This window comes from Ascidia mentula, chromosome 3 (genome assembly GCF_947561715.1).
Source record: "Ascidia mentula chromosome 3, kaAscMent1.1, whole genome shotgun sequence".
NCBI lineage: Eukaryota > Metazoa > Chordata > Ascidiacea > Phlebobranchia > Ascidiidae > Ascidia > Ascidia mentula.
This window is the reverse complement of record NC_138568.1, coordinates 7577172-7646099: the sequence shown is the minus strand read 5'-3', so window position 1 is coordinate 7646099 and position 68928 is coordinate 7577172. Positions and strand designations below refer to the sequence as shown.

The 68928-nt window shown below is 37.4% G+C and overlaps 8 protein-coding genes and 1 long non-coding RNA gene across 10 annotated transcripts; 3 read left to right on the top strand and 6 right to left on the bottom strand.

Annotated features, from left to right (window-relative positions):
* Window positions 1–391: 391 nt before the first annotated feature.
* On the bottom strand, window positions 392–6669 carry LOC145894825 (testis-specific gene 13 protein-like). Of its 2 annotated transcripts, none has more exons than XM_082983476.1 (8): window positions 6473–6669; window positions 5775–5992; window positions 5434–5554; window positions 5211–5311; window positions 4057–4176; window positions 2916–3055; window positions 2250–2463; window positions 392–971 (listed from the first exon to the last, which is right to left on the bottom strand). In XM_082983476.1, the coding sequence occupies exons 1-8, from the start codon at window positions 6483–6485 to the stop codon at window positions 687–689; spliced, it is 1212 nt and encodes a 403-aa protein (XP_082839602.1). In that variant the 5' UTR covers window positions 6486–6669; the 3' UTR covers window positions 392–686. The 2 variants fall into 2 exon arrangements, with proteins under 2 accessions (XP_082839602.1, XP_082839601.1); XM_082983475.1 differs by lacking the exon at window positions 6473–6669 and adding an exon at window positions 6084–6252.
* A 6772-nt stretch (window positions 6670–13441) lies between these two features.
* LOC145895485 (uncharacterized) lies at window positions 13442–16836 on the bottom strand. The gene is made up of 9 exons (XM_082984291.1): window positions 16751–16836; window positions 16568–16700; window positions 16254–16404; window positions 16078–16192; window positions 15515–15624; window positions 14951–15130; window positions 14345–14545; window positions 13819–13912; window positions 13442–13574 (listed from the first exon to the last, which is right to left on the bottom strand). The coding sequence occupies exons 1-9, from the start codon at window positions 16834–16836 to the stop codon at window positions 13442–13444; spliced, it is 1203 nt and encodes a 400-aa protein (XP_082840417.1).
* Window positions 16837–17302: 466 nt separating this feature from the next.
* On the bottom strand, window positions 17303–20469 carry LOC145894248 (COP9 signalosome complex subunit 6-like). Its single transcript, XM_082982776.1, has 6 exons — window positions 20065–20469; window positions 19856–19987; window positions 19641–19792; window positions 19202–19364; window positions 18487–18680; window positions 17303–18057 (listed from the first exon to the last, which is right to left on the bottom strand). Exons 1-6 carry the CDS (start codon window positions 20177–20179, stop codon window positions 17917–17919), a joined length of 897 nt encoding a protein of 298 aa, XP_082838902.1. The 5' UTR covers window positions 20180–20469; the 3' UTR covers window positions 17303–17916.
* A 499-nt stretch (window positions 20470–20968) lies between these two features.
* LOC145895484 (uncharacterized) lies at window positions 20969–23053 on the top strand. The gene is made up of 2 exons (XM_082984290.1): window positions 20969–22485; window positions 22573–23053. Exons 1-2 carry the CDS (start codon window positions 20969–20971, stop codon window positions 22838–22840), a joined length of 1785 nt encoding a protein of 594 aa, XP_082840416.1. The 3' UTR covers window positions 22841–23053.
* LOC145895241 (putative protein-lysine deacylase ABHD14B) lies at window positions 23054–24500 on the bottom strand. Its single transcript, XM_082984013.1, has 4 exons — window positions 24056–24500; window positions 23846–23986; window positions 23582–23689; window positions 23054–23525 (listed from the first exon to the last, which is right to left on the bottom strand). The coding sequence occupies exons 1-4, from the start codon at window positions 24249–24251 to the stop codon at window positions 23359–23361; spliced, it is 612 nt and encodes a 203-aa protein (XP_082840139.1). The 5' UTR covers window positions 24252–24500; the 3' UTR covers window positions 23054–23358.
* A 19-nt stretch (window positions 24501–24519) lies between these two features.
* On the bottom strand, window positions 24520–32876 carry LOC145895240 (DNA replication licensing factor mcm2-like). Its single transcript, XM_082984012.1, has 18 exons — window positions 32785–32876; window positions 32424–32635; window positions 31873–32042; window positions 31478–31560; window positions 31245–31419; window positions 30835–31054; window positions 30601–30767; window positions 30306–30481; window positions 29797–29988; window positions 29534–29641; window positions 27837–28073; window positions 27423–27512; window positions 26862–26996; window positions 26213–26347; window positions 26076–26150; window positions 25437–25658; window positions 25114–25269; window positions 24520–24752 (listed from the first exon to the last, which is right to left on the bottom strand). The coding sequence occupies exons 1-18, from the start codon at window positions 32788–32790 to the stop codon at window positions 24642–24644; spliced, it is 2670 nt and encodes an 889-aa protein (XP_082840138.1). The 5' UTR covers window positions 32791–32876; the 3' UTR covers window positions 24520–24641.
* LOC145895243 (uncharacterized) lies at window positions 31057–31966 on the top strand. Its single transcript, XR_014401607.1, has 3 exons — window positions 31057–31083; window positions 31399–31569; window positions 31839–31966. It is a non-coding gene; the product is annotated as an uncharacterized LOC145895243 (long non-coding RNA).
* Window positions 32877–33336: 460 nt separating the features above from the next.
* On the top strand, window positions 33337–39394 carry LOC145893912 (E3 ubiquitin-protein ligase ARIH2-like). The gene is made up of 10 exons (XM_082982309.1): window positions 33337–33663; window positions 33804–33977; window positions 34197–34423; window positions 34663–34903; window positions 35211–35328; window positions 35636–35686; window positions 35924–35945; window positions 36172–36323; window positions 36644–36787; window positions 38258–39394. The coding sequence occupies exons 1-10, from the start codon at window positions 33506–33508 to the stop codon at window positions 38480–38482; spliced, it is 1512 nt and encodes a 503-aa protein (XP_082838435.1). The 5' UTR covers window positions 33337–33505; the 3' UTR covers window positions 38483–39394.
* A 322-nt stretch (window positions 39395–39716) lies between these two features.
* LOC145894010 (protein DENND6A-like) lies at window positions 39717–44241 on the bottom strand. The gene is made up of 10 exons (XM_082982442.1): window positions 44003–44241; window positions 43553–43747; window positions 43271–43457; window positions 43071–43210; window positions 42708–42904; window positions 42505–42582; window positions 41924–42170; window positions 41608–41751; window positions 41250–41462; window positions 39717–40963 (listed from the first exon to the last, which is right to left on the bottom strand). Exons 1-10 carry the CDS (start codon window positions 44129–44131, stop codon window positions 40766–40768), a joined length of 1728 nt encoding a protein of 575 aa, XP_082838568.1. The 5' UTR covers window positions 44132–44241; the 3' UTR covers window positions 39717–40765.
* Between the last annotated feature and the right edge of the window lie 24687 nt (window positions 44242–68928).

Sequence of the window (68928 nt, the reverse complement as noted above, 5' to 3'; positions counted from 1 at the left end):
GGAAATAACTGTTGTGCCAATAAATTAGTGCTGCGTCATGCACTTTATCATTACAATATTGATTGTTGCCAACGCTAACTGCTTTTGAAGTTTTTCTTCTGTAGCGCTCTCCAAACACGTTTTTCCGTAATCCTAAGTGCCAGAGTGGGCTCCCTGTTGGACCAAAAAGCATATAGAAAACCGAGGCATTCAGGAAACTACAATTGGTCTCTGTCTAAAACGGATAAAACGACAACAATGAAGAATCCACTTTATGAGCAGCGATTTGGTGTCAATCAACTCAAGAAGCTATTGAGGTTAGGATATGTTGGAGTTGTCTACCAAGGGGCTTACGATACAATTAAGTCATCCAGAAAATGAATTGCAATGATATAAAATTTATTACCGAATAAATGGCACATTATGTTTGAATGCAATCTCACGATGCAATTGTATCTTAGATGCAATAGCTTATAATCACGATAAGTATAAAATGTACAGAGCAACCTACAATAACGCAATTACCGGCAGTCGATGGCACAACTGGCAAAACTTACACAAGCAACAGCGATGACACACCATGGCACCCAATTTCATTCCTTTCACAAACAAAATGTTTTTCAAATGACGGATTTCAATTTTCACGATTAGCACGCGCAAAACAAATCTCTAATAATGGGATCACACTGGGCCCAATACATTATTATTTACGCCGTGCTTGGCGCAGGCGTCTTCCATCTGGAGGCCTGGCCGAAGCGAAATTCGCCAGCACCCATGACATGTTTAGTAGGAGCGTATTCCATCAGCGCACCCACAGTGAGAGGTTGCCAGGTGGGCTCGCGTTTTTGCTGGTGAGATGCCCGCCTTGTGAAGAACCTGGCCCGGTTTATGGCGTCCCTGTGGCCCGTGGTGTCGTGCACTGGGGCGCTGACCGTTACGCGCTCCGTCATAGAGGGCGGTAGTTTCGATTTGTAACCTGGGAAGTCGGTGACCTGAGAAAGGAAGGGTATAAGGTTTTTAACATAGTGTTTTGCTGTTTGTGATTCAAATACATTGTTGTTTTTCGCTCAAAGAGCATATATTTGCATGCATAGCCTTATTATCTATACAAACTGTTATATCTTAAAAGCTTACGTTTCTTACTTTGCGTTCAGTCGTCAAAAAACAGCACAAACAAACAAGAATACATGTATGTAATTCTTTTTAAAAACAACAAACTAATTTTTATTGCTTAAACATCCGCGCGAGGGAGGTAAAGCGTCAATTTCGGAAGATTTGTATTGTGACTCGGCTAGTTGTGTGCTTTCTGTCTCTCATGAAAAGACATCGACCATTTTGTGAACGAAAACACTCTTTTTGAAAGAAATTATTGGGCTTCATTGTTTACTTCCCACATTTTTGTATTTGTTAGAATTTTAACCTTCAAAATCACCAGCATTGCCATTGTTTATGGGAACACAGGGAAACCGATCGAGAAAGTCAAACTTTACGAAAGAAAGAGGCCGCAATATTTTATATAACCGATGCCCTCACAACTAGAAGACTGTGAAAATTGTTAGGTGGACGGGCGGTTACGACAGACGAGAAACGTTTGCAATATCATTTGCATGTATTCAGAGTTGATAAGTGGATACGCGTATGCAATTTATAGGATCTAGGAACCCTCCTCTTGCAACAACGCATTGTAACCATTGCAGACAAGAATGCATTAAAGGGCGTTCTGACAAATGCCACCAGAGGCGCCGAGGAAAATACTGTTTGTGCATCATGCAAGCTCCGGTAAAGCGCCGTTAGTCGCGACAAACGACAACACTTTGCACGATTTTTGTTGCGTTTATCAGCACGTCACCACCGTTTACTTCCGGGTACGTGACTGGAATTCATGACAAAACTTGTCCAGCCAACTATCGGCCGAAACAGCGGTAATGTGTCGGGAATGCCTTTTGTCGCATTGTGTTGTCATGCGCTCACCGAAGGGAGTTTCCTAACTCGATAACCCGGATGCGGAAAGCATTCAAACTCTGGCTAATCAAAATAGGTGTGCGGGTACCGCGGTTGTGCAGATACGTATTTTCCGAAATTCAGGCTTATAACATATGTCACGTGGCTATGCGACAATATTTACAATGGCAGACATCTCCGAATGGGCTTAATCCGCAGTTGCCACGGCGCCACCGAACATTAAGTTGTATTTAACTTTCACAATCGAAATGTCAAAAAGAGTCCCAAGGTGCTTAGATTTTTATAGAAGACCGTGTTACATCATTTACCATTTTAACGAGGTCGTCGCCAGCGTATTTCCCATAGAACGTGCCCTTGGTGCGTGCCCGGTTTTCAGTGAGGAAATGTAGGTTGGTGAAATGCTGTCTCGCCGCATCACCCTCGCTCGAAGACGACCGCACGCCCTCAATAGCCCGCGGCGACTCCACCTTGGGAAGGGAGTCGTCCCCCCACAGTCGCACTCTCTGTTCGTCGCTGAAATACCTGCGACGGGAACGTGTTAAAATGGGAAACTCGAAAAGAATCAAATTGTTTCAACATTTACGCCATAGCCATGAAGAAGTCTTGCTGCATGGAAGACAAAACGTCGGTTAAAATACAATCTACGTAACTTTTATGCCATAAGGACAGTTCTTCTAAAATTACAATACATGGCAACAACAGCAGCACAATATATTTACGCGCTTTTACGGATTTAATTTTTAGGCCAAGAACGAACAGACAATCCAAGCTGGACGCCATGAAAGCACTCGTCGATGAACAAGCAAATAGGTAATCAGTATAATTTGACCCAGCAATCCCATAGGTCATTTTGCTTTATCATATCACGCGGGAAGGACCACACTGCGCATTACATAAACACGGGTTTACAATGGAATCTACCGAGGGGTAAACATATGTTGAAACCTGAGCCTGCATACACGCTGTATAGGTACCTGGTGATCGGCATAACTCCTTCTCGGTCTGTATAGTCTGGCACAGGGTTGTTGTTCAGCAGCACGGTGGTCTTATTTTTGTTGTTCTCGGATGATCGGAACATCACGTTTGTATGATGGCGAGCGCGTCGAACCCGACCCTAAACATATTGCAAATAGCATCAGCGTCGGACAATGCGTGGTTTTTAATATCGAACAACAGTTATGTGTGTATGAGGCCAACGCTTGCATTGACGAAAACAACTATATTTGAAGATTACGATTAAGAGCAGTTTCCTTGTATGGATCGAACTGCACATTTCACATTAAATCATTGACAGGAGGTACAAGGCAAGTCCCTGGCTCATGTGTTTAGATTTACTTGCCCCCAAAAAAATCTTAACTGTTGTGCAAGAATTTCGAGAGACAAGAGACGACGCAATTTTGGAAAATGTTGTCTTAACGTTTCTTTGAATGTATTTAGTCAATTGTTATCGCAATGATATAACTTTTGTCGCAATGTATAGCCTTCAGTTGACCTTTTAGAGCACGTTTAGTGCTTTGTTTAGAAACAACTAAGTGCACGGTCCCTATATGGTAAACAAGTGCGGGGTGAAGTCACTTCACGACAAAATATGTTTTGCCTGTTGTTTTAATCAATGCGGCGTGGGCATACACATCACGGCGGAAATGAAATCACGGCACACTGTGGTGGTGCCGTGTGGCATGCCGCCTGCTTTTCTTTAAACGTGACTCAGTTAATCATATTGCAAACATCTGTTGCACAGTTACAGCATGTCGAATTTATGGTAAACACAAGAGATGTCATTTGTAGGTTTCACGCTATAACGTTTGGAATGATGGGAATGGGTGGCAATATAGTAGAAATTATTCACTACTTGTACGCGCCAACCCGTTTATGGCTGAGAATGTAAATTGCACATTCATATGAATCAAGTGAACATTACTCAGAAAAGCCTTTGGGGTTGTATGGGGGGTACTTTTGTTTTGCTATCCCTATGAATTCTGTATTTTTTTTTATTCTGTAGTATTTCAACAATTCCCAAAGCTCAACAGCTACGTGTCGTTTTAATCTTGTCTACAAAATTTATATAAACTCATCTTATATAATATATTGTACTGGAAGACTGCTAGACCCCACCTGGTATCGCCTGTCCAAGAGTTTGCCAAGCTCTGGAACGTCGGTATGTTCAGTGAAACTGCGATGCACAATCACTCTGTTTGCGTTGATGCTTTCACGCAAAAACGCGCCGTATGAGACCTGTGAAAATGCGAACACAAATATTTAGTTTTTTTTTTAATTTGCCTTTTGGGACACGAGGTTCGGGCATTTTAGCTGATTCGTGCACGGCTTAAATTAAGTGCTGTTAACCACGGAATGACATCAATCACACAACGGGGACAACTCGTGCTAATCAAGAATACAAAAACGTCGAAAAACGTGCAAAACTTGCGCCTAGCCAGTCGTGATTTTACCAAATCATTTCCGTGTTCGTCAAATGAACGCAGGCATCGTTACGACGCAAACCTTTCCTGTCGTTTTCGCAACTTTACTTGACATTACATATTTAGTGACTCTGAGCCACGACCGTGCTGCATGCCCCGTGACTGATCATGTGGCCCACCAAGTTATATTTAAAGCAACAAAACAACATCAATTGCATTACTGTTTGGCAAATCATCTTCTATGATCCCATGTATTCTAAACTATATTTACAGCTATAATTTTGCCAAAGACAATAACCACATTACTTGCATACATACCCCTTGTAATACCATCTCAACAGTAACACGCGTTCACAATTTACCTGGTTTAATTTGCTTGTGACTTTAAAAGTGTCTCACTAAAACCAACCAATGTCACTCATATTTGACTGGAGCTTTATAGTGGTTGTGACGTAACACTCGACAAAGAAAGTGAGGTAGAAGCATATTCATTTCAAGCAAACCGTTTGCAAGAATAAGATAGAGATTATGTCGCCGTCGTAAGGTAAGTTGATTTAATCAGAAAAATTCAAGGCTTGAGTAGTAGGGACATTCTGTTTGTCAGATGTTTTGATGAGTTACAATTGCCAAAATCCTATTCTCAATACGTTTTAGATAAGCACTATGACGTCATCACTGTAGTTAGCCGGTGGTTAACAGAGGTATTACAGTGGTACAAGATCATTGAAATTTGCAACCACATGTATAGTAAACCCCTTTACAACAAGTCAAAAACTGAAAATTTTTTAGAGGATATGTAAATGTATTGGAATTCACATGAAGATTATGGAATATTTAGTAAGTGTTTACCTTCCAGTCTATGGGTATTTTGTTATCCATTGTTGCAAGTTTTCTCTCCGATTCTTGTTTCAATATTTTCCACAGTGCATCTGCACCCAGCCCTGTGTCCACTGCAAAAACCAAAGTCCCAGACATGAGCTCATTGTTTGGAATATTAATATATCTACCATTATGGGGCATTTATTTATGAACTAAAGTTCTTGTAAATTTTAGTGTAATCAAAGAAAACTACCAGTTGGCAACTTCCGTCTGTGTCTGTGCTCCGATTTGCTCTCTTCTTTTTTAGCTGGCTCCTCCATTTTTGGGTTTAAAATCGATTCTGCCTTATCAGCTCCAAGTAGTTCATACAACACCTAGCATGGATGCATTATAATTTTAAATTGCATTTAAACACATTTGACAAAAATGTGTTATATAGTTAAACAACTTGATGATTTTGGACAAAAAGCAAGACAATCAATGGAATGCAAACTGCTTGGTATGTAACAACTTACACTAAATAATGTCACTGTTTGTAGTTCGTGTATTTTGAAAAGTGAGGCACAGTTTTTCCAAAAAGTGTTAAATTTATACCTGATGGTGATATGGTGTGACCTCAGTTTCCTCATTTTCTTCTTGCATAGACAAGTCGTCCAAAGGGTGAGAGGCAGAGGTAGGACTTTGTTGGTTATAATCAACTTCACTTGTGGGTCCAGAAAGACGCCTCAGTGTAACATGCTTAATTTGTGATGATGGTGTGGTGACAGTTATCATAGACTGGCGCCGACTTGGTTTTAATGATGATTTTTTTCCTGTGAGCCAATTGTACAGTGTAAGTAACACATCTTATCTTGCAGTTCATAAAAAGATATGTTACAAACATCAGAATGACTGAATACTTACTTTCAAAAATATCTGGGGAGTCACTACTATAACCATCTTGCACATCACCCTGAACTTTTATGACTGGGACAGGGTCAATCCTAATCACTACCCGTTTAGCTGATTTTGTTGGACTCTCTGACATACTTACTATTTCAGTTTGTATTCCAGCATGTTCAGCTGCATCGCATATCCCTCAAATGACAGCCATTATTTCAATACATAGAAATGTCCCACAAAGAACAGTTATTGTCATCCCAACTACCATATCATATTGTGATCAGAATTTCAGCCACAAAGGTGCTGTTAGGCATTGTTCATTGACACATGAATGCTTTTCATTTTTGCCACAGCAATCGTGTTTTTACAATGGACAGACAACGATACAAAACTTAATTTATCAATTTTACCTTCCATTGCCATCCATGCGATAAGACGCCGTATTCAGGTTGCTCCTATGGAATTGTTCGTCTTCAAAGTCAGACTGAATGATTTGAAAGCTAATCTGTCAGGTGCCCCAGTCAACAAAAGCTCTGCTGTAAATAGGCGATGCCCGTTTAATTTTGTGGCGCTTGGACAAACAACTCTTTCCAGGCTTTAATGTGCCTCAATGACAATCTATGGAAATTAGAAGTATTTACTACGATTCAATGTGACTTCTACACAGTTTAAATTAGCACTGTCGTTTATTCTGAAAGCTATCCCGCCCCTTAAAATTGCACCATCGCACAATTGCACGGGACGCAAAAGCGCTTCACGGCGTATGGTCCTTGACGACGCGCTTGTGCGACAACCGCTTCATTACGCGATTTAAGTGTTTTTTTATAGTGCTCTCGCCTGAGGAAATCAGAATCATTTTCAGTTGTCAAAACTGCCAACCCCATAAAAAAAAGTTAAGAAAACACGCTGACTATTAATCAAACACATCTACAAAAAAGTTTTTTTGAATTTTGTATTAGGAAGCTCGCAAATGTACGAATAGTGAATTCAAAGAATAAAAGCAACAAAACGGCGAAAACAACACGTAAAATACAAGCACACATCGACTATTATTGAAAAAGCAACAACCTAAATGACACATGGACTCTGTAACGAAAATAAACGTGGAAAACGTGATAATTAACGTAAGCTGTAACAGATCCGCCTTTTCAATATTTGTGTGCCAGCTTTTTATTTTATAGTCTATGAACACAAATGGCATTATTCAAGAACAAAATTGTTAAATAAATAAACAGAAATTTAAAACATGTGTTGTATTTCGTTCACTTGCAGCGAACAACGGAAGCGCTTCGCAGAGCGTATGGTGTTTTGTGACGCAGGCATATGTAAATGATGAACTCTCGCTATAACACTTTAGTCGCAAGCGTATACACACTGTCTAGTTTTCAAGTTATTTATTGGTCAAACCATTCATTAGTTTGAAAACGGTATAGGTTGGTTGGTCGTTTTTCTGACGTTAATACGCGTTGCTACAATACACTCCAACCCGTGGTGTGACGCAAACCGCCTCATGAAAGTCGTGCGTCCGCTCTCTCTCTCTCTCTTCCTTGTTCGTTGTTTCGCAGCTTCCTTGACAGATAAGACAGACTTTTAAAACTGTTGTCATCACAGTGTTTGGTTAAAAGGACACTATTTTAATATGGTCAATAGACCACCATACGTTTTTGTGGTAAATCGTTACATACTGCATTAGCGTTTATTTTTTATAATTACTGCACAAAAGTTAAATTTTAGTAACTTGCATACATTCTAATCATAAACCATCGATTTGTGCTTATCGGAATCACTTTAATTATATCAACCAAGTCTCTTTTATAGTGATTTTTAACTAAAAAGCATCACATTTATGCATATAGGCCTAGGTCTAACAATTATCATCGGTTGTTCATGTAGGATTAAGTACCTGAAGGTAACACTTACATATTTCATCCCTTTGTCTTCAATAAGCCACGAGCCTGGATCCAGTAGGTTTGGATTTTCCAAGGCGTCGCGACAGCGCCACCAGGTGGATGTGCAGGGTGGTGTTTTATATTACAGCTTTACAGGAAGGACGCTTTGTTTTGGTTAGCAGCAGACGTTTAACTGTTGGCGGTCTGTATTTCTGTTTTTATAACTCGCGATTAAGCTCTGTCATTAACTAAATTCAGTTATAGTTTTAAGTACAAATCACAGTTCTCAGCGTAAATATAAACTTGGCCGTTGAGAGTTCCCAGTAAAAATTACCATTTTCTAATGGTGCTAGATGTTACGCAATGGACTCCTTGCACCAAAAGAGGACGGTTACCGTGCCGGGATTGTGTCAGAAGACAACTAACACTGTTCAGCAAACTGTAGTACTGATCACTGTTTCAAATCCACCTATACGCCGGGTCGTTGAATTCGCTATGGCCTCACCACAACGTCTGACCATCTTCGCTCTGCAAATCAAACTACCTCCGCTCAGCTGAGAGGTTGTAAGCGACTGCACAGTGCACGACGGCCTCTTTGTTTCTGCTTAGGCATATCGTGCCATTATTTGTCACACCCACTTTCCTCTCTGTTTCACGCGCGCTTCTGCACGAAAGAGAAAAGAAAGAAAAAGGAAAGGCGCGCGGAGCCATAAGCGAGAGAGATAAATAACAGAAAAAGGAGCTTCCACCGGATGGAGCATCTTCCTATCGCGAGACGACGCAAGCCGCCTGCGATGCAACGTATAAGCTATACGTAACGTCCGTCAAGGACTGCTAACTATGTCATCTCCTCTGCCGAAGTTTTAAACAAGAACTTTCAAACAGAAGCCGGGATTTTTCGTACATGTCGACGCATACTAAACATTATGACGCATTTTGTTGCCCAGCTTGGCGGTTATAACGGAGGACTAAATAACTTTAAGGAGTACGTGGTGGCCTAGCCTTTTCGTTGTAAGGCATTTCCGACACATTCAGTTTTAAATCAAATGTTCAGTAAAACGTTGCCTTACCGACTTCGTTGTCACTGTAGGCATTAACCCCATACAAAGCCAATGAAAATGCGCAGTTACCCGGAAAGAGATATAACACTTCCCAGAGCTATACTAACTTCGACCATGTTTCTACCACTCACTGCTGTTCTTACCGGATAACTCCTGCGTGAACGTCTTATGACAACTGCCTGGCACACCGACTGAAGCAGTGGCTTATAACGACTGCTGTCAGTTTCTTCAATCTCACACACAGCCCACCGTCGACCTGCTTGCCTGCGCGATGTGCCATGCACCCTGCTGTCTTGTGTCTGTTGTCGGGCCGTGACTCAGTAGAGCCGGAAACGCGACGTCCGCTCGCCTCCACGACACCCGTGCTCGCCACATTAAGCAATCGCTCGCTTACTGTTTTGGTTAGCGGCGGAAAATGTCGACCCGTCTTCCCGAATGGAAAGTGCGCTTGTGTGGCGAAGTAGCTGCTCTCTCGGGGGCCCTTTTGCTTCTACCTGATACGCCTGCCAACCAAGCAGTCAACTTCCTTCTACAAAACGATCCATTTGAAACGAACTAGTTATGTTTTAGTGACAAGCAAACGATACTTCCTGGGGTTTCGAGGGGTTTTGTTCAAGAAAGAAAATAAATCAGCAATGGAACTTGCGTTTTGACTTTGGTGTTTGGATAATTGTCCAGTATGATTGCTATCACGAATTGTGGAACCCCCATCACTGGGCATTTGCCTGAAAGCCAAATAAGGGCACGCTAGGCCGTTGACGTTTAAAGGAAACCTTTGCTCGTTAGGCCTCGCGTGTGTGCAGACGAATGCAATCAAAGCTTAGAAGTTTTGTAATCGCATAATATTTACAACAACAGAAACATGAATAACACATGTCTTCACTTATTGTAAACAATCTATTTATATTCGTCGTAAATTATGTGATTTCTTCCCGTGAATGGAACGTTTACGTTTACAGTGAATGCTCATATTTCAGTACATTGTCAGCAACAGACAGTGTTGCCTGGGTTTCATAACACGGGGCAAGGTCTGAGGATACAATGTTTCGCTCTGGGAGGAAGCAACTTCCGGGTAAATTTCTGCCAAAATCCGAAGCGCGCTCACGAATTAACAATTCGCAAACTAAAACGGGTTCCAGTGTAACCTTGTTGTGGCAACAGCAGGCAATCGGGTCGTGTACTGATCGCCCTCTCGCACTGTTTGCATTACTTGCAATCGTGACATGCACTGTTGTGGAAAAGACACGCAGATGTTTTGATTAAAATTGCTGACGATTTCACGCGTGGGATCCCGGAACCGATGACGTCACGGGGCCTCGAACGTCGATATCCGTAAACAGAACAACGTAATAGGCCACTGTGGGCTTGTTGATGCGTTTATATCAGCGCGGCGCTGCAGTTTAAATGTGGTCCATCCCACTCGGGTTAGATGCTTTTAGCATCAGGAACCCGCACATCTTGGCTCATTTTACCATTGTTACCTGCTGTGAAAAAACGCATAGAGGGGCGAACCCACGAATCATTACGCGACGTAACCTGACACCGGAAAGGGGCCACTGTCCGCACATCCCAATCACCGAATCCCATAGGCAATATTTATTTAGGTTGGACATAAGCTGTTACCATAACAATCCACGCAATAGGAAAACTTATACTTACTCTATAGCAATTCTTCGTCGGACCCCTAGCGTATGTTTTGCAACAGAAAGTGAAAATAGAAAAAATAACGTTGAGTGAAACAGGCAACTCTTTGGCGCCACCTAGGATATCGTTTGTTTGCAATTTTGGCAACTCAGTACATAATACGTGTGACAAAATACGGACTGCTGTGGTGTCATTTGCGATATAGCTAAGTACCAGCAGTTAACGTAACCCAGCCTTTAACTAAGCTGTGGAGACTTATAATCGTAAACAAAGGACCTTCCGGGATCGTGAGCGCACTTTCCTGTTTGATAACGCACGGTACTTTCACATCTTTACGTGCATTCCATACTCCATTGTCCGCCGCCCTATGCAGTTAGTATATGTACAGCAAAATATTCCATTGTGTCTCTTTTTGATGCCCTGGTCTTTTCTATGTTCATTGGCCTACAAGGGTGCATGTAAATGGCTACATTGTGCATAGTACAAGCAGTGCTGTATCTTTAATGGCGACTACAATTGACCGGTTTGCATGCTAATGCTGGCGGGAGCATGCAAAACTAGACAAAATCGTATCGTGGAATTGGCGCGGACGCTCATTATAATCGATGCAAACGACTGGCTATGGTAATTGGTTGACGAAATAGGATCGGGATTGGGAGAAACCGCTCATAGCACAAAAACCACACAATCCATTCTGTCAAATGTACATAATTTTCAAAGCATACTTTGCATTGTTTCCTAGCAGTAAAATTTAACAGCTGAAAGTTAGTTTCGCCTTAGCAGACTCATTATACATTTTACCAAATAAGGCCACGGGCATTGATACATGTTTTGGATTCCCTTTTGTGAAAGACAGAAAACCATAGGCCTGCCAAAAAATAGTAGGAAACAAAATAGGTAGCTATGAACAAAGCAGCACAAGCAATCTAATTAATTGAAACATATCACAATGCAACATTCTAATGTGGCTACTGCAGCAGACATTGGGGCTACTATTCTTAACAGCATAAAGCAAACACATGCCCTTCAGATTTAACTTATCCCTGATTTTGTCAAGTAATGAACATTTAAATCCGATCAGCTGACAGTTCGCAGATTGCGCAACCTTCGCGAACAATTCTTTGCCTTATTGTTGCGCAACCACAAACACGCACTGCCCCTTACACCAGCCACAGCTTTAATAGCGAACTTAATTGTTACATCCTGATCTATGATAGAGTCAGTTATAAACCCAAACAAGAACTTCCGCGGTGCGGGCGCGTTATATACCGGCACCATTTTCACCTCTTTGTGTTAGTGTAAATCATTGATCTTTGTAATATTCCCAAATTGTTGCACGAATGCTGATTTTGGCACCTATTCAACCACGACTTTAATTGTACAGCTGTTAGTTTGCTGGCAAAATGGAAGTTGGCACTGACAGGCCTAGTTAGTCAGTTACAGCTTTGAAAGACATCACAATACAGCATGTGACATTATGATAGATAGATAGATAGATAGATACAACATTTCAGCCATTTCAGCCTCGTCACTGCGAAAGTTGTTGACTGTTTTTGATTGAGGGCACAAAATAGATAGATAGCATAAACGACTTGACAAGTTTGCAAGGCCACAAACATCTTTTCCACAGCAACTATTTGGGCTTTGTGTCGTCACCAACATGTTTCGTAACAAAGGAACAAGTTCCAAATTAAAGTGATGAATCAACCACCACCGAAACTGTTAAAATAAACAACACAAAATACACAAATGTTTACTTACCACTGCGCAGCGGTTGCTGTTGGACGAGGTCGCTTCGTTGTTGGTTGCAGGTGGACGCCTAAATGAAACGCCCTGCACCAGTGGTTGCCTATCGCTGTGAAAGGTGCTTTTACTCCGGAAAGCCATCAGAATGGCGATGTCAGTGCGGTCTGTTGAATTTAGACGCGCAATTCTATACTAGGCGGCATATCAGTGGTGGGCAAAGGCTTGGCGCGAAACGTTGATTTGACAAACCGTTTGCGCCCTGTTTGTGGTGTAGGCCTACGTTCCGACCTGGTTTTGAATTGAATTTTTTTCAACAGAATCAAAAGGCGATGCAAAAATAGAAAGCATACATCACACCAACCACAATCTCGTTTTAATTTATCAGTAAACTTGGTTCGTGAATGCGAGTTCCACGTGGAAGTGTTTTTAAAGTGTAGATCTGCTGCAAGGTCTGTTTTGCAGTTATCCCCTGGAAAGTCTGGTTCTTTCGTGGTTGTTGCAGTACGTTCCTTCCTTACAATTTCGGATGTACCCGAAGCCAGAGGATGAGCATATAATCGCCTTCCCAAATCATGGCGTGCCGACAACACATATCCTGCATCCTGATAGAAAGCACGGTTGAAATTAGCGTTCACTGTGTCAAAGCATGTGCTGTTGTAACAGCTTGCTGGTTTGTATAAACCCGATCTACAGCCCCCATCAACTTCCATACATTTTGGTGTTAAATGTTTAGCGTAGCTACCTTGTGTTGCCATTGGTTAGATTTCTATATATTGGGAAGGTTGAGTTTTCGAATACCGACAACATTTAACACAAAGCACAATTATGTGGCAATAATATGCTCACTATAATGTCGTATCATGTTGCAAGCAAGTCGTCATAAACGCAACAAGAAATTTGAATGGTATAAAGTAAAGCTTAATAAAACAATGCCAGACCACAATTTCAAGCGATTTATTGGCACGAAAGAGTGCATGGCCATCCCCACATGAACATAAATAATACAAAAAATCAATTTCTGACAGAGTGAATGTGTAATTCAAGCACAGATGGTCGAGTCCCTTTCGCAGATGTATGAGTTATACTTGTTACAATTAGCGTCGTTCCATTTTCCAGCATACAACTTGCGCAGTTCGGCGCAGTCATCGGTTTTGTATTCCTTGTCGGGGAATCTGAAAATACATAGCGTCAAAAAGCTGAACAGCAGCAACGAAAAAGAGCTATGTGAAGTTTAATGACAGGGTTATGGAATTGTATAGCAATGTCGGTAATTGGCAAACGACTCAAGTTTAAGGTAAACAAGGTGTTTAAAGAAACAAGCGAATCGCCACGAGATTACGAAGTCATTTGAATTTAATGGAATAACTTTGTAACAAAGGCACGAATGTGTTATTTTACTTAATAAATTAAGCCTACTTGTCAGGAAAATTGTTCCACTGTCCGATAAAGTAGTTGAGTTCAGAACCAGATGAAAATTTCCAGACGTTTTCGTTCATAGTATCGTTCAACCCTAGGAAGCCAACAGTTTTAGTTTCTAAAACATTTTTAATGAAAGTCGCTACTGGCGAAATTTGACTTAGGTTTCACTTTTGGTTCGGTCCATATGGTAACATACAACGGCTTAAGCAGCGACCGGCTCATGCAGATCGGATGCAAATGCCAAAATTAACCTCAATAAAGTTTTAGGAGGAAATGACGGATATTCTACCCATATATACAATAGTGAGTGCGGTTGGACAAACTTGTGCGCTAATAAATACGAAATTTTTTGGACATTGTTGCGAAACAGCATTATCGTATATGCAACATTATATAGGCTTTTTGAAAACGTTCTAAAAAAATGTTTCAAATTTCACGTCAAAATAATACAATTTACCAAAGGAAAATGGAAGGATATACGAAAATATTTATCCCAAATTAACCACTAATGGAATCTAGCTACCTATCCAATAATCCTGGTCGGATGACGTCACTACAAGCGTCCACACGAACTGTTGGATTGGGATCTCGTCTATCACCACCAAGCGGCCACCCTCTTCCTCACAGTTTGCCCACGCGTTGTTAAAGTTAAGTGGGGTGGGAAACACCTTGTAGCATTTACAACCGAATGATCGCCAGGTTGGTGCACACGGCTGAATGTTGCCTGTGATAAATTGAAAGTAATTTTTACAGACACGAAATCTAACATGACATAACAGTACAGCAAATCGCAAACAGTGATACTTTTTGTCAATACAAAGTTGGTGTATAAAAAAAAGTTTGTCTCTACCAATTTATTAAATGAAGTATTTAGTCAAGGGGACTGGTTCTTTAATTGTGACAGAATGTATCCCTCGACTGTGCATTGTTTTTATACAAACAACAATTTATTAAGAAATGAATCAGATTGAAGTCAGCTAGACAGAAACAAATGTGCCAATGCGAGCAACATCGACTTCAAACTTATTTTAATAAACTAGCTGACTTTAATCTGTAACAATTAGTTAACAAATTGGATCAAAAAGTTTACAAGCAAATTTTCACGAAATCAAATTCGCAACCAACCTACCGATCCATTTTGAGACAGTGGCATCAGAGTAACGTAACATGTGACTTGCAGAGATCGCCTCCTTCCACACGGTGAGGTCTTGAATATCCCCATAGAATCTATGCACGTGGCGTCTCCGCTTTGGGCTTCGCCAATCTTTTCTGCCACTGTGTAAAGTGTTGTCTTCGTACATCCAATGACCTTCAACGATAAAGTCAATTGTACCGAATACACAAAAACTAAAAAAAGATTCACAGGCTTCGCAGCCAAGCTGGATCAGCAATGCCTTGGCTACGAAGCCTGAACCTTATGATCAGAATATTAGAGCTGTGATCGCCAAATATAAAGGGCCTGCGCAGTGGGGCGATCCTGCCTTGCTATGCGAAAGCGTGGTATTACTTCTGCGTTAACTAAAAAAAGAATGACAGGCGATCAGCGTCATTATGATCTTTTATTTGGCATCGTCAATTCCAGTCGTATTCAATTGTGGGTTCCCAGTATAGATTTGTAAAATGTCTCCCCGTCATTAGTGTTTAATTTGTGCACAGGGTGGCAACTCAAATCTGTTGAGTATTGTCATTATACCTATAGTTAGTGGTGCGTCTGAAGACAAAGTGGTGTTCATGAAGAGAATGTAAGGGGTTCCGTCTGGCTGACCATTGTAATAAGCTTGTACAGTTGCTAGGTTCTGTTTTCTGTTCAAAAAAAAAATATATATATATATAATTAATTGTGGTGTCGGCTGAATTGGCCAAGTCAAGACCTGTCCAGCTGGATCATTCGGCTTCAGTATAGAAAAGTGTATGCATCTGTTTTCTAGGTATATGAACGCCAAAACTAACATGCTGCTAATCATCGTAAGTTAAGTAGACGTTTCGAAAACGAACTGCGTTCATTATCAGTACTTAAATGAATGAGATATAAGACATACAACTGAATGGACATAAAGAAAACACAGAAAGCAGCACGTCAAAGTTTTCTAGGCTTAACCAACGACTCCCAAAGTAGGTTCGACGGAAACACTAAGGATGCCATAAAAATATGATGGGTTTCGTGAGCTACTTCTTAATTTAAATGCGAAGGGACGCTACTGCGACGGTTATGACTTCATTATTCGTATAGATCATGATTTACTGTTACACACCCACCTGAAAGTATCACGGTCGACAGTCACACCGACAGTTACCCACGTTAGGTCGGGAATCGTGGACTCGCCAAACGTTATATGGCCTGGATCGTCATTCATGTACATCGAGATTCCTCCTGTGGTCGTGGTTTCATTGTTAAATAGACGTTATTTCTCCACAACTCGCACAAAACTTACGAGTGTAAAAGCTCGGGACCACAAACTGCCATCCTGTTTTGTAGGAAGTGCGTTTGCTCAAAATTCGTCCGCCCCAATTGTCCAGGCCGTCTCGCGGGCGCAAGCGAATGTGAGCAAAAATGCTGAAACTTTCTTCGCCCAAATCCATGTCCTGTGCGAAAAAAGGATGAAATAAGTCAATTAAAATGCTCGCTTCGTCATCAAAAGTTTTGATATACTCAGGTTTTAAATTTGTCTTTATACTTTTAACAAAACGGTTGCATAATCATCTAAAATGCTATGACAAAAAAACAGTTTTAAGCTCGACGACACACCTGTCCCAAATAAATGGCACCGTTATTACGTTCAAACTCCTCAGTGTTGCACACTTGACCCCTGTTCCAATCACAATAAACTCGGTGTGGACTAGGCACGGTCAGCTGGTTAAGAAAGACTTCTACAAAAAGTCTACATGAAACATACACCAAGCATAAACACACAACCAAAGATGCACTTACGTGGTTCCAGGGGTGGGATATCTTCCACTCGCTTGCACACCATCGGTTTCGGTCCGCCTGCACAGATAGACATGACAAAAATGCATTATCCACACGTATACGTACAATGCGGCCTAAACAATACCTTCTGCATCTGGAAGTATGCTGGAACCATTAGACAACCAGGACACTGTTAAGATGCAAAAGAATGATGTGCTGACAAAAACGCGAAGGCTGGGCATCTTGGGAGGCGTGGATATTTGACAATAGAAGACGATTCAGTTTTCAGTTCATACTACACTAACTATCTTCTTCAGTACGTTTTTCAACTGCGTAAAACTTACAACTGACAGATTTCGTAATAACCACCGTTATATGTCATAAACCTAAAGCACTTCCTATTTCGGCTTGTTTTAAGGCGCATCACCCGAAGTTTGCCTGTTATCACGGCTGCACCGGCGCAGTTATGCCCAGAGGTATGTCGCACCTTCGTTTAAGGCCGATGCTCAATCCGGCAATAAAATGCATTGCTGTCATTACTGAGATGACATAACGACCAGTAAACGGCCGTGTACACAGGGACAAGGGCAGATTGCGTTTATGTCGTCTTCTACGACAGGTTTACGCCCTGATGGAGAGATTGCAAAAACAGCATCAATTGTTTGATTTAGATTCGTGTTGTCGTGTTATACCGCAAGACGGAGGCTGTTGGCGGTCGTGCATCGTAAAAACGATTGGTTTATGATAGGAGATATACTGATTGGTATTGACATTGAAATCTTGGTATGCCACGTCGATTCGATTGCCAACAAATCAACATGCAAAATGGACGTTTACTTTGAAAGATACTGTCAATTTGCGTCTAAATATTGCTGCAGGAAATAGTGATAAAGATCCACATAAATAAATAATTTCATCAAACGATTTCAGTTTTTGAATGATTGAAATGTCGCAAATAAAATCTCAAACTTCAATGTTGAATGAGTTACCTGCGGCCATTGATCAAGTCGTGTAAAATGGGAAGAAAAATTCAGCAGCCACTTTTAAGCACACAACATTTGAACTGACGCATGTCAACACAAGACATTAGTTAGAATTTTTTTCTAGAAAACGGCAACTTTACCACAGGTTCGGCTTGCAGGCAATTTATGTAAAAAAAAACAATATACGATAGAAATACTGTTTTGTCACAAAAACAATCCTCGCATCCTGCGGCTCGCCCCATGTCGGTCGAACAAAACGTTGAATTTCGAAATGAATTGGTTCATGGTCTGACTTCCCTTGCTCATAACACCAAGGTACATCATAAGCGTCACGTCGCTGTATTGCTGTAAAGGAGAGTGGTTTGGTTGATGTAATGTGTGCAACAGGCAGAGTGCAACTTTTAGTACAGTCAGGTAAAAGAAAAGCAACTATATTAGACGACGGGTCGCCCTCAGTCTTAACCAAGTGAACAGTTCATCCCCGTGCAAATGAAATTTTTGTGAGGGGTCAATAAAAGAAGTAGAGACCCTATTTAAAAAAGACAGACGTCCGTGTGCCATATTTGGTGTCCTGGCCTGCATATTCCCGGTACGAAACTTTTAGGTTACGCTACTAATGGCCGAAATAGTTTCTGTATAAACGTAAAAATGAAATTTTTGATACCAATTTAAACCAACACACAATACCATACTATACTATATATATATATCTTTGCTGAAGTATATTGTACTTTATAAACCACAACTGCAAGTTATGTTGTTGTGTGAACTTACGTCTTGGAGGTCTTCCGTCAAATATTCCGAACCAAGTACGGGCAGACGACGGCAGAGGGCGTGCGCAGCCCGAAGTATCTCATGGTTGCGGGGAAGTTCATTGTTTTTTACTGCCTGTACATACTCCAATATAAGCTGAATTCGTGCGTGGAGCATTGATATTGCGTTGTGTTGGCTATGTAGGTGTTCTGATGCTAGACAAGAAAAATATATATATAAGTCATGGTTTTATGCTTCTGTGCTACCATCTTTTTTGAGCAAAACCTGTTGAACTTGTCCCTCACACGAGAACATGGCCAAACGTTTACACACAGAACAAGGCAAATTACACAAAATCACAACCATTTGGTGAAAAATTTGTAAGTTTTCTAGGTGATTTAAGTCTTGGAGATTCCACGCCAACGTAAAACAACCTTGCCAGAAAAAACGTTTTGGAAAGACTTCTTCAGAGGATTTTAATGCAGTACAGAAAAATACTACTACACTTAAGAATGGAATATATAACAAGGAAAATTGTGTCATGGTAAAATTTTATGTGGGCTATCAATAATTTAAATTTTGTATGCAGTTATTTGTTATTAAGACAGACAGGAATAACAAACGCTTTTGCAACATCTGCATGCTCAATGTTTATACAGCACAATTCGCACGTTATTCGTAGTTTTTGTAGTAAAAGGTTTTCTTTTTTTTCAACAGAAATATGAAAGATACATACCAGATGATACTGTGCCGGATTCAAGGTTTGAGACTCTAGCGATATGATCCACGCCAATTCTTTCAGCTTCCTCAGTGGCCAGCGTATAGTTTAATGCAACCAGTCTTGTTACAGCATTCCCATCAGCCACATCTATTACTGACTCATATACTGACAAGGGTAACTAAAATTTTGGACAACAAAAGGTTTTTAAATATTTGTGAACAAATAACAATTAAATGTACAAAACAGAGCAAAGTAAAGTGATTAGCACAAGTCATTTGACATTCATTTTGCTATTTTTTTTGTTAAATCTTTGTTACATGTTGTTTTTTTTTTGTTAAATTAGTTGCAACTCCAAGCTACTGGAAGATACAATTCATCAATTAAAAACAAATTAGTGCCGTAAAATTTTGATCAAATCTCCATCGTTTCCAATCAAAAAATAAAAATCACTTACATCTGTCGATGAAACTTGGGGGTTGAGTTTTAGAAATATTGGACTCTCATTTATTCCACAAATTTGCTTGTGAATCTTCACATCACTTTCAGTGGGTGCACCACCAGTTGTATACCAACCAAGGAAGTCCAGGTCTTTGAAAACCTGTTTAACTAAACAGCATATAAAGTGCTAGGTTTGTGTGCATTGTGATTTTTATAATAAACATAGCTTACACTGCTCCTCTTTTGTGTAGTAATATTCTCTGTCAATCACTACATCCCCTTCAATTTCCATGTAATGAAGCTCAAATGAATTAAAAACTTCCAGTGAACGACCACTCTGCTTTCCAATCAAAGCTCCATATACTGTAATTTATTAAAATCAGTTTGCAAATGAAAATAGAATAATGCAGTGATCGTCAATAAATGTTGGGAGGACAAACCCTGTTTACTCCTTCCTTCCTGTGCTCTAACTCTTGTCCAATGGTCAGATACATTCATGATCACAAGTGGATGAAGCTTTACAGAAATACTACCAGAGGTGCTTGTGGATGTCATGGTAGCACAGTGTGGTTCTCAACTAAAGAAAATTTGCATGTAAAAATTTAAACATATTCTAGATTATGTTCCCATTATCAATTTATTTTTATGCTTGAAATAAAACACAAGCAAATGAAAAATAGTTAGGCCTTTATCAAAGTACATTATAGACACAAGACACATCACATAATGACAACTACATATAATGTATATCAGAATAAGGATGTAAAAAAACATTGTGATAAATTCCACAAATTTATGATATAACACAGTCAAAATTAACATTTTGGTCGGCACGCCTGATTAGTGATTTCTTCAACGTAATGTTACCAGGGGAATTTTTTTTATTCATCCATAATTTTTGTAAACAAATAAAAATAGTAAATGTAAATAGTCAGATTGCCGCAAACTCAATAAATTTATCTTCAAAAAATCATTTTTTCGTATGGAAGCATTCTATGATAGAAGTTAGGAATGTTTGGCTTTGATGCACATCATCAAATTATTTTTTTGTCATACTACTGGTCTTCTTTGTAAAACAAATATTTCTGAAATACTGTGAACAAATATTTATCAAGAAAAATACTGTTCTTTCTACTACTTTGCAACAAACCCTGTAGTAGGCACATTTAACGCAAAAATGATTTCTATCAGATAAGTGGCGCGAAAGTACGAACGCTTTTCTTGATTTTGAAATTCGTGTTTTCCCATGAAGAAATGTAGTTAGTTTTTTGTTTTTGCATATTACGCTATGTTATTTTTCAACCATTTTTTGTTTCTAGAAAGCTGGCTACATTTATGTACATAATGAAAAATACTGATACGTCAGATTCGTCTGGAAGTGACAATTTCGAGGCTTTCCTTAACAACATAAAAACACCAAAAGGTGGTCGTTACCGTTATTCATCAGGGAGTGTATCTGACTTTATCGTAAATACGAGTGATGAGGAAGCCGATCCATTGGAAAAACCGAAGACAACTTTATCTGATCTTTTTGAAAAAGATCGATTGGAAGGACCTGTCTTTCGAATAGACACTATAAGCTCTTGTTCATCAAGTTGTAGTGAAAAGGAAAATGAACTGTCTGATGGAAACAGCAAAATTCGAAACCAAAATTTTCATGATGAAAATAGTGCACTCTCCTTGACATCTGTCGAAGATGCCGATGATTTATGTGCCACAACCACCAAGAATGACTTAAAATCTGACCGGAACTCTATGAGTGACGAACAACATAACAAAACACACATTATTCCAGTTTTGCAACCCAAGGATATGAACAAGAAACCAACTTTAAAAAATGAAAGAGTTAAACTTCTAACAAAAGCAAGCAACCACTTTACTCCCAACAAGCTTTTAACCAGGCCCCACAAATCTGTTACGACCCCAATTCGCAAGGTTGTATTCTCATCTGACAGCGAGGATGACGTGTTTCATTGTAGCACTGCAGGACTGGAGTATCCCAAAACCCCATTAAGGTTTTCTGACTCTGAAAATGAATGCGACTTTAAAGTCGCGCCTGAAAAACCTAAAATGATACTAATTTCTTCAAGTGAAGATGACAATGATGAGCCTCCATCTCTCGCAGAACGTTTAAATTCCAAATCAGTCCCAGACAAAAATAATTACAAGACAAACAACTCGAGCAGTTTTAAAAGCTTGGCTGGTGAGCTGGAAAACTACAAGCTGAACATTGAACCTAATTCGAGTAAGCTGAAAATACTACATCCAAGAGGAGATTCCTTCAGTACTTACCGAACTCCTGAACGAAAACCATTAAAGAAGCATGCGTATACAGAAAAAGTAAACAAAACCAGAATGCATTGCTCAATTAAAGGTTGCTTTCTGACTTCACTGGATTTAATGAACCAACAAAATGCTGGGAAAGGATTTCAGCGCAATAAAATTCAATTGACTGAGAAGCTTTTTAAACTGTTTAACAGCTCTGTTTTTGAAAACTTGCTTCCCCAAAACATGAAGGTAAATTGGGCAAAAAGACTGACCAAGACTGCGGGTATCACAACATGCAGGAGAATAACCCAAAGAAAACAACATACTGATGGGGATTTTATCATATCAAGGCAGTATGAGGCATCTATATCACTTTCTGACAAAGTTATAGACTCTGCATGTAGACTAAGGGATACACTTGTTCATGAAATGTGTCATGCTGCTGTTTGGCTTGTTAACAATGCCAGTGAAAGCCATGGGCCATTTTGGAAGTCTTGGGCTGCTAAAGCTAGATGTGTCCACCCTGAGTTACCACTAGTGGAAAGATGCCATAACTATGATATACAATATAAATATGTTTATCAATGCACCAGGTTAGTGCCTTTCTCTTGTGCTTCGCTACAAATTCTGTTAGATGTAACATGACAATGTTTGTTTGTTTTATGTATATTTTGTTCCAGATGCAAAACCGAAATAGGGCGACATTCTAAATCCCTTGACACCACCAGAAAAGTTTGCGGTCGTTGCCATGGTAAACTTGAGCTGTGCCCAAAAACTAATCATGATGGAACTCCAGCAAAACCAAGAAGGGCAAATCCTTTTGCAAACTTTGTCAAGGACAACTATAAGATAACCAGATCAAGAATTGAGAGTAATGGTCTTCCTGTATCACACAGGGACATTATGAAGTCCCTGAGTGAACAATTTAAGTCTGCATCTTTATCTTGAGCAATACCACTGGTGGTGTATTTAATTTATTTTAAATTTTTATCTTCCTTTGTAAATACAATTAATACTAACTGATTTATATTCTTGAAAAGTATATCATGATATATTGTATTTTTTTTACCCTGAGGAAACCTAGCTCAATAGAAGGTAAAATGTTGGTAAATAAAAGTAATGTTTATTTGTGCCAGAAGGACAGGTTATTAAAATATAATATGTATGGCAGCAACATAATGCCTGTAGTTTTGTGTCAATGGAGATATGTCAAGTTGTACACAGATTGATTTAGAAACTTTATTATATTTTAATTTTAGCCAATTTTTGGTTTCACACACTGGATTTATAAATGTGGAATGGAAAGTGCAACTCCAGCAACCTTTTATGTCGAAAATACAGCATTCGGAAATCTTCACTTAAATATTAGTAGCTAGCTCTGGAAGTGACTTGGAACATTGCACAAAATTATTTTTAACATATGTTGAAAATTAAAAAAATGCTAGTAAGGGCAAAACTGATTTCATTCAGCCAGAAGGAATTTGCTGCAGAATGTCCTTGAGATATTGGTGCCACATGTCTGGCTGATCTAAGTAACAAGCATGACCGGCATTTTTCATCAAGAAAATTTTGTGTCCTGGTATTTGAGACAGGTTTTTTAGTGATGCTGCTCCGATTATATTATCATTCTCCCCTGTAATTTACATATACTTGTTTAATGTGAATGTAATGGCATAAAGTTTAACTTACCATAAACAATAAAGGTTGGCACTTTGATATTCATGTATTGATCAGCAGTATATTTATCTGTGTTGATTGGAGCAATGGGGATGTATCCTTGTAATGTATTCCCATAATCTATAGAAACAATTTAGAATCAAGTTGTTGATTTTCACCAAAGTGTGCATAGTAAGTGGCACTTTTGAAGTAAGATTACACTGCAAGTTAGTTAATGTGATTTTAATGACACCAAAACGTTTTACAAATTTAAAAAGAAGCCCAAAAGCTATTTACTATGAAGCAGCTCCAATGAATATTGTCCACTCATTGAAGGACTGATCAATATTGCATGCTGAATTTTCAAGGCATTGAAAACCTCTGTCATAAATTGTGCCTTGTCTTGTGGTGCTTCTGCATTGCTGGATTTGCCAAAACCTGAACAAACAACATCATTCCCGAAAACAGTTTCCAATTGTAAACTAAACTAATATCACACATGTCCACCTGGTAAGTCCACTGCGACAGTTCTGTAGCCGAGTTCAGCAAGCTTCCGCAAGGTACCTATATCTTCCCAATTCTGGGAGGAAAATCGCATTCCATGCAACAAGACAACAGTTCCCTTCGATGAGGAAGTTCCTTTTCCATTTTCCCTGTAAAACAGGTTGCAACCTCGTACAGAAACGTTGCTGCAATCAGCCATGGTACGTGTCCGGTTTGCTGCGGTTAAGCGCGCTGTATGTAGTCGGTAACGTCGCAAGAAGGCAAACAAGCTTTTTCGTTGGCTAACATTGTCATTTCAGCGCGCATGTCTGGTGTTCAGGCCTCAATCCTTGTGTTTCACGTTGGCGATCTTCAGTAAAGCGATTTAATTTGATGAAATGGAGATACCAGTAACCTTTTTGCCTCACTTCTTTAACAAGTGTCTTCACTATAGTTCAACTGCTAAAATTATTAAACTAAACTGCACGTTCGCCGAAATTTATTGGCAGTTTTATTCTAACAGAACCAATACAAAAAATGCGACAAAACAGCACGATGGTACGAAAATACGGTAGCTTTACAGGTGGTGGTAATGTACACAGGTCCAGTTTTAAACCATCTGCGTGATGATTTTTTTTTTCGCGTCGTAACTGAACCGGTTGGTTTTGAAAAGTTCGCTTTGGAAAAATGAGCTTAAGTTGTGGATGTTGATAGCTCTTGCCTGCAGCAACAAAAAGCGTAATTTTATAAACAAGTTAGTTGATAAATAAAATCTACTTGTACTCAAAACGAGGATTTCTTAATTGGGGTATATGCAAAAGGCTTCACAAGATTTTGTGTTTGAAATAATATCTTCAAATAAATGCGCTGTAGAACCCATGTAATTGTGATGTTGCCTGAACGATTTTAAGCAAGTAGCAATTTACCCAAAATCCTGCTTTTAAGATGTCATAAAAGAGATTTTCAAGTTTGATCAAAATGAAACATTTTAAATAATATACTAAATTTTGAATGCTGCAATTTATCATCCTTCCCGGAAAAGTTGATTTTTGTAAGTAAACGCTGCCATCATCAACACAAACCTTTTCTGACAGCTCCTTCTCTTGCACTTGTGCGTATTCTTGTAAGTCGCCGTATCTGTTTCGCTGAAACCTGTTATAATCGGACACTAGTTGGCGCAAGATAAAGAGCAGCAGTTCGTTGTTGTCCTTCTTGTAGTTGAGATAGCGGGAAAACGACTGAAATGATAAAGTTTTATGTCATTAAACAAAGCAGTAACCGCACGACGTTCTCACTGGTAAATTAAAAATCTTTCTTGCATGTTTTGGGACAAGATTGTAACCCCTGCATAGAGCAGTACTTTATCGGAGGTACTGGGCCAGATACAAAACATAAACAAGCTTACTCTTTTCATGGCTCGCATGATACTGAATTTCTGCGTTTCCACGAAGCTCTCCAAGATGATGCGAATGGCTGTGTTTACGTCATCGTCGTTCACGTGCGATCGCAAGCTCATTCGGGCGTTGGCCTCCGCCAGTCTGATTATGGACTCGATGTGACGAACTGTTATGGGAATGCTGCCTGTTGCCATGGATTCACGACGTAGATCGGAATAGAGTTTAGCAACCTGCAAGGTTAACATTTTGCCATGACTGAAAAAAATTCGGCAAGACAATTTTTGTGCAACTTCGTACAGTTGGGTGGGTTGTACATGATTATACTTGCTTGGTGTTTACTGTCATTAAGTATCATTTTGCCGATGTATTGGCACTATTGAGAAAGTGACTGGTTAATACGTACTGAAGCGAGGGTAGAGCCCCGCAAAAGCTAGTGTTGTAAACATGTAATAAATCAGTCTTTCTCAATGAGATATACTTCAGAATATATAGCAGTTAAGTGACAAAAGACCGACACGACATACAATGTAACGGCAATTAACGAAAGACTGCGTGGTATCACTTTCTGTTATAGATCGTTCTGTTCACATGCATCATGGTTGTTATGCCGACGTTAAATATGAATTGTATTAAATCACATCTTATACCTTGTCTTGGTCCATTTGATGAAGTTTCGGTTCCACCTTTTCTCGTGCATAAATGATGTACTTTTTCAGCAGTTCCTAGGAAATATACAAGCGTTAACCACTTGTAAAGCTTTCTCCAACTTGCACACTGTATTTACCTGTGGAAGTTTCTCGATGTTAGAGGGGTTTACATCTGCAGGGGGTTCCTTATCATCATCACCGGCAGCGGGGTGATGTCTCCGATGACTTCGAACAACGAAGCGGGCAAGCATTTCGTCTTTGAGTGGATCAACCTGTGAGGAGGAAAATCTGTTTTTTGGATATCTTAACGATTTAATAGTTTGGAGCATTGGTTCTTAAAGTGTGCACTTCAATGCCTATAGGTGCATCTTTTATAAATTTTCATTGGAAGTCACGCAAAAATTTAAAAAGTTTTTGGGAAAAAAGAGACAGAAAACAATTTAAGTCCACTCTCTGAGACTTAAAATTGTAAACCTAGAAAAAACACATTATTTTAGATTTAAGTTCAAGAAACACTGTTTTAGAGAACGCATCCCCAACTCTCAAACTCCTGCTTGTTTATTGGTTGGTTAAAGCAAAAAAATATGTAGCTCAGTTCAGAAATACTACAAAATCATGAACAAAAACAAACAAAACCAGTTGCACCACGTTTTGCTGCTTCCCTGTTTATTTAGTTTGTTTTTATTTATGATTTGTAAAACTAACTTTTACAAGCTACCTTCACTTTCGAATTAACCTAATTTTGCAGAAACACTATTGTTGCACAAAAGTGGTGACATGTCTTACCTGGTCCTTCACAACACATAGCACATCAAAACGAGAAAGAATTGGTTCAGAAAGATCAACGTTGTCAGCAAACGTCAAAGAAGGGTCATACCTCCCACCGATTGGGTTAGCAGCAGCGATAACACAACATCTTGCCTAAACAAGCAACCTTTGTTTATGATTTTTTTACTAATTTTTTTCTGAATTGTAAGGTACTGCTATCAGTGCCATGATGAATTAAAGCTACTTTTTGCTGACAAGTCGGAGCAAGATACAAAAATCATGCTTCCGCTGAGGTTTGAACTCACGCCCTTGATGGACACATCGTTCCATTGCTGCACCAACTCAGCTACAGGAAAAAATTTCCTTTCAAATGTTAGCCCAGGGTGGTGAGTTCAAACCTCATCTAGACCTCGATTTTTCAGATCTCGCTCCGACTTGTTGAGAAAAAGTGGCTGATCCAGCTAGGCTGCAATGCCTTGGCTGCGAAGTCTGTTAACCTAATACTCTTGAATGTTTTATATTGTTATTTTTTTGTCAATGCTGAAAAAGGTTTAACAATTTGGCATATCTGTAGTTAACCTGTAATGAGGTGATAATGCCAGCTTTTGAAATCGAAATGCTTTGTTGTTCCATTGCCTCGTGTATGCTTGTTCTGTCAGCATCGTTCATCTGAAAACCAAGAAAAACAAATTGGCCATCAGTCGATAATAATTTGACAATTCAAACAAGAAAACCAAAAGCATACTATAAATAGGATAGGAATTACTATTACTTTGGTTTCTTGGTATTAAAACAGCTGATATGGAAATAAACATGGATTAAAATAAACCTATTTCACAGCGAATTAACTTAAATGTTATTTTACTAAAGGAAAAAAACAGAATATTCAAAGTTGCAGTAATCGAAAAAACTACAACATAAAATCTGTCATAAGTGCATCACATTTGTGACATACACTGATGACCACCGGGCGTTGTCTTTTTTGTAAGTTACCTTGTCGAACTCATCTATGAGACACACTCCTTTATCAGCTAGCACAAGCGCTCCAGCTTCCAATGTCCACTCCCGCGTTACCGGATGACGTTGCACATACGCAGTTAGACCGACGGCGGACGCTCCTTGGCCTGTGGTAAATACGGCCCTGTGAGCTGTTTTTTCCACATACTTGAGGAACTGGGATTTGGCTGTTCCGGGATCTCCACAAACTAGGATGTTTATATCTCCTCTTAACTACAGAAAATCCAAAAGAAATATTTTGACATGAATGCTGTGAGCTTTTCACTGTGCATTCTCTAATGTGTTTTTTTTTATCATTATATTGATGTTAATGGATGCGATAAAAACCCTTGGGAACCACTAACAAGGGTTCTGTAACGTTCAAAACTAGGGATGTGCCAAATGGACAAAGATTCGGGTTTGTGCGAATCCGAATAAATAGAAACAATATTCGTGCGAACCCGAATATATTCGTATGTAAGTGTGATGTCAATAATACTTGGACGTTTGCATCACGTGCGTAAGTATGTTGCCTCACCAATTATTGTTTTGCTATCATACGACAAATACATTGCATACAGTCATAGGCGCCTAGTTTTCATTTTTCCAGGGGGGGCGGCTATGTTATGACGTCATAATTTGTTACTATGACGTCATCAAGGATCGAAAAACTGTGTTTGAATAACAATGCATGAGGCGTATTAGCCAAAAGGGCGGCGTTAACAATAAACGCACGAGATCGGTCTACGACACGACCAAAAAGTACCTGTACCTGTTGGCATATTATACTTTGAGACTAACGTTGCAACAACCGGTGTCAGTTACGTAAGCGAAACTAGGTCAACATATTTTGTGTGCGTCGCGTAAGAAACACATTTTTTTTAGGTGTTTTTTCTTCGAACGTTACAAATGCGACGAGTTACATGGTGCGGACAGACGCGCGTAATAGCCACTCGTTTTTTTTTGGAAAAACCTGGGGGGGCGCCGCCCCCCCTGCCCCCCCGGACTAGGCGCCAATGCATACAGTTGTTTTCTGCAAAGTTTAATAAACTTTTGGAAACCAAACACCGAGTCCGTGCTATATCTCAGACGAACAGTGGCCTTTACCGTTAGTGTTTAGGAAAAACGATACTTTGATTGACATAACGTAATAAAACCGTTATGTCATGATTGACCAAATATAATGTTGAACAACACAGGACCTCCGTTCTTTTGTTTTCAAATGCGCTTCTGTATTTTGGTGACGAAAACACTTGCCACAAATGCAACAGTATTTTCGTCACGTTTTGTTCAATCACGGTGATAAACCGATAGCAAAAACGACTACACCAGTTCTCGTGGCGTTATAAGCGTTGCGCTACTGTTATTGGTCATGCGAAAAAGACAAAAACCTTGGCAGTTGTATCACACAATCATATTCAATAAATATTCGCCAACGAATCTTGCGCAATATTCGGGTTTGCACGAATATGAAATCTGTGCTTATATTCGGCGAATCTATTTGGGTTCGGGTTCGCCTTGGCACATCCCTATTCAAAACAGCTATGCAGGAAATGACGAGTGTTCTCGGAGTTAAAAATATTTTCTTATTTTCGTGAATAGTTTTGATAACTTTTCATTGAGTTTAATCAGAAATTTTGAGTAAAAATATAAGGTTTAAAATATTGTGTTGGAAAAGGCAGATAGTTACAAACCTTGTGTTTTCCACCTGGATTTTTGGAGACACCACCAAACATTCCCAAAGCAATTGCATGCTTTATGTAATCATGTCCATAAATTGAAGGTGCGATGCTGTGGACAATCTGGAAGAAAGACGCTTCGAGACTTATGCTATGTTGCATTAGGCTACAAATCACAGAAATGTTACTTTTTATCATGATGAAAAATTAACACAAATTTATTCCTTTTGGTAAGTCAAAAACATTGGTTTCTATTCGCATTAATATTGGAAACTCACTCTCTCGGAGATCCTCTCATCTTTTGATAGGGCAACAATTGTTCGAATGTCTTCATCAGTTAGTGATGAAACAGCGAGCTTGTCATCATTCTTCTCGATATAATTTGCCATAATAACAGTCGCAAACACGGGGAAACCATTTTTTGTGTTAAGCGACCCATCATAACTGTTGCTGTAAATTCCAGTTATTTCCTGAAATAACCGAATGCATAAAACAACAGTTTAAAAAAAGATTTTGAGTTTAAACAAAAGGATATGCCTAATGAGATTTATCCATATCCTTGGCATGCCCAAGAATTGCCAACGTGCCTGTCATAGTTTACAATTTTTGTCAAGGTTGACAGTAAGTTATTTTATCAAATAGGATATTCATATGATTGGTTTAAATGTAAATATATTTATTTTCAATACAAGCTCAAATAAACTTATTCATCACAAAATCAGTGTTGATATGTTCTCTTTGATTTAAAATTACCAATGCAACAACCCAAAATAAAAGTTCAACTTACAATCTCATCACCAGGGTGACAAGTATCAACCAAATCAGCCAACAAAACAGCATCTTTAGAGCGGGGCAAACGACCAGCTGCTATTTTGCCTGGACTTTCTTGAATTGAAACACGTTGGTAGTTTTGGTAGACAGTTTGTTCCATGTTGATCTCGAAAGGGCCATAACTCTGACATTCTGCACAATGTGATTAACATTTGTGATATCAGAGGAAAGGGTATATATGCACTATTACTTCAATATCAGATTGTAGTAACAATTTTTAAAAGTTTGTCAGACCCATTTTGTGTATTTACCTGGACATGCTCCTGGCTTTACTTCTTGATTCTGGTTTTGGAAATATGGGCCTAGGACGTAGCCACATTTTGGACAATCGTACTTCACATAACGAAGCTGTGGCAAAATTGTGGTGCAACTTGTTACAACACCTGATGTCCTGATTAGTTGGTTAAGATGTAGTTGTCTGTCAAAAAACGCGGCTTCAGACTTGCATAAAAATGCAAACAATTGCTAATGGTTAAGTTACAAACCTTAGTGCGCGAATATCCTCAATCAATGGCAGTTCCGATATCCTGACGTGTATTTCTTTGGCGATGTTTTCATACTTTGGATACATTGAAAGCACAACATCCTTTGCTGCTTCATCAAATATCTGCAACATTTCCGTTGGTGCTTCGGGAAGAAAGAAGGCAAGAACTTCCTGTGAACTGGCTAGCAGGTTGTAGTCAACAATCAAGCTCTCTTTGTTGTCTGGCATAAGAAGGTAATGGAGAGGTAAGGTGAGAAATATTGGTTGTACTTTAATTGGTTGTCTTAAAACTAGAGTTAGTAAATGTTAAAGTAAAAAATATCTGATTGGCATGATGCACATATCAAGAGCATATACTGGATATTTATGAATAATGTTGTATATATATGAATAATTGTTTTGATTACCCACCTTCAACCATTTGTTTGACTTTTTCCTTAAATATGTTGTTTCCCTTTGCATCTACTGTGGTCCGCAGGAAGTTTTTAAATCTGTTAAATATCTCTAGTCTTGGAGCTTGCATCACAACCCACTCTTTAACAGGGTGTCCTTTTGTATCTTCCAGGTTTTCGATACTTTCAATCATCTAAAGATGAAAGCAAAAATAACATTGTTGACCTCAACACCGAAAAACACATTCTTACATCTTCATCTTCTCCTCCTTCTGCTGCTCTTTCAGCCATTCTTCTCCTCCTGGTCGGTTGTTCATCGTCTTCCTCGTCACTTTCTTCAAAAGGTTAAATAAACAAACGTCACGTTACTACTATTTTAACTTGTTGCATAAAATGTTTGCTTTACAAGCGAATGAAAACTTTTTTTCGCTGCAGAAACAAATGCAAGTAATAAATATGAGAAGTAACCCAAACTTTTTTGAAATTATATAAGAATTTAAACTATTTAAGTGCAATTTCTTTGTACTGTTCGTGGTACAAGCCCAATCAACTTTAAGTACATACATATATAAATTATGTACAAACTGTACTCAAAAACAAAATTTCAATACAGTCAATAGGTGGGAAGAGGCACAAACGAAACATACCATACAAAAGTCCAGGTCTCATTCTTCCCTTTCCAAGAGCTTCTTCCCTATCTCTCTTCCTCAGCATTCGATCCACTTCTGCTCTTGCTGAGGGAGATAGTGCTTCGTATTCATCATCGTCAAGCTCGTTTGCATCATAAACATCCAGAGTAGGAATGGGTCGATAATCACTGAAAAAATTAATGATTGTACATAAAAAAAAAACAGAATAAAGCTGACAAAACCAATTTGCTAAATCTGATTTTTCGATGTAAACTTCCCGAATTATAAAGTTAAAATAACTATTGTGTGTGATATGTCTAGGTTTGTTTTATAGCAAAATTATACAAATAGATTTGTGAAACTATCGCAACCAGATTGGAAGTTGTAATATGCAGTGAATGGTAAATGCACAGACGATCCAATATTTTTTTTATGAAGTAATGTAACTGTTTATCTTGTCCATACTGAACTGTCAATAAATGTGTAGAGGAATATGGAGCAATACTTTTAGTAATCTGGTAGGTATAGCATGGTGTCCAAATATTACAAATAAAACAAACACAATTTACCGCTCCATTGCATCTCCAAAAAGTTCTTCACCATCTTCTTCTTCCTCAACTTCACCAATGTTGCCAAGCAATGCATCTGCCTCGCTTTCATCTTGAAAAGGTGGAAGATCTTCACCTTCGCCCCGTGCAGGACTGGAAGCAAATGGGGGGCGATTGCTCGGACTTGTTGCTCCATCGCCTATTGAAGACTGATCCATTTCACTTGAGCGATCCTGAAGATGGAATACAAAATGTTTAGTTGGCTTGGTGGGAGACAGCTCAACAGGGCCTTTGCACAATTACGATTGTTGGAAAAAATTATCGCAAAAAATTAAAAACTGTTGCATGAGAAACAATTTAGGAACACACTAAAACAGCTTACCGCCATAATCAGTTGTTTTGCTAGTTTCTTCCTAAACAAACGAAGACAAACCTATTACAATAGCCACAATTTCCCGCAAAACGCTGTTTCAGGATCAGCGAAGGGGAACAATTTCCCGCGTAATGATACGCGTGACCTGGGATAAAATAGAAATTATAATGTTAAATTAAAACTAGAAAAAAGTTACATTAAATATGTCATTATTTATTGCGTTTTTTTATGTTTTTGTGAACGTGTATATATTGGGATATCATTGCGGTGAATTTTACATAACACTAACAACAAATTTAGGAAATACATCTTTATTCTCGAGCTGCAGACAGGGTGTGTACACGCACTGTTTCGACCTGTAATCTTTATTCTATTCTATTATATCTTATTCTATTCATCATAAAAAATGGTGATGGATTACTTTCAAAGGTTTGTTTTAAAGTTCCTGTATCTAGAATGTAAACTTGGCTTCTACGTGCGAAAAAACATCACGTGCCAAAATCAGTCATGGATGGCCGCGAATGATTGATTTGTTTGTTTTTTCCTCTGGCCTGTCACTCCAGACTGCTTCGAGATATTTAGAAAGGCTGCACGATTCCTTCACGTTTCGCACTTAAGAACTTTGCATCTTCGCACATAAGAAGGGAGAATCGCTTTTCAGCTGAAGCCGACATTAGATACTTATAAAAGTGCGATAAAAAGGGTTAGCAGTGTTTATTTCGTGGACACCATGGCCGATAGCGACGAAGAGTTTTCAGACGGTTACGACGACGAAGACATAAACGATTACTACAACAACAACGAAGATGATTACATTGAGAGCGATGAAAACCAAGAAGATGGAAACAATGAACAAGCAGGGATTGTGACCAACAATAATAACATAAAGTAAGAAAATGGTATTTGTTCATTAAACTGATCATAAGTTTGGCCATGACCTATACGTTTCATGTGTTATGCAAGTTTTTAAATCTTCGTGGTTTGTATCTTTAAACACAAAACCTGATATAGTTTCTGTGCCTTTTTAGAAAGCGGATTCAGGAACTAGAACACTTTGAGTATGAAACTTACTCACCGGAAAATGTAAAGACAAAGCTCTTGCATGATATGGAAAGTGCCAGTAACACACTCAACCTATCTCCTTCTCTTGCAAGGATTGTTCTCTATCATGTAAAGTGGAAATTACCAGTAATCAACACTAAGTCAGTTGTTTTTTTACACTGTTCTGTGTGGTTGTGTGCACTTTTATAGAAAGAGTTGAATATGATACTGTAATGTGAGTCGTTCTACTTCATATTGCATGACAAAGTTTAAAAGAAATTTAATAGTTGGAGTCACAAAGTTGATTTTTCCTCAGATTTACCTAACTTATGTCCCTTCAGCAGTCATCCTATACCTAAACAGGTCCTATTGCCTTTAAGGTCCAACTTGCCACTGGAAAAAGGCAAGTTGCTTGTGGAGAGTGGTGTTCAAACTCTTAGTAAGCCTAGAAGCCACAACACTAGATCCAGGGAAAGCCCATGTTGTGGGGTATGCTTGGAAAGTTTTCCATCCGGCCAACTTCATGCCTTATCATGCCAGCATCTGTTTTGTGAATGTTGTTGGAAACAACATATTAGCTTTGTTGTAAAAGATGGGCTGTCAACAGGTAAGTTGGAAATAAACAAAGTTTTGTTTTCCAAATTCTTTTCTAATTGTCAACATGGTTTCATTTTTTATTCTTGTTGTATAGATTTTAGTTTAAAAAAGTTATGAACTTGATATTTAGTAGTGTCTAGATCAGTTAAGGTTTTCTGATTATCCTCAGTAATTGATGTTACTATATTTTTGTTGACAAATATAACCAATTATCCGAATTAGGTAAAACTAAAATATGCTTACTTTTAGGCGTACCCTGCATGGCAAATAGCTGCAACCTGCTCTGCCATGAAGATTTTGTCACACAATTTTTTACCTCTACAATGTCAGATGACCTTGAAAATCAATATAGAAAGCACCTGCTCAGAATATCGATAACGTCTCACTATCAGTTAAGATTCTGCCCAGGTGCTGACTGTGACATGACATTGTTTGCTGAGAAACCGAGACCGAGACGAGCGCAGTGTGCCAAATGTCAGAATGTGTGCTGGTAAGTGTGTTTTAATTTCCTGAAAGAAGTCAACCTAACTAGTTTGGATTTTTTCAAAAACAATTAAAAACATGTATATATTGAAAAATCAGTACCAGTGTATGTATGCTTAATTCTATTGGAATAAAAAGAAAAACTGGCAATACCATTTAGGGAAATATGACATTTATGTAGATTTTTATAATAGAAGTTTGATCTGAAGTTGATTGTATGTCATCGTTAGTGAGTAATTTTAAATATCAATTAATATACTGCCTTATGCACAAAACATAGTTTCAAACTGTGCAGTGATGAAATTTATTTGTAGTTTTGAATGCGGACATCCTTACCACACACCTGCAGACTGCTCAACTATTCAAAAATGGTTGACAAAATGTGCTGATGATTCAGAGACTGCCAACTACATCAGTGCCAATACTAAAGATGTATGGTTGAAATTTTGCAACACTATTCTGTTCTTCATAAAATGAACACAAATATTAGTTTATTTCTCACTAAATACTGTGACCAAAATATAAAACATTTGGAAAAGTGGTTAAAATGTGCAAAAATATGAAGAAAATACAATTAATTTCACCTCATGGCAACATCAATGTATCTCATACAAAAAGATTAAATGTAAGATTAGAAGTTCTATTGGCCATTTTAAGAAAATTAAATATTCTTCCACTCAAATGACATTTTTTTAAATTTTACAAGTAATAAAAACTGAACCCTTTCTCATTTTTGTAGTGTCCCATGTGTCATATCTGCATCGAAAAGAACGGAGGCTGTAATCACATTGTAAGTTTTTCTATATTTCAAATGTATATTTTAGCTCCATAACATTTCTCACAAAGACCAAATTATTATGCAACTTTTAAATCAGCTAAACAAGGGAAGTACATCCATAAAACACGCTGCTTTATTACTTTAGAATGTATTGTTATTATGTTTGTGACATAATAACGCGGTTGTTTAAACTTTACACATAGAAATGACCAGACCATTTTGACTTACTTTGTTAAATTTTTTTTGCAGCAATGTTCAAAGTGCAAACACAGTGAGTATTTTGCTTTTTTTATTTTTTAAACTTGACATAAAAGTTTGTTTGTACTGTTATCAAAAAGCACAGTATTTGCACCAGCAAAGTACATTTGCACCCTTTTGCACAGTATTGCACCAGCAGCCTTTTGATGTGATCCGTTTGGGACACATTCCTATGTTTCCAGAGATAGACTAAATGTTCATACTGGCAGTGCGATGACTGGGGTATTAAATTTTCATAGATTTTTGTTGGATGTGTCTTGGGGATTGGAAGAATCATGGGAACTCATATTACGAATGCAGTCGGTACAAAGAGAACCCGAAGATTGCCAAGAAGAGTCAACAAACACAAGCACGCGAAGCACTTAAAAAATATCTGTTTTACTTTCAGAGGGTAAGTTGTGAGTTAGTAAACTTACTAAATGTTTACCTATTCTTGATTAAACTACGTTTAAACTCATGAAGTTTTTTGACACCTAAAACAAAGTAGACATCTTTGAAGAAATTTAGATTCTTACCATCGACATTTAGTTGCTATGTATAGAATAATATGAAATAAATACTACGTTTGTGAACCAAGGATAATGATAACCCTTCACTTAACATTACCTCGATATCCCAACTTTTGTCATAAACTCGTTTCCATAATTTTAACGTGTGTACAAGTACATTAACTAAAACACTAACCAACCAATAAAACCCTGCCCTTTACAGTGGGAAAACCACAACCAAAGCCTGTTGCTCGAAGCCCAAGCGCGTAAACGAATACAGAAGCAAATTGAGGACAAAGTGAATCAGTCCCAAGGTACTTGGATCGACTGGCAATACCTAACGCGCGCTGGCGAACTTCTAGCTAAGGTAAGTCAGTTCATATGTGGAAACGTTGTGGGCGGGGCCGGTTACGCCCAATACTGATGCGTTGTTCCTGTTTTGGGGATTTGTCAATAATTGATGGAAGCTCGGTTTCGCTGAGCTGTTGGGTTTCAAACACATAGGCATCCCACAGACAAGGTTGATCCTAGGAAACACTTGGCCTGCGTTTCACCTAAAGCATGACTGACTATCTTAATTTGATTTTATGTACGTAGAATTATTTTTTTTGACTGAAACTATAGTGACGTGGCGCTTGGATAGTAAACTGATTGGTCATTGACGTGCCGTAAATCACGTTCCAATTTTTAAGCAAATGATGACTTGTATTGGTAAACTCGTTAGTTTTGCAATGCACTATTTACCTTCGCTACAAAATCGCTGCCAAATCTCGCTAACAAAAGGCCAATTTACGCCCTAGTTACCTTGTTAACTTGAAACGGATGCTTTGGATTTAGTTGGCACCAACAATCTAGGTCGGCTTGTCGTTGGGCAGTGTGAACTCTGTCTCTGGATTTTCACCAGTTTCGTTAATTTAGGTTGACCAACAAACTAAAAATCCATGAAATTTTAACCCAGGGTTAAACAACTCTTGCCATATAATTAACATTAAACAACTTAATCTACTACGTCACTTAGCTAATATGCTACCCAGGCGTTTACCACCCACATGTCTTATATAAGTTGTGATCGGGTTGCTATATAAGCTAAGGAGCGAGTCTTGAGTTAATGTTAAGACAATACACATATTTATATGACTATAGTGTGATTGTATTCGTTAATTAATACATGTTGGCATATGCCCTCGGGGCGTTGTATTTCAGCCTAAACACAGGCAATTACATCAAGATTAACCCAACAAGCAATGTGTTTGTTCCTTGCGCCAATTATATTTTTTCACAAAGAGAAAGAAGTGGTAAATTGAAGCAAGCCAGAACAATGGTCATCACGTAGGGGTTCCACGTTGTGAATGTGCACAATTTTCGTGCTAGTTTCGCAAAGTGGGATGTTGTTTGTATCTGGCCTACCTCACTTGTCACGATTATGTTACCCTAATCGTGTTGGTCTTAGTACGGGGGGAAATTAGGTCATAGTCATTTCTGGTTAAACCCGATTTTTAAGTAGCTCATCCCATTATGATTGTCATTTCCCCCTGTTCACCCAAATCTTGTCCAAAACTTCTCAATGGCGGTTATACATGTGATGGCGCATAGATATATTACCATCCATTTATAAATTTCTTTGTAGCATGAATGTAGACCAAACTGGCCTGATTTTACAGTAACCAAATGATAGCGTAGGCGCGTTTTGTAAACCATTTTGCAAATAATGTATGTTATCAATATACAGTCCAAAAACACACGTCGCCGTGCCAACATGTACCTTTTAACTACATACAAAGCAGCATTTGACCAACAGTGTTACACCGCCGTTCATGTCCCTATCTTGTACACGCAGTGTCGATACACTCTACAGTACACCTACCCGTTGGTGTACTACGCGGAGGCGGGACCTGAAAAAACGCTCTTCGAATACCAGCAGGCCCAGCTTGAGGTGGAGATCGAGGGTTTGGCCTGGAAATTAGAACACGCCGGTGATTATCAACGCGGCGACATCGAGAATCAAATGGACGTGGCCGAAAAGCGGAGACAGACACTGCTTGCTCGTTTCGTGTCAGATTAAGTCATTTTTTGTATAATGTTTCCGTATTTTTTTCATGATCTTTTTTAGCGCTACAGTGTTACATCGTTGCGTAGTGTCGCCGCTGCCCATTGCCTTCCTGTTTTATGTTGAAATTAGTAGACTGTCCACTCATGCGTGACGCACGAGAGGTTAGGTGGGTTTATTTTACTTGTTCGTGTCTTGCGAAGACAGCGTAATAGTTGGGTTCTCCCGTCTTTTTGATTGAATCCAATCCGTTTGCCTTATTTCTCTTCGAGTTTGTAACGACCAGGGTTTGAAGTGTTTTGTACGATTTATCAATACAACTAATATCAATAAAAGTATTATTGCTTTATACAAGTAAAGGCATTATTATTAATGTTCAAAATTCGTTGTTGTAAGTTTTTAATTTGCATTCAAGTAACTCTGTTTAATTTAGTCTCGTTGCGAAAAACAACAATCCATGTAATGCGGAAATCCTAAGAGTGTTTCTGGCGATATCCGTATAAGATCACTGGTCAGCCTTACTTTGCAACACGTCGGTACGTCTCGTTTTGATGATGTCTGCAGTTTTGCCCCAGGAGTATTTTGTCCAGTGTGGTTCTGCGCCAGCTTTGTGGAGACTGAATTGCCATCGGTTTAATGAAAGCACCTTGCTTCGCACAGGTTGTTCCGTAGGCGTTAATTAGGAGTTACAGTTTGTTGGCAATGACGTCACATAATTTCACAAAGGCGCTTGCACAGGAAATTCGTTTTCGCCTTGTGAACGCCCGCTTACGAGATTATGACTTTGGGTCCTTATCACCTTGTATACTACGTTTTGGCATTTTTTAACGACGCATTTCACCGAAAAAATGTTTTGGAATGTCGTCAAACCCCGCGTTTTTGTGTAATGTGTTGGTAAAATGCTTTTCGCCGACTATTCAATAAACTGCACCGATTTTTCTTTTGCGTTTTCAGTTACCATATGTTCCGATGAGATTTGATGGGTCCCAATGGACACGAGAACAGGTGGAATAGCGACAGCAGCAGGACCGAACTTGCCGACCCCGTGTGGGAATATGCAGTTTTGATGGAGCTAGCCTCTCCAATTCTCCGCTATTTTAGACATATTTTCAAAATAACTGGCTCGACATGATACCGAATGCTCCCAAGACTAATTATAAATAGGAAATTGTCCATGATTTTTTTAAAAGAACTCGTTAAATTGTGTTAATTTTGACATTTATTTGCCTTGTGAGACTCTTAACGCATGTCCAAAAGTATAGCAAGCAAGTTGATTTCAAAACGCAAGTGTGGTATTACACACTGCTTGTTTAATGGACGCAGGATGCTGCACGTTAAAGCCGGGACACAGAATAAAAAGCACACAATTTTGCGTTTGTTGATCACAAAACACACAACAAGTAATTCACTTTTAAGCGCGAAACCATAAAAAACTCCGACCCAGGTTTGCAGGAACCGCGATAAAGGCCATACGAGAGGTAAAATGCACATTTTCAAATAACTTAAAATACGTATAAAACACAACCTATGCAGAAAACAACGGAGATGGGCCAAAAAACACCTTTTTTAATTTCTATTATAGATATCAGTTAGTTCTAATACTTTCCGACATAGCGCTAAATAGTCGCAAGTTCTTCGGTACCAGTAGTTTCCAAAAATGCAAATTTAACAAAATGAAGCAGTTTTACCGGTTTTTAGGTGCGCGAGGAGATGTTACATTGTAATCAAATCAACTCACACACCTGAAAAAACATCTTATATGACAGGATTTGTAAAATACAGTAAATTTTCATCGCTGGACGCAGACACAAGATGCGAAAAAAAAACAATAAACGCGGGCAGAGCAGTTCACGTCAAACATTGTACGACTCTCTTTCAAGCGAATGCGATGATAAATGCGAATTGATAACACTGACTAAAAACAAACAAAGACTGTGCGCAAAGTGAGCACCGACAGTTCAACCAGGACTATGTAGAACGCATGAAGGCGTCCGTGAACATATTGCACTTCGGCAAAACAGGTCGCAAAATTCAGATTTTGAACTTCCTCTAGACATAAACTCAAACTACGTTTGTCAGTTCACATATTCTACTGATAATTGAAGCGCAAAGTTTTGAATTAAAAAGAATTTGCAGGCCTAGTTGCGCGCTTTCGGACATATTCTGAGTGATTGGGCAGCAGTTATGAACGTGCAATTGAATCGTCCCACCGGGTACCAGAGGACAAGTGCGCCGAAAAAACCTAAATTGCCTTTTACTCATGATTTTCACACGTTAAAGCCCTGCCACGGCGCTGCGTTACGTTTTTATCAGAATCCCGCGCAAATCCGGGGGCAGAGAGTCGGTAATCGAGGCTATCTGTGTGTTGAGTCGTTCCACTGTGGCTGTCGGCACCTCCAGTCTATGCGACGTCGCCATGGCAACCTTTTGACGGAGTCGTAGCACCATATCGACCACTTCCACCTCGCTTTTGTCTTGACACCACGATTCCAAATCCTTGCGGTAAAACGTAATATATTGTTCAAATAGGCAGTGACAGTATGAGCACTATGATAGGAAAATGCTCTGTGTTCGTAAAATCAACATTTCAGCTAGGCCAAATACAAGGAAAAACATGGTATTTTTTAATTAATTTAACAAACAGAACAATATCTTGCCATACCTAAACTGATACACAAGAAAAACAAACTTCCACAATATTTTTAATAATTAATTATGTTTTTCTGTTACTTAAATATACACATATATTTATATTAGACAGTACACTATGTGTTTGGCTTACAGTTTCACTCAAAGCAACAAGATGGAGTGACATAATTTTTGCTTCAATCTCATTTCTCCTTCGAATAAACCAGTGTTCAAAGTTGGGACTCCGTATAAAACGCTTGTACAATCCCAACCAGTCACCCCTTGTACCTGATGTAAGTTGTGGACCATTGCTTTCAACCATTTGGAAAAACTCTTCTTGCCGAAATGGTTTCAGCGATGGGGGTGCCTTTGCAAAATGTGTGTTTTTTAGGTCAACACACATGACCAAGTTTTTTTTGTTAAATTAACCACAGCATAAACTATATTCATAACTATCTGTAATACACAGAAAAGTATTGTAAAACCTTTGGATTGCAGCTTTTGGCACTTACCCTCAAGGGAGAAATGCACTTTTGCAATGGCATTAGACTGGCAAGATACCTCTCCAGTGGAATTATAAAACTTTGTGTCAGTTCTAGAAAATGTCTTTCCAGTAAAGTTGATTGTGCACTTCCAGGTCTTTTTCCGACAAGACCCTTCATGAAAATAAAATATTGATAAAAAATACACAAAAGGGTTTTCTCGTATATATGAGTTTTATGAATTTTTGATGCGATAGGATTGTTATCCTTTATTAGAAGAATGTTATCCTTTATTATGGTTTTCAGCCAATAACAATCACTATTACTGGAATTGTATATAAAATACCTTGGCAAACGTTTTCAGAAACATTTTGTCCTTCTTCAAAAATGGTTTGTATTTTGTGTAGACACCAGTCTTAGAGTCCAATTCCTTCAGTTTCGAAGCCTTTTTTATTTTGGAATCATTGGAAAGAAGAGATGGATTTGAGCCTCTAAAGTTTCCAAACCCAATGTCACCTATTCTGACAATATGTGGCCAGTGCTGAAAAGTTTTGGCAAAAAATGGATTGGTGACTCCCAAGATCACTGGTGGCCTGCAAGCAGAAAAAAAAAATCTTATTGTGTTCATATCAACAAACATATTTATATCTCATTATTTACAGTGAACTTTTTAGTTGCTAAATAATTTATCTTTGCTTGCTCGTTTTGTGGGCAAGGTAAGTCTACAACTACAAAAGTCACATCAAGCTGCAGTGATGAGATCTATTAGGTCAAAGTGGCCATCTGTCTGCAGCTCACTTAATTCATATTATTGGCTCCATGTTAATTAAGAAAATATTTCATCTTTACTGGAACTACAATCTCACATGTGACTTTATGTTGAAAAATGTGGGTTACTTTAATTATAATTATAAAAACTTTACTTACGGAGCTTGTGTTCTAGTTGTATATTCCTTGAACTCACTGTCATGAATAGTGAAAAAGGGACGATAATCACAGTAGCATCTAAAACAAGCAGGATAGACAGTTACAAAATATTCAAAATACATTCCTGTAGTATTGATGTTGGAAACCATACTCAAAAGCATTATACAGTCAATTTCATAACTTAATCCCATTGTTAGACATGCCTTAAAGGACTAATGCTTGATACAAGTGCAAGGACAGTTGAAGCACAGCTGGTTGGAGATGGTGCCATGACAACCATTGGCTCTCCAAGCAAAACAAGTTCCCACAAAAGGTGCACATGAGGTAAAACGCCTTGCAGACTTTGAAACAGATCAATGCGATTTATTGAAGAAAGGGTGTAGGGTGCAAGGGCAGCAGCCTAAAAATAACAAACTGTTTTATTTGAGATTATACTAAAAATGAGAAAATAAACGCGTCGGTTACACAAGCTATATTACATGCAAATGACTAACTTAACAAGCAATTTAAACAATGTACCGCCGCGAAAAAAACTAGGTGCAATACAACCTCATTAAATAACTCACTTTTTCTGTGGCTTCTACCAGCTTTCTGCCAGGTTTGTCTTGCTTAGTTGGAATTCTAACATGAAGAATCATTCCCATAAGTGGCAGTGTAAGATGTTTGCCAGGAATAGGACTAGGCCACTGATCAATGTCATGACATGCTGACGAGATTTAAAAAATCAGAATTATGTCAATCCTTAATATCAGCATATTTTGCTTACCTGCTTCCAGACATGGCTCACCATTATCAAAATACTCTGGTGCAATTATGTCTGCAATATCTTTAAAGAAATTGAAATAAGGCAGTGAACTTAAAAGCACAACTGACTTCTGGAAATAGCCTCTTTTGAGCGTCTTATCTCGGACTTGGCGAAAATACACATATCCATAATAATGTGTGTCATCTTTCTGCAAACAGAAAACACATTTTTATTGTCCCTAAAAACATCATGGCCCCAATTATCACAAAATTAGGCAACACATTATATGAAAGTGTAACCAACCAGCAATGTCACAGGACAGTCTTTTGAGCGCAGATAGTCTGACTCTGTTGAGTTTCCTTTGCAAAACCGCCCTTTTCTTATTCGAAAACAGTATTGTGTGTCGCCCATACATCCAGAATTTGAATCGGGAAAAGCTAGGTAACATATATTGCTTCTTTCTGCTTCTGCCAACTCAATGTGCTTTGGGTAGACAAACTGCAGAAAAATTTGTAGTTGTAGTTAAGGTATTATCTGATAATCACTAAATCCTAACCAGAAATGGAAAAATTGTTGCATTTTTTATAGCAATTCACACAGATATAACAAGCAAATGCATTATATATTTGTAAAACATCCCTGCAATCAACGTTGCTATGTTAGTTGCAAAGTTGCAAACTTTTCCACCAGTTAATCCCCTCAACCCAAAACAACTGGCAATTTTAATTAACCCTTAGCAATTGAAAAATTTACCTCCAAGGCCTGGCCAAGCTCAAGGTCAAACGTTACGATACAAACACAGTGAAGCCATTCAGAAAACTGGTCCCATGGTAAAACTGCTGATAATGTACCACTACTCGATTCCGTTTCTATAACCTCCATTTTGTTTGTTTCGGTCTGCACCAAAAACTGGTGCACAAAAAATCACCCACCCACTTACAAAACTATAAACAGGACAAATCTTTTCACTGCCATTTCTGACGAAAAACCAAACTTGGTCGAAACTGAAAAAAAGGTTTCCTTTAACCGTTCCACATGAATAAACACAAGTGTATGGCATTGATGTGTAGCGCCCTTTACAAAAGGCCTGGTGGACTGAACACTGGTCCCGCTCGTTACAAAACGCGCTCGTCTATACTATATACACGAATAAAATCAACGAGAATGCCTAAGAGTAAATCACAACCAACTGTGATTCCACAGCAAAGTTCGATTGTTTTTTTAGAAAATGACAAGGTAGTTTTTGTTCTGGTTGATTATTAGGCAAAAGGCAAAAGATCGTTCAAAATCTTCAACTCTACAATTTTATTGAAGGGGTTCTTTTGATTTTTAATAAACCAGTTTTTAATAATTACACACCAAACCACGTTTCAATATGTAATATTTTTTCAAGAATATCCAATCAAATTATACCCAACCATTACAAAAAACTTAAAATAAATTCAAACAATAGCATTATGACGTCAGAAACGTATCTTGGGAAGCCAAGTTGTTGGTTGCTGCGGTAGAAAATATATTAACTACCCTCGTTTTGCATTCTAGTGTGCGGTTGTACATTACAAATAGTTGCAAAATCTCATCTGTATACAACAGAAAACAATGGATCGTCGTTTCCAAAGTCGATTGTTGAAGAAGGAAAAAGCTGCGTGTCATAGTAAGGGCTATGACATGTCAGAGAGCAAGTTTCTTGGTGGTGGGGCAGTTGGCCGGGTATTCTCGGCAAATGTGATGGCAGACACAATTGCCAAGAAGGAAAAATTGAGAGCTATCAGTGAAACTGGGAAGCAACTAAAGGTTAAACAAATATATGTTGTACAATATTAGCTTATTAATATTGGCATTTTCTTTAATGCTTTTCAATATTTTACTAGGTTGCAATTAAGATTATTTATGCTGATCTTGGTGCTGCAAGACTGAGCAAGTTGGCCGAGTGCGTACCCAACGAAATCAGCATTTTGAACAAAGTGTTTGGACATCCCAACATTGTACGTATCTTTTGTCGTTAGTGATAAACTGCTGTGGTATTTTAATAAATTATTTTTAGATAATGTTACTGGACGTGTTTGTCTCTGACAAGCGGATTTATCTGGTCACGGAATATGCGGCAAAAGGCAATTTGAAGCAGGTTTTGCATTCTTTGGCTCATGAGAACAAAAGTGTACCGTATTTGTCAGAAACAACTGCCAAATTTTACTTTAAAAAACTGATATGTGGAGTGCAGAAGTTGCACGAAAACAACATCGCTCATCGGTAGGATTTAAATTTGCAAATAAATAAGCAAACATATTTTAATACAAAATAACATTCACTCCAAAGGGATTTGAAGCTAGAAAACATTTTTGTATCGGAGGACGAAGAGGTAAAATTGGGAGACTTTGGCTATGCCACTGAGATTCCAATGTTGGATCCAAACAGCAATAAAAATGTTCAAAAAAAGCTCCTGGCCATGTTAACTGAGCCTACTAACCAATGTGGTACAGCACCATACATGGCTCCGGAGGTATTAATGAAAATTCGCGGATACAACGCTATCTTTGCAGATCTCTGGTCAATGTAAGTCGTCTTATAACATAAACGTTTTTCAGTCCATTAACTATAGCTTCTCGTTTAGTGGAATTATACTTTTTGTTGTGGTTAATGGATTTTATCCGTTTCCCGGGAAAACCGTGGAAGAGGTCCTGGACCAATATGAGAGTTCAAAGAATAAAGATCTTCCATTTCGTGAATGCGTTTCTCTTGGTTGGTTACATTCGTTAGTCTTTATTCTTCAGCAAACAATATTCTGTATTTTTTGTATACAGAGTGCAAGGATTTGGTTCATCAATTACTTAATATTAAACCCTGGCAAAGGCCTGACGTAAGCACAATATTACGTCATCCCTGGATGATGGGTTTGGATTTAACTTCTTTCTGTGTTCCGAGATATGTAAGTATGTTTGGCAACAGCTTATCACAATCAACATATTTAATGTATTTAAACTCCGTATCATTTTCAGCCACTGTTACGCAGTGAACTGAAGGCAATTGAGGAAAATCCATGTAAGTTTCACAAAGTTATTAAAATACGGAGACATTGTAATGTTGTTTTTTGGTTCGCAGTGTACAAATATCAATCGAATTACGTCTCAAACTATCTCCTCCAGAGAAGAGATCTGATTAAAGAGCGTCGTGCGTTCTTGAAAAGCAAAGCAATCCCTGGTCATCACACTGCTGACGAGTTTGGTATTAAAATACGCCTTCCTCGTCAAGATACAAATGGTACAAGTGTGTACGAGATATGGCGCTTTACAACCTATCCCAAGGAAGTTGGTTGTAAAGAAATTGAGATCGACGAAAATACTTCACTTGGTTTTTCGCCGATCTTTGCAAGTGGCGATGAAGAAGCAACTCTTGGGATGCCGAAAGTTACGCAAACCCTCGACGAGTTACCTCTTTTACAAGTATGGCAAAAAATCCGAGATGATAATTTGCCGCCAATAGCCAGCATCGAAAAATGCGTACAACTATGTAATACAGTTGATTTAGACGCAAACCAAAGCTGGCCACTAAGTTTTAATATTCCTCGCCCTGAGCAAGAGTGGGTTAGAGCTGTTGGTTTTCCTGACAACATCAATTCAAATTCTTCATCCAAAGTAAATGAGGATGACATCTGTATGGATTTGTCCCATGTTGGAGAATGCAGTGTAACACCCGAAGATGTCCTTGCAATTCCACTTGTAGTGGATGCGAATAACAATAGTGTTATAACAATGGACACTGAAATAATAAAGAAACACAAACTGGTCAGTAATTAAAGTTTACTCAATAATTTACCACAGAACCATAAACTTATATTTGTTTTTATTTCGAAGATTCCAGATCAAAACCAACACCAATTTGGAGAAGTGGAGAAATGCAAGAAGGCTGAAATAATTGAAAAACTTCCATTTTGTTCCGCATACATTCCAAATGGTGAATGGAATAATTTAGTTGTTTAATTTCCTTTAACCTCCCACTTTGCATTTTGTAGGTGGTGCACCGGAAAAAACTGGTAACGTTTCTTCTTCGGATTTGTCTCGAGAATCTTCTCCTACTCCGAATCTCAAGAAAACAGGAGACTCCCTCATTCCATATGAAGGCAGTCGGAAAATTGTCGACGATTTTGGAAAGCGGCAGAAGAAGGAGAAAATAATGAGAAAAACACCCCCAGGTAAAATACCCGCCATTAAATATTAATTTTTTATCAATTTGCTCGAATCTTTGGCATTAAATCACGTAAAATCTGTTATCCTTTCAGGACAAACCACAAAGCCTTCAAAAGCCGTCAAATTAAAGAATCTGAAGCTCGAAAAGACTCTTTTGAGGCCTGACAACGGCCATACAAAAATACCGGCAACCGTTTGTATCAATGAGTCCATTCAAAGTTTTGAAAGTATTCACCAAACAGAGTATGTCCACCCAGGTCAGTTTATGTGGTGTAGTTTGATTTAGGCTTAAATCTGATTGTTTGTGAATCAATATTTTCTCCAGAACGCCTAAAGCCAAAAAGAGTAAAACCGATCAACAAAAAAACTGGAGGTTTGTTGAAATGGTTTAAGAATAGAATTTTCGGTAAGAAAAAGAAATCTTCTGACCGGGCTACTGCTGACGCAGAAGTTCCCGGTACATCTACTAGTTGCAGGGATAATGGAAAGGTAAGTCTTAATCACCTTGTAATTACTGAGGCGTTGTTGAAATTGTGAATCAAACGATATTATACTATTTTATCAGCCAAAACCCGCAGTCGACACAAAAGAGATTGCTGTGCTACAGTCGACGGACGAAAAAGATGAGGACAAAACAATATTTAAGGTAACTTGTTATATGGACTTAGTATTCCAACCGCAAATATTAATTTGTTGAAATGTTTGTAGCAACTGAAGAATACTGACAAGCAGAAGCTAAAGGACGTCAAGTCCCGAACAAATTTCACTAATACAAGAGGTAATTTTGCAGGTGTACCAAATAATTTGTTGACGTTTACATGTGTGGAATATTGCTATGCTAAAATGAAAATCATCGATAAAGTGCAACAAACTTAAACACAGTGACGAGTTAAACAACATCATAAATTATTTAATCAATTTGCATGAAGTCATATATGGATTATATCACAAAAAGAAACGACATTTTTGGTTACGTTGAATAACAGATTTACGACAAAATTACGTTTCAAATCCGCACTACTTATAGCATGCACAACGTGCTAACAAAATTCCTTGGTAAAAAGATTGCTTTATTCAACCTTTCAACAAAAACTTAAAACAATTTTTGCTGTTTTGTTTAGGTGATGAAAAGCAAACTTTACCACCGGTCTTTGATGATGTCGAAGCACCAAATGTAATCTCTAGCAAGGGTACTGAATTGCAAACAATAAAAATTTGTTTCACATATTTAATCATTTCATTAAATTTCAGGATCTTGTGGCTCAAAACAAATGGACTTGGCACAATTGCACAACGAGGCTTCTTCAAGCATCGAAAATGTGACTAAGGAGTCAAAGAATATCTCGTCATCAGAAAATGACTCTATTCCTTATTTTAAAATGAGCTCTGCATCGTCTTTTAATTCGTCGGAAGAATTATCATCGCCTGAGTATTCGGAATTTCAAGAGTTGCTTGAACCTCTACTCGAAGCTTCAGACTCCATTGACAGTTTCAAAAATCAAAATCTTCAAAATGACTCGGAAACAAAAATATTCATCATTGAAACATTTCTCGATTCATTGAGGAAAGAATTGAACGAAATGGAAGAAAAGAAAAACCAACAACATACAATTTATAGATCGTTGAATGAAAACCAGGTTGTGGGGGAAACAGAAATATTACAGAAAAGTAAACTGGTCAGTGATCCTAATTTTGCCCACTAGGCTATATATGCCTAAATTTATATACCAAGTTTCTTTTTTTGTAATTTTGAAGATTGCAAATCGAAACCAAGAGGAATTGTGCTCCCTGGAAAAACATGACGTAGTTAAAAGAAATGGAAGTCTTCCATCTTGCTCTTACACTCCAGCAGGTGCAGTTGACGATATATTTGATTTATTATAACTACGGTATATTTGCTTTGCACTTTTGCACTTTTGACACAAAAATTGTCAAAGTTGAATTGAGCGAGATTGAGATTTATTTAAACATAGATTTCTTTTTGCAGAACTTCTGATAAAAAAGAAGGATAAACCGGCAAAAACCAAAAAAACAGGAGGGCTGTTGAAGTGGTTTAAGAAGAGATGGTCTCGGAAAAAAAGAGAATGCACTGACAAGACTGTTGTTTTAGAAGTTCTCGATGCATCTTGTGTTGAGAAATATGACCAAGTAAGTCTTGAACGAAGGCGAAACTCACCAATATTTAATAAAATCATCACCATTTTAGCAATCAAATCCTGCAACCCATTCAAATGACAATTTCCTGGGGTTGGAGGAACGCGACGATGACCAAACAAGATTTAAAGTTAGTTTTTGTAATATATTAGTATGCCAAGTTGTTCCGTAATTGTTGAATGTTTAAACTGTTTTCTAGCAATCATATTCCAATGACACCCAGAAGACAAAGAACATGAAATATCGAGTGGATTCCACAAATATAAACGGTAATATTTCTATTTCTTGTCGGCTTTTCGATATACACATGTGCATAAATTTGTCAGGTGTTTTTGAACTTTCGTCATTATATAACAGAAAATTGCATTGATACCCATTATTGCTGTGTCTCCGGAGAAACCTATTCTACTTTTAAGTTTCTATGTAAACAACCAACTAAACAAATGGGAAAACTTTGACATTTTTTTATTGTGTTTTGTTCAGGTGATGAAGAGCAAATTCCACCTCTTGCTGTTGTTGAGGATGAAGCATCGAATTTTGTCGTGAGGAAAGGTGATGTGGAAAATTGCAAAACTACGCAAGCTTTTGGCAAACTTCCAATAGCAACCGATAAAGAGCCATTACAACATCATGATATCGGCAAAAAAGACAACTTACCTGCAGTACAGAGTGTTGAATCTACGCATTCTATAAAAACCGATATGGGGGAAGACGATCTCGACAAATACGTAATAGGCGTCAAAATAAATATTCTCAATACATTGCTGGAAGAAGCAAGAATGAAATAAGTGACAGAGAAAGGAAGAAAAAACAAAATTAAAGTATTGACGAAGCAAACAATATGAGTACAGACAAGCAACTTAACAACAAGTTTAGACAAGAGATGCCAAACATCGGCCATTATAGAAATTACCCAGTATATTGGTTCCTGGACATTTTATCACTGTCGGTGAAAAGTCATGAAGAAAACCCGGAAAGTGGTGAAGACAATTTGGACCGGTTTTGCACATCACCTCAAACCGCAAGAAAAATGCTTTTTTATTTTATTTTTTGTAACTTTTATTTATATCTTGTATTATAGCGCAATACATAAAAAAATCCACCGTTTGTTTGACGTTGGTAAAACCTTAAACGTGCGGAAAATTTTTGCGATATGATGCAACAAAAAAATGCATTACAGATGTTATTGCTGAAGATTTCCAAATAGGAAGTAAAAAACATTAACAGCCCTTGGTCTCGCTTGGACATTATTCATCATACAAGTTTGTGTCATGTAGAGGAGATACGGACCTTACATAAAACCACAATTCATCACTGTACGATTAGCACTTCATCTTTTCATTCGTAAACGTACCAACATAAACTGTGTCACTATTACGCAGGATATTTATTGCAAAACATCATTCTTTTTCCTAACGAAACTAGATAAAGTCCAAATTTGGTCAAAATTATGATGCAGGCATCAAAATACTGGTTTCCAGATTAAAAAAAGTGTTTGGAAAATATGAGAATTCTAAAGAGTAAATCACTACTGACTGTAGTAATATCACACCAAAGTTCAGATTTTCAGAAAAGGACAAGTCAATTTTTCTAAAATAGAATTTAATGACTACGTCATGTAATACCTCGTTCAAAACGTTCTACTACTATGTTATTGAAGCTCGCCCGGTCCGACACGTGCCCTCCTTTTCAGTGATGAAAATATGGTAGTCCTAAAATAATATGTAATGTTTTTGTTGCTGCACGTTTTTTGGCGTTAGTTGTGTGCTGTACCTGTCTCATTGCCTTGAGGAAGCCTTGTTGAATAACAGTCGAAACGTCGGTGAATAAAGTTACGTTTTATATATGCCAGAAAAACAGATTATTAAGCTAAAATAATGTCAAAAATGTAAAGAGGATTATTAAAGCCGTAGAGTAGAAACTCTGTTTGCTGCCATAAATTCTATGTGTCGCATAATTTGTATTGCTAACGTTAGCATATATTCTACTACATATAGCTAAACTGTTGAAAAGCGCATTTGAGAATCATATTGACACCGTTTGTATGGTTAGACATTGCTGCGGTCCAACTAAATTTTGTTGCCGCGCATAACAAACTGTTAGTTTATCTATAAGAAATTTTGATTACACGTATGTACGGAATTACGGAAAGAAATTTATTTGGATACAAACTTGTTGTTTGCTGGTGTAATAACACAAAATATTGTTTATTTAATGTGACATTTATGGTCGAGTTGCTTCTTTAGGCCGCAACTCTGTATTTCTGTGGAAAAGAGTTTCTTGGTTGGGAAATACCCTTCTTGAACTCTGTCCTGCGTAACAGTGTTAATTGTATGTTACAATGCAATGGGTCGTGCATGGGTGCCAGTGTTTGGATGAATGAGCGCAAATGAACAGGCTGTCGCCAGGGCGATATTCAGCGTGTTTGGGGGCAGTTTTACTATGGTTTTCAGGGTTATTAGTCAGGCAGTAAATTGGTAGGGGGTGCTGTTGAACACGTAGCTGAAAAACTACCAAAATATTGATGTGGATTTTGTGGAATAATGAATCACCCGGAAATTGTTTTTGGCAAACAAGAGAAACTGTTACCAGGTGCACGAAGGCAAATAACCTCTAAAACTCAATTTTAAGGATTTAATTGTGAGTTACGGCCTTTAACGTAAGCGGCTGTGTCCACAGACATTTTGGTTGTAGCCATGCGAAGACAATCTTACAAAGTTGTGTTTCCAAGTCAGGTTACAATTCGCTGGCCATCTAAAGTTACATCGGACCTGCAGTTGGACCACGTTAAGTTAGATCATAGAAATTAGAAAAGAAAGTGCGTCGTCACGCACGAATAACTCTTGGAACGCGAAATTGAAAATGCATTGGGTTGTAATTTTGGCGTTATTATTATTATTTAGGGGATTCAAAAACCTATTAAATAGAACAAAAATAAAAACTTTTTTTAACAAACAAGAAGTTTGGAACCTCTGCTTTTGAAATATGTGGATGATTTTGAATAAACTGAGTTGCATCATTTTTTGCTGCGATTTGCTGTCTGCTGCATTTGGGGTCAACATAGGAACAAATAATTGCGCGCTTTTGCTGTGTGCAAGTAAATCGAGTAATATAACCAACCACTATGCCTGTCATGTCAAATCAATTACTTCACAAATTATGTTTTTTTCCTAGGGCAATATTCCTGCATACAGTAGTGAGGTGTTTTGAAAATATTTATTTTGCAAAAACAGGAATTTTGACATAAAAGTGTTTGGTTACAAGCAAATTCTGTAAAGTTTAATCTTTTCCTTCAACATGGTATGTTTCATCGGAATATGCTCAGAAGCAGTTTAATAAAGGCATATCTACATCACATTCTGTTGTGTTTCACTTGTAACTGATCTGCGAAAAAGAAAAAAATTACTAGTGAAAAGGTTATTTTTAATACATTAAGGTCCAATTTGGCTAAAAGAAAAGGCAATTATGTTTAGTGCAACAAAATATTACATATTTTCAACTGTGTCATGAGCATTTAACCAAGTGTTATTATATGAGTAAAAAATTATAGTCCCTACTTCTTTTATGTTTGCAATAGTTAGTACATAATAAAAATAAAATGACAAAAATTCAAACTGTTTTCTTTACAGGGATATTGGACTATAATCAACACTTAAATCCAAACTTTGGGACCAAAATGACAATATACAACCATGAAGTCCAATAGAAAATTCAGTGATGTGGGGTAAAAATGTATAAAGAAGATTAATGGTACAACAGAGGCAGGTGCTATTCACATTTGATTGGCTCATATGTGGTATAAATTGCTCATAATTACCTCATATAAATTGCTCATAATGATTTAAAAATATGGTTAACCAAGTAAGTAAAATTTTTGAAAAAAGGAGGAAAATTTGGCCCTATCTTATCTAACTTCCAAAGGCTACAATCTGACATTTTGGGCCAACAACTATGTCAAGTAATACTGCACAATCTGTCCAACATATTTTCACAAAAATAGAGAAGAAACACAAAAGTATGAAACATTTTAATACATACCCAAATACCAATAATGACTGAAAAAGGGTCTGACTGTTTTGTTTAAATATAAGGTTTCTGAATTCCATGATTGCTTTTTAGGCAGAAATGCAAATCTAAAATATTATGTTATCACCCGAATGACGTAATTACATGTCTTACGTCATCTTTGAGGTTAACGCCATAAGGTATTAACATTTTTTTCAGTCAGTAAGGTGACTTGTAACACACGATTAAAAAAGTGTATTACAGCGCGATATATTTAAAATCACCCCCATATTTGAAAAGATTATGGACAACACTGAATCATTTAATTTAAACCAATACATGTGGTTACATTAACTTACAGTTTTACCCCGCTGAAAAAGGCCTAAATTGCATCATAGACAACTTAACAATGGACTGAACCTTCAATGTGTTTCGTTGCAGACCGGTCACTGTTGAACAAACATGTATAACAACATCGTATATGTCGTAAGGTAGATAGGGCAACATAACGCAAAATTGGTATAAACACTATATATATTATTTAACCCTTTGACAAAAAGTGAATAAATTTTTTGGCTAATTTGTTTAGATCAGTGTTTCTCAAACTTTTTTCTGTACCGCCGCCCAAACACCATAGTCATTTAACCACGCCCAACAGAACCGACAAACAACACAACAAACTTATTTGTTGCTTGTCAATGCGATGGGGAGTTTGGTGCTTTTTCTGAATATCGGGTTTCATGTTGGACAAAAACAATCGTAAGTCTCCGTAATTGTCAATATTGAGACTAGTTCTTTTTCAATCTAAAAGAGTGGTGAATGCGCTGAACACACGTTCCACCAACTAAGAGTTAGGAAAATTACGGAGGGGGGTCGCTTACCACCAGTTGGGAAACACAGACTTGCGCTACAAGAGAAAATTTGCCATGTCACCAAGCGCCCCCTAATCGCCAATTCAGTCTCCAGTGTCCCCCGTACGATTGCAAACGCCCCTAGGTAAAGTACGACGTGGCCACTTCGATGCGAGATTGAACCGTATTATTAGTAAACAGATTGCTTTATTCAACCTTTCAACAAAAACTTAAAACAATTTTTGCTGTTTTGTTTAGGTCATGAAAAGCAAATTTTACCACCTGTCTTTGATGATGTCGAAGTACCAAATGTAATCTCTAGCAACGGTGCTGAATTGCAAACAATAAAAATTTATTTCACATATTTAATCATTTCATTAAATTCCAGGATCTTGTGGCTCAAAAGAAATGGACTTGGCACCATTGCACAACGAGGCTTCTTTAAGCATCGAAAATGTGACTAAGCAGCCAAAGAATATCTCGTTATCAGAAAATGACTCATCATTTTCCATCTCTCAAAGTATCTCTTATTTCAAAATGAGCTTTGCATCGTCTTTCAATTCGTCGGAAGACTTATCATCGCCAAATTATTCGGATTTTCATGACATGCTTGAACCTCTACTCCAAGCTTCAGACTCCATTGATAGTTTGAAGAATCAAGATCTTCAAAATGACTCGGAAGCAAAAATAGTTGTCATTGAAACAATGCTCGAAGTCCTCAATATTTTTTATCTTTCAAAGTGTATCTTTTTTGAAAATCAGTTCAGCATCGTCTTCCCATTCTTCGGCAAATTTATCAATACCAAATTATTCGGAGTTTCTCGAGATGCTTGAACCCCTACTCCAAGCGTCAGACTCGACTGAGCCACTTACACAGCTGGTTACGAAGATCATCTTACATCTGCTAGTAGCATGCATATGGGAAAAGTAAGTCTAATTCACCTTGTAAATACTAAGCGTTGAAAGTGTCAAACAAACAATACTACTATGTTACCAGGCCAAACCTGCAGTCGAAACAAAAGACAATGTGCTACAGTCGAAGATCAAAAAGGATAAGGACATAAGAATATTTAAAGTAAGTCGTTGTGTGGACTTAGTATACCTACTGTAAATAATAATAATTTGTTGAACTGTTTGAAGCAACTGAAAACCAGTGACATGCAGAAGAAAAAAAGAAGTCAAGTCCCGACTGGATTTCACAAATATAAGAGGTAATATTGCTGGTTTAACAAATGTTTTTTCGACGTACATGCGTGGAATATTGCTAGGTTTGTTGATTGGGAAGTCATCCATAAAGTGTATCAAAGTCAAACACAGTGAAAATTTGCACAACAGTACTGAAATTGCAAGTCCTGAACTGAAGTAAATGATTAATTACTTAAAATTCATAAGGTTTTTCAAGCTCACACAATCATTTTGAAAAATCTCTTCGCCGAGCCCAAAGAAACAAAAAATATTTATTCTATTTGCATGAAATCATATATGGACCAATCTCGGATCTGAAGGCTATAGTAAGGACTGAAAATAAAATATGAACTTATTTTTCCAACACAAAAACATATTTTTCGGAAAAACATTTCTTCTTTTCAATACGTCAAATAACAGATTTGTGACAAAATTACAATTCAAGCTTACACTAATATTTGACCAAGTAGTCGAAGAATGTGTCTATCCCAGAAAAGGCCTCATTATTTTCAATCTCTCAAAGTGTATCATTTTTGAAAATGAGTTCAGCATCGTCTTCCCATTCTTCGGCAAATTTATCATCACCAAATTATTCGGATTTTCTCGAGTTGCTTGAACCGCTACTCCAAGCGTCAGACTCGACTGAGCCACTTACACAGCTGATTACGAAGATCATCTTACATCTGCTAGTAGCATGGATATGGGAAAAGTAAGTCTAATTCACCTTGTAAATACTAAAGCGTTGAAAGTGTCAAACAAACAATACTACTATGTTACCAGGCCAAACCTGCAGTCGAAACAAAAGACAATGTGCTACAGTCGAAGGTCAAAAAGGATAAGGACATAAGAATATTTAAAGTAAGTCGTTGTGTGGACTTAGTATACCTACTGTAAATAATAATAATTTGTTGAACTGTTTGAAGCAACTGAAAACCAGTGACATGAAGAAGAAAAAAAGAAGTCAAGTCCCGACTGGATTTCACAAATATAAGAGGTAATATTGCAGGTTTAACAAATGTTTTTTCGACGTACATGTGTGGAATATTGCTAGGTCTGTTGATTGGGAAGTCATCCATAAAGTGTATCAAAGTCAAACACAGTGAAAATTTGCACAACAGTACTGAAATTGCAAGTCCTGAACTGAAGTAAATGATTAATTACTTACAATTCATAAGGTTTTTCAAGCTCACACAATCATTTTGAAAAATCTCTTCGCCGAGCCCAAAGAAACAAAAAATATTTATTCTATTTGCATGAAATCATATATGGACCAATCTCAGATCTGAAGGCTATAGTAAGGACTAAAAATAAAATATGAACTTATTTTTCCAACACAAAAACATTTTTTTCGCAAAAACAATTTTTCTTTTCAATATATTTTCAATTTGACAAAATTACAATTCAAGCTTACACTAATATTTGACCAAGTAGTCGAAGAATGTGTCTATCCCAGAAAAGGCCTCATTATTTTCAATCTCTCAAAGTGCTTCTTGATTAAACATGAGCTCTACCCCGCCTACCATTTGTCTGCAAAGTTATTATCACCAAATTATTCGGATTTTCTTGAGTTGCTTGAACCCCTACTCCAAGTGTCAGACTCGATTGACTCAGCCACTATTAAGAGAACAGCGAAGGAAGATGATCCAGAATTTCATTTTCCCTCTACGCTGATCAATGTAGACGTGAAAAACACAAAATCTACACCAGTTCTTTGCAAACTTACATTTGCAACCTACAAAGAACCAAAACAAAATAAACAATTGGAAAAATGTGGCCTATTGGGTGTTAAGAGTAATGAGTCTTTGCATTCTCCGAAAGCTAGTTTAAAGAATCAAGAAAATGACCATGCAGTAAAAATAGTTGTCATTGAAACAATGCTGGATTCATTGAGAAAAGAATTGAACGAAAAAGAAGGAAAGGCTGTGGGGGAAGCACAAATTTTGAAAAAATGAAAACAGGTCAATGAATAATTTTACCCATTTAATATGTCCCAAATTCATGTACCAAGTTTGTTTTAATAATTTTAAAGATTTCAAATCGAAACCGAGAAGAATTGTGTGAACTGAAGGAACATGAGGTGGTTGAAAGAAATGGAAGCCTACCATCTCGCTCCACTTATACTCCAGCAGGTGCAGTTGACAATATATTTACCCAAAACTGCCAAGAAATATTAAAAGATTCTCTTTTGGCCTAGCAATGGCCTTACTAAAATACCAGAGCCTGTTTGCATTAGTTAGGCGTTAGAAAGATTTAACAGTATTTATCAGAAAGAGTATGTTTTACTAGGTCTGTTTAAAGGTCGTGTATTTTGATTTATGTGAGATTGTGATGTATTCAATTAAAAGATATTTATTTGCAGAACTTCCGATAAGGAAGAAGGTTAAACCGGCAAAAGGCCAAAAAAAAATACGACAGCTGTTGAAATGATTCAAAAAAAAATTGTTTCGGAAAAAAGGAAAATCTTCTGACAAGACAGTTGTTCAGAAGTTCATGATGCATCTGCTTGTACCGAGAATTATGAACAAGTAAGTCTTAAACGAAGGGGAGAAAAAAGAATATTTAATAAAATTATCACCAATTTTAGCAGCCCAATCAAATGACAATTTGCTGAGGTCGGAGGAATGCGATAAAGACTGAACAATATTTCAAGTTAGTTTGTCAAGTTGTTTTGTCATTTTTGATTGTTTAAACTGTTTTTGGCAACAATACTCCAATGACATGCAGAAGATTAAAAACTTGAAATACCGACTGGATTTCACAAAAATAAAAGGTAATATTTATATTTCTCTGACAAAGGCTTTTCGACATATACATGTGCATAAATTTGTCAGCTGTGTCAAAAAGGAAAATATCTTCACCAAAACAAATTGGTAAGCAAAGCAATACCGAAATCTCAAGTCAAGAAATAATACCAGGTAACAACTTCCTTCATAGCTGAATTGTCTTTTGCACTGTTTTTAAAATTTCGTCATCATTAAATGAAAAACTCTCTAGTTGCATTGTTTCCCATTATTGCTGTATCCAAAAGCAATAAATGGACCAATCTCACATACATAATGAGTATCTTTCACAAAACAACAATTTTCCGGAGAATCATTTCTACTTTTACTATAATTTCTAATAACAAAATTACCATGATTTGGGCCTCCAAATTAACCTGTAGAAAATCCTACAAATGCATTTCTTTATGAATAAATGTCACCTTGACTGTCTCAAAATAACTAAAAAGTGAAAAAGTAAGCTTCCAACTAAACAAATGAGAAAACTTTGACATTTTTCTTTGCTGTGTTTTGTTTAGGTGATGAAAGGCAATTTCCCATGCTTGAAGCATCAACTATTGGGAAGCAAACAAGATGTGATAGCGAACAATTTCACTTTCGCTCCTCACCCAATACGGCGTCAAAAAAACTTGGATGTGAAAAATAGGAAATCTTCTTCAGTATTTTCACAAACTTCCTTTCGCAACCGAGAAAGAGTCATTACAAAATCATCACGATGGCAAAAAAGACAACTTATGTGCAGTAAACAGTATTGACTCTTCGCATTCTTTAAAAGCCTATTTTGAGGAAGATGATCTTGATAACTATGTACTAGGTGTAAAAATAAATATCCTTAATACATTGCTGGAGGAAGCAAGAAAAGACCTAAGTGACAGAGAAGGGAAGAATTTATTCAATATGTAAGAAGATTTCGCAAATATTGCGATCAAAAATAATCAGCGAGAAGAAGGTTTAGTAATTCTCAGTGAAACTGTTGAAATCTGTTTGCATTAAATAAAAATTTGGTTTATATCATGTATTATAATGCAATACATAAAAAATCACCGTCTGCTTGACGCTGGTAAAACATTCAACGTGCCGAAAATTTTTGTGCCATGATGCAACCGAAAAAACAGCATGTAGATATTATTACAGAATATTTCCAAACAGGAAGTCAAAAACATGAACAGCCCCGGGTGCCGCTTCGACATTATTCAGCATATAAGTTCAAGGCCGTTACTTAGAGGAGAGATGGACCTTAGCTTACATAAAACCACAATTCATGACTGTACGATTAGCAGTTCATCCTTTCATTCATAATGGTAAACACTCTGCATCACCACCAGCAAAACTTTGTTCAATAGAAATACAAATATGAGGCTTACATTAACTAAACCACCGTCAAAATCTTTGTTTTTAAGGAATAGTGTTGACGCTTTATAATAGTTGGAAACCACTGTGTTGCAGGTCCAAGAATATACATCACTGTATATATATAGGACCGCACCAATAACTGCTGTGGCACAAACTATCTGAACATACTGGGCTAAACATAAACTTGGAGTAAGAATGAGAATGCAGCAAGCGAACTCATTGGTTGGAAAAATGTTTGGAGAGTATATATTTGGAATTAAACATATCGATTTGGAGAAAATTAAGTGTTTTTGTCATGTTCTATGCAGATGTTTGACTTTCACTTGTGTTTTAATTGTTGCTGATCTGCGAAGAAAAAAATGACAGGTGAAAAAGATTATTTTTAATATAATAAGGTCCAATTCGGTTTAAATAAAAGGCAATTGTGTTTAGTTCAACAAAATATTACATATTTTCAACTGTGTCATGAGCATTTAACCAAGTGTTATGATAAGAGTAAAAAATATACTTCTGTTATGTGTGCAATAGACAAAAATAATTTCCTTCAAATTATCTTTTCAGGGATATCGGACTACGGTAATCCACACTTAAGGCCAAACTTTTAAACAAAAAAGCCAACATGCAACCAATCAGTGATGTGTGGGAACAATGTATGGAGAATAATATTGCTACAACAAAAGCAGGTGCTATCCACAGAGCTTTGTCTCATATGTGGCATGAATCATCAGAACCAAAGAAATATAAAAAATGACACATACCAAGTTTTTCAAATAATTACTAACATTTATTTACTATTTAATATATATTTGCCTTAAACATGGAAAAGTAAATTCAATTTTTCAAAAAAGCACCAAAATTTGACCCTATTCTATTTGACTTCTGGCAATCTGGGCAAAAACTACTTCAAGTACTGCACAATCTGCCCAACTTGTCTTTACAATAACAGGAGTAACACAAAAGTATGAAAGATTTTAATACATACCCAAATCCCATCAATGATGAGGCAAACATGTCATCTCCGAGTATGAACGTTTTTTTCATATATTAGGTTTATGAATCCCATGATTGCCTTTTAAGCACATATGCAAATCTAAAATACTATGTCATCATTGGAATGACGTAATTACACATGTTACGTCATCTTTCAGGTTGACGCGATGAAGTATTAACTTCAGTCAGTAAGGTGACTTGTAACACACGGTAAAAAAGTATATTATACCGCGATATATTTAAAACCATCCCAATATATAAAAATATTTTGGACAAAACTACTGATATTACATTTAAACCAATACATAGAGTTTAGCCTCGCTGAAAAACGACAAAACTGTATTTAAGTCGGAAATTATACTAACGTACACTCGGATTTTTCAGGTAACTATCACTCCTTAGTTTCCCCCGTATCATTTGTATTGGTTTCGATGCGGACTTGGGAATCGTACGAAAAAGAGCGGGGGACAACTTCCAACGTATACTGTGAAACCTGTTGTACGTTAGTTTAAGAAATGCATTACGTTTAACGTACACTCTGGTTTTTGTGTACTGTTACAAGGGCTTTAAGTTAGAAATTCATTGCGTTCAACATACACTCTGGTTTTTGTGTACAGTTGCAAGGGCTTTAAGTTAAGAAATTCATTGCGTTCAACATACACTCTGTTTTTTGTGTACTGTTGCAAGGGCTTTAAGTTAGAAATTCATTGCGTTCAACGTACACTCTGGTTTTTGTGTACTGTTGCAAGGGCTTTAAGTTAGAAATGCATTACGTTTAACGTACACTCTGGTTTTTGTGTACTGTTGCAAGGGCTTTAAGTTAAGAAATTCACTGCGTTCAACATACACTCTGGTTTTTGTGTACTGTTGCAAGGGCTTTAAGTTAGAAATTCATTGCGTTCAACATACACTCTGGTTTTTGTGTACAGTTGCAAGGGCTTTAAGTTAAGAAATTCATTGCGTTTAACATACACTCTGGTTTTTGTGTACAGTTGCAAGGGCTTGGAGTTAAGAAATTCATTGCGTTCAATATACACTCTGGTTTTTGTGTAAAGTTGCAAGGGCTTTAATTTTAAGAAATTCATTGCGTTCAACATACACTCTGTTTTTTGTGTACAGTTGCAAGGGCTTTAAGTTAAGAAATTCATTGCATTCAACATACACTCTGGTTTTTGTGTACAGTTGCAAGGGCTTCTAGTTAAGAAATTCATTGCGTTCAATATACACTCTGGTTTTTGTGTACAGTTGCAAGGGCTTGGAGTTAAGAAATTCATTGCGTTCAATATACACTCTGGTTTTTGTGTACAGTTGCAAGGGCTTGGAGTTAAGAAATTCATTGCGTTCAACGTCCACTCTGGTTTTTGTGTACAGTTGCAAGGGCTTGGAGTTAAGAAATTCATTGCGTTCAATATACACTCTGGTTTTTGTGTACAGTTGCAAGAGCTTGGAGTTAAGAAATTCATTGCGTTCAATATACACTCTGGTTTTTGTGTACAGTTGCAAGGGCTTTTAGTTAAGAAATTCATTGCGTTAAACATGCACTCTGGTTTTTGTGTACAGTTGCAAGGGCTTTAAGTTAAGAAATTCATTGCGTTCAACATACACTCTGGTTTTTGTGTACAGTTGCAAGGGCTTCAAGTTAAGAAATTCATTGCGTTCAATATACACTCTGGTTTTTGTGTACAGTTGCAAGGGCTTGGAGTTAAGAAATTCATTGCGTTCAATATACACTCTGGTTTTTGTGTACAGTTGCAAGGGCTTTAAGTTAAGAAATTCATTGCGTTAAACATGCACTCTGGTTTTTGTGTACAGTTGCAAGGGCTTTAAGTTAAGAAATTCATTGCCTTTAACATACACTCTGGTTTTTGTGTACAGTTGCAAGGGCTTTAAGTTAAGAAATTCATTGCCTTTAACATACACTCTGGTTTTTGTGTACAGTTGCAAGGGCTTTAAGTTAAGAAATTCATTGCCTTTAACATACACTCTGGTTTTTGTGTACAGTTGCAAGGGTTTAAAGTTAAAAATGGAGATAAACTGCAACTTTAATGTGCAATACTTCAACGGCGATGTGCCGCCCATCCCGTGGGTAATGTCAGAATTTTAACGTTTTATTACTTCTACTTTAACGTTTTTTTTTTTTACTTTCAGCTCCAAGGACAAGAACAAAAAATGTGGGTTTTCTTATATTTGTTTTAGAATAATTTTTATCCATTGCGTTTTGTTGCAGATGGCTGCCTTGTCATGTTTTTGAGGACCTACAGCGGTAAGTGGGCTGATTATGAAATAATTAAGATTGATTCGGGTTGAGAACTGATTAAAATGCTATATTTTTTTCTTGTTTAGACAAAACAAAAATCCACAGGCCGCTGTGTAAGTATATTGTGTTTCCTGATGTGAGCCATCCAAAATGTTGTAATGCCAACCAAGTCTTTATTTTGTAGGTGGCTGCCAAGGCAACAATTTTTTGAAAGGGTAAATTTCCATACTAATTATATGTAGTCATAGGCGTATCCAGGATATTTGAAAGCTCTGGGTCAAATTTTTTGGGAGAAATTTCCTGATTTTCCACTCTAAACTGTATATCATTGCTGGTATCTAACATTTATTCTTGTCGACACCTTTAAACTTAGCAACTTGTTTTTGCAACTCTTTAACAAGCATGTTTACAGTAACAAGCAAACACTAAGATGCTTTTCTTAACAAACAAAACTTCGTCTAATTCTGGTTATGATTACATGACAGAGGTGTCTGACGTATTAGATAATGGTCACGCTGCCAAATGATAGTAAATATCGTAACTCGTTTCGCTTCCACTTGTCAGGAACTTAGGCTGTGAAGTCTGTAAACTTAACAATCTCTATACAATAGCTGTATATGGTTTGTAACTAATCTTATTCAGCCTTATCTTTTCCTGATTTTTTCAACTGACTTATATTTTGTTGAAATTGCAAAAAAACTAAACCAATTTCATTTCAGGAGAGGTCCCTTGCGCAATCATGTTGTAAGTACATTTACACCATAGTAAAACTTTTCATTTTTACCTAATCCCTTCTTTTTACATGCTTCTAACAGCCAAGAAGGCATCAACAAAGCAATGTAAGTGCTTTCAATATATAAAAAACACAAAACCTTATTTCAAAGCATGGGCAGTTTTGTGTATGTGCTTTTGTACTATTTTCAATGATTTCATTTCAGGTAGAACTTAATGTAAGTTTTGGTTAATGGAGAAACTGATGATGCCGTTTTAGGCGAAATATATTTTTCTCTTAATAAATCGATCTGAGCTGTCTAAAGATCGCTGTGTTGGGATTTTAATACATTATTATTGATACGGTGTGCGATCGACAGCCTGCCAGGGGCCTTTGGTTTTTTGATCCAGTTTTTATTTACTTACCACAGGTAGAACTTAGTTTTTAATTTTATAAGCCCCTTGCATTATATCAGGGATTTAAAACTACTATGTATTTACCAAAACTCTTTATAATGAAGTAGCATACCACATTAATTAACATGCTAATATTACATTTATAATATAAATAACATGCTAAATTTTCATAACCAAAACTAATCTCATTTTTACATTGTTTTACAGCCACAGGAAGGTCAGAACATTCATAATGTAAGTGCTTCAAGCATTACTTTAAACCAAAACTAATCTCATTTAGGCCGCATCTCTGTATTTCTATGGAAAAGACTTTCCCGGTTGGGAATTGCCCTTCTCGAACTCCTGCGTAACAGAGTAAAATTGTGTGTAACAATGCAATGGGTCATGCATGGGCGCCAGTGTTTTGGTTGAATGAGCGCAGATGAACAGGCTGTTGCCAGGGCGATTTTCAGCGTGTTTGGGGCAGTTTTACTTTGGTTTTCAGGGTTATTAGTCAGGCAGTAAATTGGTAGAGGGTGCTGTTGTACATGTAGCTGAAAAACTACCCAAATATTGAGGTTGATTTTGTGAAAAAATGAATCACAGAAAGTATGTTCAATTTGTGATTTTCTGTTAGTGCCGACCCTTGGCAAGGAATTGTGGCCAAATTTATGATGGAAATAACTACTTAAACTGCTCCCCCGGGGACATTTTGACCCTCTGTTGGCCATTATTTTGGTCAAAAAAGCAGAAAAAAGTGTAGGTTTGTTTTGTGAAAAAATGAATCACAGAAAGTTACCTCCATTTGCGATTAAGTGAAGCCACCAACCCTCCTCTACACAATTCATGAAGAATTAGATGTCTTGTAATTGTCTTGGGGCCCCACCGGGGCTGTTTGTACACCCCCTAGGACTGACAATTTAGCAGTTAGCCTTTGCAAAACCCCCCAATGTGCTGTCTTAATGCAGCTGCAATCAATTTTTTTTCTGTTCAGCAATAGTAGTCCCCCTTCATGAGTCATCAGACCCGGCAATTGAAACTGTAACCAGGTGCACAATAACAAATGACTTCTAAAACTCAATTTTTAGGATTTAATTGAGAGATGCGGCCTTAAGGCCAGCTAATAATGAGTAAGTTTCCTAACATTTTTGGGTATTGTTTTGCAATAGAAATAATTTTTGCTTTTATTTTATAGGCGAGGAGTGTGTGATGTAAGTTTTGTTGTGTTTGCCAACATACATAGTTTTAACCAACAACAATTTGTTTAGATTGTCGCACAATAAAAGAATTTCTTTCATTTGCCACTGTTGTGCAATTTTCCCAAAGAGTTAGTTTTGTTTTCTGTATTAATACATACATCACAATAATACAGTATAAACACCAAGTATTGGCATAAAGGCTTCAACTTAGGTGAAAGCGATGGCATAATTTAAACCATCGTAGGTCCTGTATATAATGAAGCAACGAGCCTTTGATGTAGGTTACTATAAGCATCGTTAGTTTCTGCAAAAATTACATTTATGAAAGCAATAAAATGTACACAAAACACTGCTGCAACTGGAAGTCTCTCTTTACGAAGCTCAAACTGTGAACTACAGTGTGGTAGCGAACCTAGTAGGTGGTAGCGGAGATAAGGAAAAAACCTGAAGCACAAACGAGTGTACCAGGAGCAATGAATGCGACTAAAAATGGAAGTAATTAGCAAAAGGTAAAATCGAAATACAATAAAAATCATCTAATTCTCGGTAAAATCATTTTTTGAATGGTTATAGATGCTCGCGTCATATAAGGCCATTTGGCCTCACAAACATCCAAAGACTTTGTCGCCGGTTCTTGGACAAATGTTACTGAGATCGTAGGTCTTGTTGATGATCATACACATGTTGAAGCCTTGAATGGTGTGTAGCAACAAAAAAGTCTGTAAAACTTTTCTTTGTGGTCGTTGGCATTTTTGATGACCCAGACGCTTCGCCAGTAGCCATATGAAACTGGGTTTATTCACATCCAATTTTAAAAATAATATACAATAATTTTTTTCAAGGCCCCAATGTTAAACAAATAGTATGGTTTACACCCTTCGGGTAATTTCTACCATCACTCTTGTGAGTGTTACACCAATCAGGTCGAAACCTAAGAGGTACGGTTTACACCCTTTGGGTAAGATCCATTCATGTCCATTCATCCACCAAACACTGAACGTTTGTCTGATCAATCTTTGCAAGCTTATGCTTTGAAAATGACCGATAGTAATGGCTTTGGATGTCCTTTTTGGTTGGATAAAACCTTCTGTTGAAAAGGGATGGCGCCTCTTCATTTTTAAACAATTCATGGGTAACATAATGCTTCAGACTTCGTAAAATTTCCTCAACACTGTGGACACCATTGTCCACCAATTCATCAATTCTGGCTATTAACCTTTGATCCACAGGTTGAAGAAATCCTGCCGCCTTTTAGAAGTTAATATGGTTAAACATGTGTTTCTGCAAATAATTGTGCAAATGACAAAACACTTGCCTCTCCCAAAACATGACCTGTATGAGCGTCTTTTTCGGGAAGGCAAATACTGCAGGCAAACTGCTTTATCAGGTGTTCATCATTAGTTTTTAACATATCTTTAATGATGATACTTGACTTTGTCATAACAGACCAACGTTTTATTGATACCTGAAACATAATATGTTCAATAGTTTAAGAACATCACACCACAACTGAGGATTCACTTGAAACTGTGGAAATTTCATGATTTCTTGAATAAAAATTTTTGCTTTACAGTTTCTTTTTTTGGTCCCCTGGACATAAAGTCGCTTTTTGCAAGGGTTTGGGTGATCTTGCAACTAAGAAAAACATTGTTAAAATGTGTTGCTCCTTATCTTTCTTAATACAGTTCAAATTTCATACCTGTTTTATAATGGGTACTTTGCGACTTTCATTATAACCCTTATTTCGATCAGTGCCTTGGTGGCATTCCAAAAACAAACTTTTTAAAATAATGAATGGAATTAGAGTACTTTGATCCCAGTGTATTCGACTTTTGGAAACATCTACAACAAACACAAAACTATTCCCAACCTCCATAGTGGTACATTACAGGTTCATTTTCACAACAACTTAATACGAACAAAAACTGTGCAAATGTGAATATGAACAAAATGACTTTATGGTGAGTCCTTCAATCAGAAATGTTGCACACATAATCACATTTACTGCTAAAAGTACTTTAAATACTATGTTGTTATAAACATGCCAAATGTTTCCATCTTTCTCACGATGAACTTTGTAAGTGTGGAAACTTCAAAATGTTGAACCACTTGTCGTGCTTGATCAAATGAATAAACCCACTGCAGAAATGTTTGTTTGTTTAGTAAGTATTATTATGTATTGAACCTTAAACAGTCACCTACTTGTAAATTTTTTTCTTGTTTTTACATATGGATTGGTGCAAACGTCTGTACATATGTTAAGTGCCAACATGCATGTGTATATGTACACATTAAACAAAATCACAAACCTTTTTAATTAAACCTGTTGCCCCTTTGAACTCCCTTTTAAAAATTTTCACAAAAAATGCTGTTTCCTTTGTTAGGCATGTATCGTTGCTTTCAAGTCTTTTTCTTATTACATTGTTTGCTGTTCGCATTTGGGAACTTGAACTTTTATTCTACAGACAATGGATAATAATAGGATAACAGCCTAAGGACAGGCAAACTGTTTGTATGAGGATAGAAATACCACATTTTTGTATTGTGGACAGAACAATACATCATATATAGTAGCTTCGTATTGGCATTCACTTTCAGTGCAAGTTTTGTCCTTGATCCAAAATGATATCTTATACTTTGCATGAATAATAACATATGGAATGCCAGAGTCGTGTGTCCAATGGACTTGTATTTTCCTTAGGTCTGCATACAACAACAAAAATACTTTTTAAATTAAAATTAGATAATGTTGCCCACATTTATTCATAAATTTGCTAGTTTTTGTCTGAATAGAAGAACTTCAACATGTAAGTGTTGACTAAATGAACATGACAAACAAGATTTATACATTTAAACAAAATGAAATCATGTGTTTATATTATGAAACTGCAAAAATTATATATGTTTACTGTTTGACCACAGGATTTACCAAAAATTTTATCCAAACAGTCTTTCCAACCAAGTGATAACGAACTTGCAAATTGCTGAATGAAATTGTTTGCTTCCTGTTTGAACTGAAACCACTACAGGAAAATACAAAAAAGCAAAGTAATGTAGCTGGTAGGATATTTTGAGAAGCACTGTTTCGTTACGCACCCTTATCACAGTGTTTGAACTTGAAAAGTCCACTTGAACCAAAGGTTTGCAGCTGAAAAAAAGTATAATTACAAAAATTCACAAAAGTTCTGTGCAATGTTACCTTATTGGGCCTATGCCTTCCACCCAAAGGGACCTTGGCACAGGTATGCAAGTTCGGCAATGACGTAACTCTCGGTCATCAAAAAAACCCACCAAAAAGTAAAAATTTTTCAACAAGCTCATTTTTGACAACCTTTCTACTAAACCTTTTTATTCATGAACCAAAAATACAATAAACCTGTTTTACATGTCATATTTTTTTGGCAATTGTCAACAAAGTATTTAAAACATCAACATTTGGCAAATATGTCTTGAATTACATAGTTATGTCTTGACTGGTTGCTAAAAAATTGTCCAAATTAAATCTACAAACAAATTTACATATTTATCTTCCATTTCTTAGAAGTGGAACAACAACAATAAAAAAACCAGAGTGGACGTTGAACGCAATGATTTTCTAACTTAAAACCATTGCA

What these genes read in the sequence shown, in the direction of transcription:
- LOC145894825 (XM_082983475.1), bottom strand. Translation starts at nt 6,207, where the DNA reads ATGTCAGAGAGTCCAACAAAATCAGCTAAACGGGTAGTGATTAGGATT. An exon ending in CTCCCCAGATATTTTTGAAA is followed by an intron (nt 5,993 to 6,083) that starts GTAAGTATTCAG and finishes ATTGGCTCACAG; the next exon opens with GAAAAAAATCATCATTAAAA. An exon ending in GCGACGACCTCGTTAAAATG is followed by an intron (nt 972 to 2,249) that starts GTAAATGATGTA and finishes TTCCTTTCTCAG; the next exon opens with GTCACCGACTTCCCAGGTTA.
- LOC145895485 (XM_082984291.1), bottom strand. Translation starts at nt 16,836, where the DNA reads ATGCATTTTTGTCATGTCTATCTGTGCAGGCGGACCGAAACCGATGGT. An exon ending in GGTCCCGAGCTTTTACACTC is followed by an intron (nt 16,193 to 16,253) that starts GTAAGTTTTGTG and finishes CCACGACCACAG; the next exon opens with GAGGAATCTCGATGTACATG. An exon ending in GTCGACCGTGATACTTTCAG is followed by an intron (nt 15,625 to 16,077) that starts GTGGGTGTGTAA and finishes TTTTTTGAACAG; the next exon opens with AAAACAGAACCTAGCAACTG.
- LOC145894248 (XM_082982776.1), bottom strand. Translation starts at nt 20,179, where the DNA reads ATGACATCCACAAGCACCTCTGGTAGTATTTCTGTAAAGCTTCATCCA. An exon ending in ATCCGGCACAGTATCATCTG is followed by an intron (nt 18,681 to 19,201) that starts GTATGTATCTTT and finishes TTTCTTGTCTAG; the next exon opens with CATCAGAACACCTACATAGC. An exon ending in TGACGGAAGACCTCCAAGAC is followed by an intron (nt 18,058 to 18,486) that starts GTAAGTTCACAC and finishes TCTCCTTTACAG; the next exon opens with CAATACAGCGACGTGACGCT.
- LOC145895484 (XM_082984290.1), top strand. Translation starts at nt 20,969, where the DNA reads ATGAAAAATACTGATACGTCAGATTCGTCTGGAAGTGACAATTTCGAG. An exon ending in TATGTTTATCAATGCACCAG is followed by an intron (nt 22,486 to 22,572) that starts GTTAGTGCCTTT and finishes ATTTTGTTCCAG; the next exon opens with ATGCAAAACCGAAATAGGGC.
- LOC145895241 (XM_082984013.1), bottom strand. Translation starts at nt 24,251, where the DNA reads ATGGCTGATTGCAGCAACGTTTCTGTACGAGGTTGCAACCTGTTTTAC. An exon ending in TGTCGCAGTGGACTTACCAG is followed by an intron (nt 23,987 to 24,055) that starts GTGGACATGTGT and finishes TTGTTTGTTCAG; the next exon opens with GTTTTGGCAAATCCAGCAAT. An exon ending in GCCAACCTTTATTGTTTATG is followed by an intron (nt 23,526 to 23,581) that starts GTAAGTTAAACT and finishes TGTAAATTACAG; the next exon opens with GGGAGAATGATAATATAATC.
- LOC145895240 (XM_082984012.1), bottom strand. An exon ending in AGTCAAACAAATGGTTGAAG is followed by an intron (nt 31,055 to 31,244) that starts GTGGGTAATCAA and finishes TTCTTATGCCAG; the next exon opens with ACAACAAAGAGAGCTTGATT. An exon ending in TCATGCGAGCCATGAAAAGA is followed by an intron (nt 25,270 to 25,436) that starts GTAAGCTTGTTT and finishes TTATCATTTCAG; the next exon opens with TCGTTTTCCCGCTATCTCAA.
- LOC145893912 (XM_082982309.1), top strand. Translation starts at nt 33,506, where the DNA reads ATGGCCGATAGCGACGAAGAGTTTTCAGACGGTTACGACGACGAAGAC. An exon ending in ACCAACAATAATAACATAAA is followed by an intron (nt 33,664 to 33,803) that starts GTAAGAAAATGG and finishes GTGCCTTTTTAG; the next exon opens with AAAGCGGATTCAGGAACTAG. An exon ending in TTACCAGTAATCAACACTAA is followed by an intron (nt 33,978 to 34,196) that starts GTCAGTTGTTTT and finishes ATTGCCTTTAAG; the next exon opens with GTCCAACTTGCCACTGGAAA.
- LOC145894010 (XM_082982442.1), bottom strand. Translation starts at nt 44,131, where the DNA reads ATGGAGGTTATAGAAACGGAATCGAGTAGTGGTACATTATCAGCAGTT. An exon ending in TCAAGCATTAGTCCTTTAAG is followed by an intron (nt 42,583 to 42,707) that starts GCATGTCTAACA and finishes TGCTTGTTTTAG; the next exon opens with ATGCTACTGTGATTATCGTC. An exon ending in ACAACTAGAACACAAGCTCC is followed by an intron (nt 42,171 to 42,504) that starts GTAAGTAAAGTT and finishes TTCTGCTTGCAG; the next exon opens with GCCACCAGTGATCTTGGGAG.